This window comes from Cotesia typhae, unplaced genomic scaffold, assembly GCF_013202065.1.
Source record: "Cotesia typhae breed Kobodo isofemale line unplaced genomic scaffold, CoteBio_Ctyphae scaffold_91, whole genome shotgun sequence".
Classification (NCBI taxonomy): domain Eukaryota; kingdom Metazoa; phylum Arthropoda; class Insecta; order Hymenoptera; family Braconidae; genus Cotesia; species Cotesia typhae.
The window spans coordinates 2,938,091-2,997,071 of NW_027423781.1; the positions used below are offsets into that span (position 1 = coordinate 2,938,091).

The window sequence follows — 58,981 nt, forward strand, 5'->3', positions numbered from 1 at the left end:
CTTCAAACACTATTCCTATTACACACTACTAACCATAATCGAACACACAATATTATGCTACGCTTTGATTTAATATAATCGCAAATAAAACCGTAGTATGAATGTGGGCCAACACTAAATAAAACTTGTATTCAATAGAATAACTAACACCGACACTATTATTATGATTATCATCATCATCATCATCATCATGACTTCTTCATTGAATGCATCAGCAAAATCTTTGCGGTTTTACCTTTATAATTAACCTCGTGTGGTTTTTCAGACAGATTATTAACCGCGAGCTATCATTATTTTTATATTATTAATTGATTTCTTTGTTCAAACACATCTACTATGTCATTATTTAGTTGCAATTGCTATCACTTTTGTAGATTGATGTTACAAGTTACAGGTCAAATGTTATTGGACAGAATGTTAATTGTATTATACAATACTCAGAAAATTAAAATGACGTATTTTTATCAGAAATATATATTGTGTGAATAACTTTCGTAATAATAATAATAATAATAATAATAATAATAATAATAATAATAATAATAATAATAATAATAATAATGATGACACTAATTTATCACATTGATATTGATATTCATGATGATATAACAATGATATTCATCATGACATTGAAAGAATGATAGTGATAGTGATATGTTTTATTAAATTGATAATGACAATGATATTTACCATGACATTGGAATTTATAATGATATTCATTTTGATATTGACTTGGCTAGAGATATTAATCATGACAATGATATTCACCATAGTATTGATAGTTATATTGATAATCGAAATCATAGTTGCAATGATATTCTTGATGATAATGATATTCATCAGGATATTGGCAATGATAATGATATTCATGATGATATAACAATGATATTCATCATGACATTGAAAATATGATAGTGATATGCTTTATAAAATTGATAATGACAATGATATTTACCATGACATTGGAATTTATAATAATATTCATTGTGATATTGACTCAGCTAGAGATATTAATCATGACAATGATCTTCACCATAGTATTGATAGTTATATTAATACTGATATTAATAATCAAAATCATAGTTGCAATGATACTCTTGATGATAATGATATTCATCGTGATATTTATAATGATATTCACCATGAAATAGGTTTGTAAATAATAGTGATCATGATATTTATGATAATACGGATATTCATCATGATATTGGTAATGATAATGATACTTCTAATAAAAATATTGATTGTAACATTGACAACATTAATGATAGTGATATTCATAGTGAAATTCATCGTTAAATTGACAGTGTTAATGATATTCACTATGCTATTGACAATTATAATGATATTCAACATGCTATTGATATTTTAAGTGATGTTTATCATGACAACGATATTCATAATGACATTGATATTGATATTCATCATGACAATGACATTTTCCGTAGTATTGACTGTTGAATTGATGCTGGGATTAATATTTAAAATCATACTGACAATGATATTCATTGTGACATTAATACTTACCATGAAATTGATATTTATAATGATATTCACCATGAAATTGACAATGATAATAATATTCACTATGCTATTGACATTGTAAGTGATGGGTATCATGACAACGATATTGATAATAACATTGATATTGATATTCATCATGATAAGAATATTAGCGATGGTATTGATTGTTGAATTGATACTGACATTAATATTAAAATTCATACAGACAATGATATTCATCATGATACTAATATTCATGATAATAATAAATAAGGATATTTAAAATTGATAATTATAATGATTTTTTAAACGATAATACTATTTATAGGTAATAATAATGATATTCATCATGATATTGCTAATTTTTTAACCAAAAAATTAATCAATCGATTATGAACATCACAATTTTTTATAAAAACACTTATTTAAAACTAAAAGTATCACATTAATATCCGGAATTACAATGCATGCCGCATGGCTTGAAAGTATTTTTCAAGCTTATCTGAGGGCCTGTGACATTTTATGGGAATTTTGAGAAAGTAGCTTCATGAATACAATTATTAGATTTATATTAAATCAACCTAAAAAATTCTTTAGACTAAATATCTACAAAAAATATTTTTTTTTAACAATCATGTTTTGAAAAATTAAAACAAATTTATCCAAAAATAAAATAATTAAATTCCTGACTCCTTTTTTTAAATTTTATATTTTTTTTTAACCCTCAAGCGAAAATTTTTTTTTTTACTCCTTATTAATCATGAGTACTTGAAACTCTGACATGACAATTAAAAAATTGAGTAATTATCGATAATCAATTGTGAATAATAAATTACACCCAATTACTCAATCGACAGTCAAAACGTTTAGTCAAAAAAAAAAAATTATTTATCTACCAGCAATACGTCAAAAGTGTCACAATTGAATCCCCGAAAAAAAAAATTACATTTTACAATTATTTATTACGCTGTAGCGTAAGTGTATGGTGTCATGATGAGATAATTCTTGAAATATTACCCGCAACTGTCACACAAAACATTCATTTTAAATGACATAATTGACGGATAAAAATAAAAGTTTATCGAACAAAAGAATCAGATCAATTTCTTGGGCCAGGGTCAGTCCCCAGGCCCCTCAAGATGCACGGAGATTCACTCCCCCTCTCGACTGGTACTTAGAGCACATTCGGCCCGAATATATCGAGTGGGGGGCGCTGCAAGACGTTTTACTTGTCGGAGCATCCTCCCGTAGTTCTTTTAATACGCGATTACTTTCTCCGAAACGTTCCTCAACTATATAAACGTCCGCGACACGTTCTTTGAATCATGTTAGAGCTAATCGAGTCTTCGGATTGTTGGTACATTTGTTCACTAATTATTTAGTAAGCCACGGAGTTCCGTTTAGTTTAAAGTTTTTTTTTTTATTATTGTGGGTGAATTTTAAAAATGAACCACTGTTGGGCGCTTTTCGCGGCAATTGCTTGCGCTATTGTCGCGCCGGCTCTTTCCGAAGGTAAATTTTTCTTTTTCTTCATTCTACGTGTCGTGTGTGTGGTAGATTTTTTTTTTTTTGGAAAAAAAATTAGAGGCAAAACTTTGAGTGGAGCCATCTATTTTTCCAAATTTTATCAAGATCTTCGGGAATCTCTTAAAATTTTGATTTTTTTATGAGTTAAAGTGATTATAAAAAAAGTCAATTTTTTGCGTTACAATTTTTTGTTATAATTTTTGAAAAAATCAAAATTTTTTAATTTGGTATTTCCAAAATTTTTAAATTTTTCTATTAAGTCAATTTTTGGGTTCTAAATTTTGAATTGATAATTTTTGAAAAAATCAAAAATTTTTAATTTAAAAAAAATGTGACTGGGATTAAAAATACACTGAAAATTGTTCCAAAAATTTTAAAGAGAACTGAAGTTGAAAAAAAAAATAGTTTTTAAAAATTTTTTAAATTTTGTACTCAAGATTCAGATGAATAATCAAAAACTAAAAAATTGTAATTATTTACAAGTTGGGTACATTTTAATTTTCATTTTGTCAACGAAATTTCTGTTTGATTTTATAGATTTATTTTTTTTTTTTTTGAAAAATACATAATAAAAAATGAAAATAAAAAAAAATTTATAAATTTTTCAGAAAATTTTGATATTCTTTTTTTTCAAATTATTCGTATTTTTATGGACTTTTCAAAAAATTATATATTAAAAACATCAAAAAAAGATAAAATAGAAATTTTATTCAATAAAATAAGAGCCAGAATTTTTCCAACTTTTGACGGCAAAAAAGCTATCGAAATCTTTATTTTTTTTTTTTCGCTACATTTTTATTATAAATACGCCGTAAAAACAGAACCAAAAAAAAATTTTAAATATTAATTTTTCACCTAGTTATGGCCCACAATGAAATTGACCTCACTTGTAAATAATTACAAAAAAAAAGAAATAATTTTCCAAAATAAAAATTTTTTTTTACTCAAAATTCAGCTAAAACATTCTTAGAATTGACATTGATCAAGGCCAAGTAAGACCTGTTAAAAGATCAACCATAGAATAAATAAATAAATAAAAATCGTGACTTAGGAAGAGTACAATAAAGTGATTTAAGATAAAGGTGTAAGGTCATTACTATAAAAATACTCGCGGAATTAATTTAACCACTGTTACAATAGCATAAAGTTTAAATAAAGAAGTACGAGAGTTCTTAGTTGGCACTTTCACCTTACCTGGTTTATGAAGACCAGGCACGAGTTGAAATAATGTAAGAAAGTGCGATGCCGTTTTGCCGATGTTATTTCTTGCTATTTTTTCCACGTTCATTACTCTCACTGTTGCGAGATTATTTCATTACCGTAATTGTGTTGTTACAATAATGACGGGTTTAAACAAATGATGAGACGAACCAGTGAAAGTTTATAAATTTATCTGAAAATTCTTAAACAATGACAAACAATTGTTCTTTCAGCACCACTTGGCGGCTACTTGCCTCCGTCGACGAGCTATGGAACTCCGAATTTGGGAGGAAGTACCTTTGGAGGAGGAACATCTGGAGGAACCTTTGGAGGGCAACCAGCCAGCCAATACGGACCTCCGTCATCCGGAGGAAACTTTGGAGGACAGACACCGTCAAGTCAGTACGGAACTCCAAGCGTTGGAGGGAACTTTGGTCAGACACCATCGACCCAGTATGGAACTCCATCTGCTGGTGGTAACTCCTTCGGTGGTTCAACTGCGATAGCAAGTGCTGGAGCCACCAGTTTCAGTCAAGGTGGAAGCGGCGGATACCCATCAGGTGGTTCTTCAAGGCCATCAACTCAGTACGGACCTCCATCATCTGGTGGAAGCAGTGGGTACCAGGGTGGTAGCGGTGGATACCCGTCAGGTGGTTCTCAAAGACCGTCAAGTGGAGGAAACGGTGGGTACCAGGGTGCAAATGGTGGATACCCATCGGGTGGTCCTTCAAGGCCATCAACTCAGTATGGAACTCCAAATGGAAACAGTGGGTTCCAGGGTGGAAGTGGTGGATACCCATCTGGTGGTCCCCAAAGACCTTCAACTCAATACGGACCTCCGTCTAGTGGAGGAAACGGTGGGTTCCAGGGTGGAAGCGGTGGATACCCATCAGGTGGTCCCCAAAGACCTTCAACTCAATACGGACCTCCGTCGGGTGGAAACAGTGGGTTCCAGGGTGGTAATGGTGGATACCAAGGTGGTTCTCAAAGACCTTCGACTCAATACGGACCACCATCAGGTGGAAACGGAGGATTTGGTGGCGCCCAGAGACCTTCAACTCAGTACGGAACTCCAACAGGTGGAAACGGAGGGTTCCAGGGTGGAAACGGTGGATACCAAGGTGGATCTCAAGGACCTTCGACTCAATACGGACCACCATCAGGTGGAAACGGAGGATTTGGCGGTGCCCAAAGACCTTCAAGTCAATACGGTCCTCCATCAGGTGGAAACGGTGGATTCGGTGGAGCTCAACGTCCTTCAACTCAGTACGGAACTCCAACTGGTGGAAACGGTGGGTTCCAGGGTGGAAACGGTGGATACCAAGGTGGTTCTCAGGGACCTTCTCAACAGTATGGACCTCCGTCAGGTGGAAACGGTGGATTTGGAGGAGCTCAACGGCCTTCAACTCAGTACGGAACTCCATCAGGTGGAAACGGAGGATTTGGTGGTGCCCAGAGACCTTCATCTCAATATGGACCTCCGTCATCTGGAGGTAACAACGGATTCAGTGGATCTCAAAGACCGTCTCAACAATACGGAACTCCGTCAACTGGTTTCGGTGGTTCCAATAACTTTGGTGGTTCTACTGGCTCAGGATCAGGACCATCTCAACAGTACGGAACTCCAAGCTTTGGCGGGTAAGTTTCAACTCTTTTAGATAATATCATTGTGGAAATTTTGATTAGTAATTGGAATTAGTATCAATGCATTTGTTAATTGTTATCAGGCAAACCGGGTTCGGAAGCAACGGTCAATCTGGCGGATACCAGGCCCCTTCAAGGCCGTCAACTGAGTACGGAACGCCATCAGCTGGTGGTGGACAGCAATACGCCAGCAATGGAGGTTATCAGTACTAGTTATCGAGCGTGATAACGTCGAGAATAAATCACGAGCCATGATTCTACTTAAATCAACCTCACCTACGAACCCAAAAGATATGGTCGCCTACACATTATCTTTCATAAGTAATCCACTTCTCGAGTCCTCGAAAATGTCTAATGAAACGTCCAAATGACCATATATGATCCTTTCTTTTTATATGTATATTTGTATATTCATACATATATATTTTTATATATATATATATATATATGTTTGTAAATTTTGTATGACTCGAGTGTAAGCTATTTGGATCTGGATCATCCATTTTTATTTATTTTGTAAAGAAGCTTTTTATACTAATAAAAATTGCTAGAAGTAAAAATTGTTTGTTTTTGTTTATTTTTAATTTAGATCTGATTTATTGGATCTAGAAATTAAGATCAACTGATTAGACCTAGATAGTTAGATCTTATTATTTAATTTAGATATCGTAGTAGATTGATAAGATGTACAAGTCTCATCGAATTCATTGGATCTAGAAATTAGCTCTAATAAATTGGATCTGCAGTCAGGTCGATTAAATTGGTTATATAAATCAGATCTACTGAATTCTATTTAGAAGTTGGATCTGATTAATCGAATTTAATGAGTCAGATCCAATTCATTAGATGTAAATATCGGATCTGATGAATCTGGTCTAATAAATTAGACCAAAGGAACCAGATCTAATGAATCAGATCCAATTAAATGAATCTAATGAATTAGATCTAATATATTGGATATAGTAAATCAGATTTAATAGATTGGATCTAATGAATTAGATTTAATAAATTAGATCTAATGAATCAGATCTTATTAGAAAGATCCAATTAATTAGATTTAACAATCAGATCTGATTAATAAGATCTAATGAAATGGATCTAATAATTAAGATCTGATGAAATTAATCTAATGGCTTGGATCTAATGAAATAAATCTGATGAATCAGATTCTCATGAATACGATTTAATGAATCAGATCTTATGAATTGGATCTAATAGATTTGATCTAATAAATTGGATCTAAAAGTTTTGATCTAATAGATTGGATCTAATGAATCAGATCTTATGAATTAGATCTAATGAATCAGATCTTATGAATTAGATCCAATGAATCAGATCTAATTAATTGGACTCAACAATTAGAATCTGAGAATAGAATTCAAAAGTTAAATCTGTTCAATTAGATCGAAAAAATTGGATTTAAGGTCAGATCTTATTAATTAGATATCCAGAAATTAACAGTCTGAATAAATAAGATCAAACAAATTGGACTTTAATAGAAAGTACTCAGACAAAATTTTAATCTTCATACTCAATTCAATTTCATTTTATACAATTTCTTAAAAAAAAAAAGACTATCAATAATATTCGAATTTAATATTTTTTATTCTACTAGTCGAAAGAAAGAAAGCATAGCACGTATCGTGTACAGCAAAGGAGGGGGAGGGGCAGAAAATTAATAGAATGGGAAATGGATAAGGTTACTCGGGTGAGTGTGTGGGACGACGTCCATGTAACTGTATTTAGTTTTAGAGTTTGAAGAGCCGGACGGTCGATTTATCGATTGGTCGTGCACGAATACCGGGGACACATGAATAAATAAGAGCTCTTTTCTATTTTCTCCGGTATTCTTCAAGCTAAAAATTACAACAAGACCAACACCTAATTTTAATCTATAATTTATAACCTTCGTTTTATAAATAGCAATTTCTTTTTATTGTTGCATAAAAAAATTCTGAAAAAAACATTTATTGCAATTAATAATTAATATTAAAAAAAAATAATTAAATTTTTACACACCATTATATTTATTTTTTAAACATTTACAGTCAACATTCATTCTTAATTATACATAATTTATTATTTTTTATTATTTAAATTAAATATACATATAATGCCGTAGGTTTTTTAAAATTTCATTTGTTATATTACAGCGTTTTTTTTTTTATATAATTAATGGAATACAGGTGGTTTATTTATTTTTTTTTTTTTATTAATATTATTACAATTATTATTGTTATAGTAACCAACTTACTGTTCAGACATTCTTTACACTTCTATCTAATTTTATTAAATACTTTCTGCTGATATGTGTTCGTACTTTCGCATCAAATACTAAATTAATGCTAATAAAAGCATTATTTTTTTTTTTTATTTTATATTTTTTTTTTTTTTTTTATATTAACATTAATATTACTGAAGCTTACCTCGTAACATTTAATTGATTAATTGTTTTTCTGTTAAATAAAAAATAAAATAACTTTTTGTTTAATGTTAAAAAATTAACTGGCAATACGTCATGATATGTATAGGTTACTTGTTACAATGCTGATTAACATGTGTAACCAGTGATATGTATCGATTATTTTTTTTTTATAAGAATAGAGCAAAATTAGATACTAATAAGGATATATATAAATAAATTACAAAAAGTCTCAATGAGTGTTAATGCATCAATTCGACGTAAATTGAAGTTTTGTCAAATGAAAAAGTCAGATATGATTAATTGGATTTCATTTGTCAGGTCTAATTAATTGGATCCAATGAACTAAATCTAGAAGATAGATCTAATTAATTGGAGTCATTGAATCAGATCTAATTAATTGGATCTAATTAATTAAATCTAATTAATTGGAACTAATTAATTAAATCTAATTAATTGGAACTAATTAATTAAATCTAATTAATTGGACCTAATAATAGAAGATCTAATTAAATGGATCTAGTAATAAGATTTAATTAAATTGATTTAGTAATCAAATCTAATTAAATGGATCTAGTAATCAGATCTAATTAGGTGAATCGAGTGATTAGATCTAATTACTTGGGTCTAATTAAATAGACCTAGTAATCACATCTAACCAATTAAATGTCAAAATTCGATTTAATTCGTTAAATTTTAAAGTAAGATGTTATTTATTAGATCTGGAAATCAGCTCTGATTAATTAGATTTAATTTATTATATTTAATGTCATTGATCTAATTAATTAGATATAATGACTAATTCCATTTCATTGGACCTCGTAATCCAATCTGGTTAATTAGATCTAGTAACCAGTTCTAATTTATTAGATCCAGCCACCTGATCTAACTAATTTGAGTTAATTAATCAGATCTATTAAATTAGATCTAAAAATGCAATCTGATTAATTAGATTAGTTAATCATAAATTTTTATTCAGATGTAATCGTTGCGATCTTTTATTCAGATCTGATTTATTGAAACACGAATATTAGATTTTATTCATTAGATCTGATTAATCAGATCTGGTATGTAGATCTTGGCATCCGATCTGATTTCTAGATCTAAACATCAGATCTAATTATTAGATCTGGACTATAAATCTGATTATTAGATCTGGACTATAATTATTAGGTCTGTAATCCAGATCTGATTATTAGATCTGTAGTCCAGATCTGATTAAATCTAGTCGTCAGATCTGATTTATAGGATCTAATTAATTCGCTTTAGACTTCGGGTCTAGTAGATTAGATCTAATTAATTAGATCCAAGAAATAAAATCTGATTAATTGGATCTAAATTTTAGATCTAATTAATTAGATATCAAAGAATAGTTTTATTAGTAAGATTTATTCAATCAGATATAATAAGTTCAATCTAATTTATTAGATCTTTCAGATTCGAACACTTAAAAGTAAATTTGAAGATTTTATTAACCAAATCAAAACTTATTAATGTCCAATATTTCTCCATTAATTACAACCCTTAACTTTAATCTAGCACCAAAAAATACATTTACACTTAACGATCTATTATTACTCGTAATTTTTTCTTTTTTTTTTTTTTTTTTCATTTTTTCAGATAAATAGTATATACCTTTTTTCCATTATTATTATTATCAATATTAATGAATAATTTCTTCATGATTTTAAATTTACTGTCGCGCGTTAAAATAATCACAAGTCCTCAGCGATTGAAAAAAAAAAAAAAAATGAATATTCAGTAATTACTACGTATATAAAATTAAATAAATAGATTTTTCCTCAATATTTGTCAATAACAAATAAGTAATTCCAATAATTGAATTTCTTTTCTTATTGAACTTACCAGAATATATAAAAAATAACAATACTAAAATTATCACCAACCACTTTCCCATTACTTAACAATAACGTCGTACACTTTTACAATCTAATCTATCTCCCTTTGATGCTCTCTCTTCCCTCCTGCCTTCTACCGTGTGCATCATTAAGTAACATTCTTCACTCGCACAAATTAATCCAATTTATAATACATTTATACTTTTTATTTTTTTTAATTAACATTATTAATATTATTTTGTGATGTAATGGCTCAAATAAAAGTAACAAGGATGAAGGTAACAACGATGACTTTTGACTTTACACTAAATTTTTAATTTATTAATTATTAATTATAATCATTATTATTATTATTATTATACTTTTTACTATTTGGGAGTCTTTAGTCATTATAATTATTTTTCATATTTTTTTTTTTTTCAAAACTATATACATAAATATGTAAATGCTCGAAGGTACGCTTACACAAGACTGAATCCGGTCAGTCATTACATTTATTTATTTAATTAATTTTTTTTTTTTTTAACTATTGGCTTACTTGCACCTGCGTATTCGTTAGACATTTTTCCATATATTTATACTTTAATCTTGTAATATACTATATGATAAACACAACTCATATATATTTATTTATATATATAAATGCAGATCGATCTGTTTTGTTATTTGTTGTGCTGACAAACGAGAGATTGATCTAGATATTTTTTATCCGTGCGAAGCCGTTGGATAAAGGGAAGAACGATTGATTGCGATACGAAAGCTTCCGATTAATAATAAATCTAGTTACTTTTTTTTTTTATTCTTTATATCTGTCTAGAATCACTCGTTTGTCGTCAGTGGATCGATACATTATTTCGGAAAAAAAATTAATTGGATTTTTAGTGGAATTAAGATCTAATGATCTTTAGGTTACGATATTGATAGAATGGATTTTAGTAATGATCTAATGATTTTTTTGAAAAATTAGATCTAGATCTAATTAATGAGATCCATTGAATTAAATGAGAATTTTAGGATCTAATTAAGTATCTCTGGCTCTTGAATTTTATTAAAGAAATTTTAGTTTGGATCTAATTAATTGGATCTAGATCTAATTAATTGGACTAGGATCTGATTGATTGGGCCTAGATCTAATCAATGGGTTTCAGATCTAATTAATTGGATTGAAGATCTCATTAATTAGATTTTCGATTCTGAATTTAATAAATTAAAACTAGATCTGATTAATTAATCACAGATTGAATTAATTAGATCTAGATCTAGTTAATTCGATCTGAATCTTGAATTTTATTAAAGTTATTCGGGTTCAGTTCTAATTAATTGGATCTAGATCTAATTAATTAGATTCTGGATTCTCAATCCAATGAATTGGGTCTAAATCAGTTAACTGGATCTGAATCGTAAATTTTATTGAAAATATTAGAATTTAGTTCTAATTATTTTAATGTAGATCTAATTCATTGGATCTGGATTGTATGAATCGGAGTTGGATCTAATTAATTTGATCTAATCCGTAAAAATTTGATTAAATTAAATCTGAATTTAAAAGTAAGCGGAAAAAATAAAATTTTGGATCTATTTACTAAGAAATAAGATTTAGATCTGAATTATTGGATCTTTGACTCAAATCTAATTAATTGGATCTCATTCATTAGATCCCATCTTTAGAATCTAATTCATTAGATCTGTGACTATAAGATTATTGAAGATATCTGGATTGTTCATCCAATTAATTAGATCTGGAATCGAGTTTCGATTAATTAGATCTTACCTTTAGAATCCGATGAATTAAATCTAAATTAAAAATTTTAATTAAAAAATTTGAATGACAAAATTTGTCTAATCTAATTTATTAGATTTGAACTATTTTTCTAATCAATTAGATCTAGACATTTTTCATTTGTGAACTATCAGATGAAATAATAGCTTAATCTAATTAATTAAATCTAGATATTTGTCAAAAATTGACTTCTGATTTTTCGATTCTAATAGATTCAATTAATTATCTCCTCCACATTTTAAATTCCACTAAAAATTCAATTAAAATTTCCAATCATCATTATCTCAGACCGTCTGCCTACACCAAAGCCTTCTAATAAAACTTTAATATATACAACAATAATGACAATCCATCAATATTTCGTGTCTTTGTGTTATAAATATATTTCCATGTATATATATAATATAATTATTTTATATTAATAATTAATAATTAATATATATCTCAAAAAATAAAACAACTAGGCCTAAATGGCGATGCGGTGTCTGTAGTTAATCCCGTAGCCGAGATAATCCCAAAATGGCGACAACTGTCACGAGAAATGGATGCTAGTCACAACCAGAAACTGCAGGTAGCTCCATCTTGTGTGATAGTAAGCTACCCGAGTGACTAACTTTGACTAGCGATATCTCTTGGCTTCCGTAGGTAACAAAACCCCTAACTGATGATGAAACTTGATTGAAATAACTTACTGATTAGTTCAATAAACTTATTTATGTAGGTATTGATAAATAAACAATAGACAACCGCATCACCAGAGTTATTGTTGGTCACAGCTTGTGATCATGGAACCAATTATAGAGTAACCTATAAGGCAGTATTAGACTGCAGCTGACGTATGTTAGTATGGTGAGGAACAGCGTGACCACCAGAGGCACCACCTCCACCTCCACTGGTCCCACCGACATTAGCTGCTATCAACTGGCTATTTGGTTCTAGTTCCATGTCATAGTCCGGCTCGAGTGCTGGATTAACTCGGCCGTTAGATTCATCTTTGCTGCCGTATAGTTTTCCGGTTCCGGCTGCTAAAACTGCCATTTGTTCACCTTCGGCAGGATCCGGGCCAACGCGTTCTACGTCCTCGGGGATGTTAACTACGCAACGGAACACATCGTACCCGGGTGCCAGTTTCCCAGTTAGGAATACGTACTGGGTCCCGTAGGAGACACCAATGAGAGTGATCAGGGATATCAGCATCGCCATTGTGCGAAAAGGGAACATCTGAACCTGGTTGACCTCATCGTACCCCGGAAAGTGAATCAACGCCGGTAAACCTAACATAGCTTCACCCCCGCTTAGTCTTACCACAAATGCGATAATGTAAGCTGCTAAACTGCCGTAGGTGTTGCAGTAGTCCTTGAAGTGGACCACCATCAGCAATTGGGGGAAGAGTATCACGTAGACCAGGTCAGAGCACATTGACCATAGACCGTAGATTGATGGTATTGTTAATGCCATTATGGTGCTGAGCACCCCGACAATTGCTATCCCTACTCGCATCACCCAGATTATTTCCATTTCCGACGCCTGGAGTGGACAATAAGGCGTTAAAGGACTGGTTGCTTTGCCAGGATGGACCCTTTGCTGATTGGCTTGGTTCTGAGTCATTAAAGTCCAACTGTCTGGAGATAATTGGTGGACAAGGCCCCAATTTATGCCTCAAAAGGGTCCATCCTGGCTAGGTCTTGCTATTTGACAAAAGAATCACTTACCCGTTGGCGGAATATCAGCTTGTAGACGTTCCTGGCAAACATCGAGCTGGCTGACAAGATACTGCTGTCAGCTGAAGACATCACTGCAGCTGAGACGGCTCCCAGCCCGAAGAAGGACACAAAGTCCGGTGTGAGATATTGAAGCACCATCGGAAGGATCATGCTGGTTTCTCCTGGGCCCAGTGGATACGGTCCTCGATACCCAGTTTCGTTCCAAGCTAGACAACATCAAAACCCCAAGCTATTATTTGTGATACGGGGCTTAAATTAGTCACGGGTGCGTTGGTATGTTTACGTAAGCTATCGAGTCGCATTATAAGTACCCTCCTACAGAATAGAGAGGGTAAAAAAGGATCGAAACACATGTCGGAATCCCACGGCATTGTGTTGAAAAGCGCGACCCCTAAAGTTTTAACTTTAAGTACCCGTGGGTTGAAATTCTATCTCTGTCGCATCAACCACCGGCCTTGCCAAATGTCAAGTAGCATTGAGTTTGCCGTATTGAGTTTTTGGTACGTGGGCTGGCAATGTTAATGTTGGTTTAGGAGCACCCTAGGGGGAACTTAAATTCCTTACAAACGGGAGCTAATTTAATCCCCCAAGGCTACCAAACTTTTATCAAGAGAGGACAATAGTTGTGTTGATGGTCTAAACCATTAGATTTTGAGTACTTACGTGTTCCTTTGGCGATGGCACCGATCATTACAGGTGGAATGGCCATCAGGATACACCCAGCGGCTGCTACGTAGCTGAGCAATTGGGCACGTCCTGCAGTTTTGGAGGACAGCACCCGCTGGAAGTAAACTTGCCAGGGAATACCTCCGAATATGAGGAGCAGTCCGTAGTCGAGGTAGGACCAGTATTCCTCGGAGGGGACATTGCCGATCCAATCTACGTCCAAAGAATCCAAGGGCTGAACCAGAGGATTCATCCAGGCAAAGGGGATACACATCCACTGTAACAGCCAGGAAACTGATGAATCTCTTTCTTTGATGGATTCTTTTCAGAGTTTAGGGAAGTTTGTGGGTTTTCCTTTAGGATCATTATCCGGGAATTGGTACGGATTCGCGTGGTAAGCTGGATAATCTGGACGGTTTGGCAATTGGGTGATAAGGCGAGGATTTGATGGTGCTCTTACCAGTCCGATGAATATACAGAACAGCTGGATGACGTCTGTGTATGCTACTGCGTAGAGTCCACCGAACAGGGTGTAGAAGACTGCAATGCAAGCGCTGAATATGATCGAGTGGCTGTGTTTCATGTCAATTATCACAGCAATGGTGGCGCCCAGCGCAGCGAGGATTCCAGCTGCCCAGAAGACTTCACCACACAAAGCTGGTAGGAATAGCAGTCCACCCATTCGTTCGCCAAAGGCATCTTGAAGTGGATCCAACATCGTGATGTACCCCTGCTGTCGCATTTTGTTAGCAAAGAAAATTCCACCTGAAAAAACACACGTGTCCTCATTGTTTGGCGGAAAATTCGGGATTGAGATAGTTCGGAGTGATAGTTACCGAAAACAAGACTAAGAGCGTAGCCGAAGGGAGCTTGGCACCAGACCAAGCCCCGGGTGTAGACCATTTCTGCAGTTCCATTGATGTACCCGCCTCCAACCCATGTTGCAGTCATGGTAAAGATACCGACAAACAGGCCGATTGATCGGCCAGCCAGCATCACCTCTTCCTCAGAATCATTTCCAGCCTCTTTCTTCCTTGCTGCCCAAATTCCAACGCCCAAAATCAGGACGTAGAACAGACCAATCGACACCACACCGGCTATGTTAATCATCTTGGGTTCCGTTAAATCAATGGGCGTTAATTCGAAATCACGGTATCGCAGGTCCGAGAGGTTTACGTCACGATTTGCTAAGTTTGGAAACCTGGAGAAGATGTTTATTGATGATTGATGATTTTCTCCTTGGAAAGTTAAGTGGGAGGAGTGCTCTAGTTACCTCGCAAGACCCCGTGGGGTACAGTCACGCAACAGCGGGGGACAACCTCACACCGTCGAAGGTAGCATATGGTCCAGCATACGGTCCTTGAAGATGACAGCGGGTGATACGCCACCAGACGAAGATGCCACCGGCGGACTCAAATTATTCGGGGGACAGCAGTCACCCCACCGTAGCGAGGTCTTCTGGGAGGGGCTATTCCTTGTCCTAAACGCGAGGCCGCCCATGGGCGCTGATGGCCATTGATTTTTGCCCAACTTATTGGACCCGCTGCTACCGCGATTTGACGATTTATATGATATTTTATTGTATTATGATAATCCCCACAACTACCTGGTTATCTGTTAATAAAATTTCGGACACCATAATGTTAAGTTTCACTAAAGCTACCTAATTTGTTGGATGACTGATGATTGATCATGACTGATCATGACCTAAAACCAATTTGGTCAACATCAGCCACCATTCGACTGAATGCTAACACTAAAAGCTAAAAAAATTGGAAAATGGTACTTACTTATCAACCAGGTGAAGCGCTTCAGCTTATCACGAAGCCGCGACGACCTTAGACATCACACACAAAAAAAAAAAATTTCCCTTGCCAATCTGATGACACCACAATCTTGAATTTAGCGTTTTTTTTTTTTTTTTTATCACAACAACTTAAAACTACAACCAAATAGAGTGTGTAATTATCTGAAAACCGTGATCGTCGCCGGTCGTCGGAGCGACGTAATTTTTAGGTGACTAACGTCGCGGCGACCTCCCCGCACTGAAGGCACTTGATGTTACGTAGGCGAAAACCTACCAGATCCTACTCCTACAGCGGCGGCGGCTCCTCGATAGGGGAAGCCACCTTGGACAGGGGTAGTATCGATTTTCGGACTCCCCACTTGAAACCGGGAGATAACTCTACCCCTGAAGTGGCTCCCCACGCAAGGTCTGCCAGTGACGTCACTAGCTCGGGGGTGCGTCCTCGATAGATCCCCTCTCTAGAGGTCGTCCAGGACCTGGACAAAACAGTCGAGCGTAGGCGTGGATTCGAATCTTTTTTATCTTTTTGCGAAGGGGTTAGCGTTTGCGCGGACTCCTTTGTTAGTCATGCCAAGGTAAGGATGGATTGCTATTGTTTAACGATTGTGCTGACGTCTGGGGCCCTCGTTCGATACTAATGATAACTAAAGATCCTTTTGCTGAATAGAAAGAACGATTTATTCGAACTTGCCACTCACGGTTCGTTCATTACTCATAATTCCTCTTTAGACGAGTCCTTAGAGATATGCGTTATACGAGATTTCTCGATTGCTGTGACCAAGTCGCGTGATGAAACCCTCGATGGTAATCATCAAGGGCTCTTTCAGTTAAGCTATCTGAAACATCGTCCATAATAAACTTTCAGTCACCTAATAATGTTTTGATTAACACGATAACATAATAACATTTATTTACATATAGTCCACTTGACTATTCATCAATAGTTACTTAAACTAATGCACAGTTCAAGTACAAAAAAAAATTGGAAAACTATATTTTTATATTTGTGACGTTATAATACACCTAACTATGCACTTTTCTGTTAGTTGAGCTTATGAGTCAGTCAATGAGTTTTAATAACATACACTGTTAAAAAAATAATGATTGAAACCCTGAATTCGGCGCCAATTTTAAAATTTTCATAATTTAGCACCTTATTTTCCAAATAAATTAGTCACAATTTTGTTCAAAAGCTTGAAAACTCTGCTACAAATTGTTTCTGAGCTACCAAATCGATAAATCATTTTTCAAACTGAACCATTGGTGAAAAAATGTTGATTACAGACCTAAATTGGGCGCCAATTTAAAAATTTTTGTAATTTAGCGCATTATTTTCCAGAAAAATTGGTCACAGTTTTGTTCAAAAGCTCGAAAACTGTGCTTCAAGTTGTATCTGAGCTTCTAAATTGATAAATCAATCTTAAGACTAAATTATTGTTGAAAAAAGTAAAAGTTGAAGGCCTCTATTGGGCGCCAATTTAAAAATTGTCATAAATATGCTACTTACGACCAAAAAAAAAATTATCAAAATTACATTCAAAAGCTTCAAAAGTTTTCTACAAGTTGAATTATTAGCTTCCAAATCAATGAACTAATCTTAATAGTAGACTACTACTAAATAAAGAAACCATAGTTTATGTAGCTACCTATCAATAGTTAATTAAATGAATAGTTCGCTACCAAGTGGTTATTAAAAACGGCTTTGAGGAATTTACTTCTTGCGTCTCAACACTGACCCATTTTCTAGCTTCAGGTGCAGTTTTGGTTGCGCCAGATCTAAGTACATAGCAGTTGAATGTCAAAGTTGATGATTCTCGGCTTGAAGCTTCTAGAGTCTTGTTCTATTCTTCATTCTCCAGAAGGGGAATGGAAATGGGCAACGTAAAGGTTCAAGCACGGAAAGGTGAAATTCGATCAATAAACAACAAAGTTATCATGCTCAACAGAGGAACCGATCATTTAAAATTGAATCACGAAAGTGTTTAAGATGCTGCTAGCTTGGAATATCTTTCTGGGGTATGGAATTGCTCTTTCACCGGAAGTTTCTGGCTCACGGTGTCATTCGGTCAGTGAGCAGTACCAAAAAAATCATTTTAAAGGTAAAATTTTGAATTTTTCCGAAATTTTTTGAAGAATTCCTTAAAATAGCAGATCAAAAAGTTTTGCAAGGGATTTGAAAGTCAATGGGAAGTCTGGGGATAATTATTTCCAGTGTCAAGAAGTCAAGTTCACTTGTACGTGAACTGAAAAATAATTATTGACACGTGTCAGGTGAAGCACCCTCACAATCATAATCGTGAAATCCGGCACGTGCGTATCCAGATACCGTCGGTTATGGTTGTTGTTTAGTGTTGTTCTTCTTCATTGATGCGTGATGATCGTAGCGTGCCTACTGAGTGACCTAGTAATATTCAGATGGAGGGTCGCGTCCTCGGCATGACAATGACAATGTCGTTAAACTATTACTCTATTAGACTGTAATTGCTCTTGAATTAAAAAAATTGAAAAAATTAAAGAAAAAAAAAACGGTGGCTAGAAATAAATCATCAATTTATTTGGATAATATATTTTTGATTACAAATTTTTTGAGAAATGGTATAAATGTGTACTTCAAAAATAGTCTTTAGAGGCCTTCAGGGTGCTTTATCCAGCAAGGAAGACAGCCTTGACCAGCGCCTCCGATGCTTATTTCGCATATTCTTTGCTGCTGTGAAGTTGATAAATTATTTTAGATTTTAGATAATGCAGGTTTTATTTTAATATATTACTGTTATTATTGCTTGTATTTTTAATACCGTTTTTAGTATGTGTATATTATTATTATGATGAATATCATTGTCGATTTGAATAACACGAATATGATCAATATCAATATTAATATCAATAACTTCAAAAATATTTTTATTGATATTGATACAATAGATATTATTATCAACATCAATATCTTGAATATCGTTATCAATGTGATTATCACTATCAATATTAATATAAATGTAATTAATATTATTTTCAATATCATTCTTAATATCAATATCATAAATATCATTACGGATATCAATTGAAAAATCATGATTATCATCATCAATAGATGAAAAATATCATGAATATATTCATTAATATCGTTAATATCGATATCAATACTAACATCGAAAATATCACTATCAATATTCAAAATATAACTTATAATATCAATATCATAAATATCGTTACAAATATCAATAATAAAATCATTAATACTATTATCAACATGATTAACAATATCATGAATATATTATTCTGGCTATCTTCATTAGTATGTATATCAATATCATTCATATCATTATCAATATAAATATCATAAATATCGTTATCAATGATAATGTAATAAATATTTTTTTCAACATCAATATTTTTAATATTAATATCACGAATATCATGAATATCATTACAAATATCATAAATATCATTATCTAAATGACATGAATTATTATGAATATCATTTTGGTAATCTTCGTTGATATCTTTATCCTTGTAAATATCAGTATCAATATTAATATCATGAATATTGTTACAAATATCATTAGAAAAATCATGAATATCATTATCAATATCAATGCAATAACTAATTTTTTCAACATCAATCTTTTGAATTTCACTTATAATGTCAATATCATTACAAATATCGAAAAAAATATCATGAATATCATTACCAATGTGTTAAAACATATCATAAATATATAATTCTATCTTTATTGATATTTACATCTACATCATGAATATCGTTACAAATATCGATAAAAATATCAAGAATATGATTATCAATATGGTTAAAATTTTTATGAATATTATAACGAATATCAATAGAAATATCATAAATTTAATTATCAATATCAATGCTATGAATATTATTTTTAACGTCAATATTTTCAATATCACTTATAATTTTAATATCATGAATATCATTAAAAATATCATGAATATCATTATCAATATGGTATAAAATATTATAAATCTATCATTCCGGCTATCTTTATTGATATTTAGGTCAATATTGTAAATATCAGTATCAATATTAATATCATAAATATCGTGACAAATATCAACAGAAAAATCGTTCATATCATTATCAATATCAATGCAATAAATATTTTTTTAGCATTGATATTTTGAATATCATTTATGATATCAATATCATGAATATCATTAAAAATATCATGAATATCATTATCAATATAGTATAAAATATTATGAATCTATCATTCTGGCTATATTTATTGATATTTATATCAATATCGTAAATATTATTATCAATATAACTATCATGAATATCATTATTAATATCGATAAAAATATCATGAATATTATCATGAATTACACTATATTTATTAATATTTATATCAATATTGTTGTTATCATTATCAATATAAATATCTTGAATATCATCATCAATACAATAAAAACCACTATAAATATTATTAAAAATATCATAAATATCACTATCGAAATCAATTTAACTATCGTGAATATAATTGTAAATATCACTAAAATTATAGTGAATATCACATTAATATAAAAATCAATATGACAGACATTATTATCATTTGTTGTATATAAATACCTGATGATATTTGTATCCCGAGGGGCATTTTTCGACGATTGGGCGTCCGGTAGAACATGAGACATATTTAGTGCAATCCAGTGGGTATGATCGGTTTCGATGATCGTCTCTGGGGCAAGCCGGAACTTGACAGTCCGGATGATGGCTGTGATCTTCTTCAATATGCGCATACGCAATTGCAATCACGAGAGTGAATGTCAGTAACAGCTTCATATTTAGACTGAAAATCGATTTCTATTTCAAATAGTCTTGTTTGTATTTCTTTGATAATTCGTAAAAATTAACATAAATTACTTATTAGGTGCCGAGTAATTGCTTAAGCAATATTTGCACTTCTGAATGGAAGATAAATACGAACTAGTCTTTTATATCTGTCGTAACCTCAGTTGTTATAAAAATGATCGTTATCTAGCTTATTGTGAGACTTAAAATTATTAAAATAGTGATTTGATAATATCTTAAGAGCTATATTTAAATACTGGTCTCTTTATTTCAATTATCTTTTATTTCATTTACACCGGAAGGGATTCATAAGATTTTATCTCATCAATGATTTTAAGCTTCAAGGTTTTTCCTTCTATTGTTGAGATAGGTCGTCAGTATAGAAACGTTGTTTTTAGGAAATTTTGTAAGTTGAAATTTTAATCATTTATTATTTTTTTATAAAATACATATTTTAGGAGCTACAATCATTTTTATAACTTAGAGATCATGATTTATTAGTTTTGATTGTATAACTATTATTCGAAATGCAATAAATCCTAAAATAGTGAAAATAGGCGTGAAGTACATAAACATTTTTTATAGGAAATTTTGTAAGCTACAATTTTAGTCTCTTATGATTTTCCCCGAAAATCCATATTTTAGGAGTTATGATTATTTTTATGGTTACTCGATCATGATTTTTATATTTTTATTTGATAATACTAAATAAGAGGATATATTTCCTAAGACATTGAAAATAGACCAATAAAACAATTACATTACTTGTAGAAAATTTCATAAGCTACAATTTTGGTATCTAATAATTTTTTACCAAAGTTAATATTTTAAGAGTTATGATTATTTTTGTAGTGACTAGATTATGACTTTTTTATTTTTCATTCAATGGTCATTGTTTAATTAGCTATATCTCCTAAGATATTAAAGATAGACCTATATCATATGAATGTTTTTCATAGGAAATTTTGTAAGCTACAGTTTTGGTCTCGTATGATTTTTCTTTAAACTCCATATTTTAGAAGTTATAGTCATTGCTACAAATCAGATATCATGATTTAATAGTTTTCATTATGTTAATAAGTACTTAGACATTTTTGTAGGAAATTTTGTAAGCTACAATTTTAGTCTCTTATAATTTTTCCCTAAAATCTATATTTTAGGAGTTATGGTCATGTTTATGACTCAGAGATCGTAATTTTTTAGTTCTTGAGAAATAAATACTATTTAAAGTGCCATAACTTTGTAAATAATAAAAATAGACCAGAAGTACATAAATATTTTTGATAGTAAATTTTACAAGCTACAACTTTGATCTCTTATAATTTTTTCCAAAAACCAATGTTTCAAAAGTTACAGCCGTTTATTTAGTGCCTTGCGATTTTTAATTTTTGAGATCGATAAAAAATATTTTCTGAATTTTTTTTCTAAATTCAGTTCAAGAGAAATAAATTTAAAAAATTATGAATATTTTTTTTCCCCGAGAAAAAGTGTACGTTGGAATAAAAAGAGGTAGAGCAGTAAAAATTGAATGAAATAAGAGCAGATCAATTTCTTCTTCTTAAAATAAAGTAAAATAAAATTCTCATCATTGATCTTTATTAAATAAAAAAAACACCAACGTCACAAGTCCTCCCAGAAGGAGTCATCGATGTAGGTCAAGATTCAGCTAACACTTGACCTTTTTAACGTTTAAGCCGAAGCTCAAAGACTGCTATCGCGATTTTTCTTATTATTCTTTGCTTTAGTTTTAGTTTCAAGATTTAGTTATTCTTTAGCTATTAATCCATGACTCTTAACTTTGTTAACTCTTGAGTCAGCTTATCCTGTTCCATCCTCTCCTCTCCTCTTTTCTGCCCACGCGACTCAAATTTATTATATTAGATTGATACAAGTCCTTCAGGCCAAAGTAAATAAAATTTCAAAATTCAACCCAATTAACTTTCTTTTTTAAATCATTTGAGTATCGTTGTTCTCATCAAATTTATTAGAATTTCATAAATAATCTATTTTATTGATTATAAAAATCTTTATAAATTTATTAACTAGTCTACTCAATAATTGAATAAAAATTTCATAAATTATTTCAATCAATTATCAGAAAAAAAATTATACTATTTTCAAAAATTTCATTTTTTTTTTTATTAATTTTTTTTCTGTAAGAAATTTTTAATTTTTTACTGATTGTAAGTAAGAAAATTAATTTCATTATTATCTCCGGGCAATATCAAATTATGTTGGTAATTTATCTAAGGCTGGTATGATAAGTTTGCCGTAAGATGGTAAGGGGAAAATACCATTAGTCGATAGAATAAGGTACCCGCGGGTAATAAGGCCTAAGTGATAGAAATGCTATTTAAAATAACCGCTTCCGCTAAAGACTTCTCTAGTAGAAGCGTCTAGCATAGAAATGTCGCTACAAGTTTATAGAGTCCCGATACAACGTTCCTTGTCTTCTATATTTCATCATCCTAAATATGCTAAAGTAGCGCAGAAGAATTCCTAAAAAACGATTTAAGTAAATGGAAAACATTTTTTATAATTTTATATTTAATAATTTAAAATCATTGTTATAATTTTTATCAACATCTTAAAAGTATTGTTGCTCAATTTAAGTGATGATTGATCTCTAATACCAATTTTATCAAGTATAGTATAACTATTTCCAGTATGTTTAACCCTTAGGCCTTATTACCCTACCGTAGTAAAATAAGACCTATTCGCAAGGTCTTTGAAAAAATTTAATTTTGTGTTTGTTTATGGTGAAAATTACCATTACTCCATTATATTTAATGGCTAATGTATTAATTTAAAAATTAATGATACATTGCAATAATTAAATCCAATATTTTCGATTTTTTTCAAAATCTCCCTTATCTTGGCCTTATACCCCCCGGTATCTTAGTATGACAGGTTGTCGACCGATGAAAACGGAGTTTTCATCAAATATTTATTTAAATTTTCATAAATAATCCCAATATAAAATAGAGATGGATATATGAGGCATCAACTTATTCGTAATGTGATTGGTCGAATATATCATAAGCATGAAAATATATGCAATAGGGTGATTCAAAAAAAAAGAATATTTTTTTTTTCGTTTGGTACTCTGAAAAATAGGTTCCTAGACACCTCTAAGAAAGCCTCTCCAAGCATGAGTTCTTAATTGTAACGGGAAGGTCCTTCTTCTTACAGTTTTCTATTTTTTTATTATCAGATAGAAAAATTTATATCTCGCTTCCAACTACTTGAAAAAATATCTTGTTCCTTAGATTTTGTAGGAAATTGAATGCTCTACAAAAAGGTCTCTTACGATTTTTTTCGTAAACCCAACCGTTTAAAAGATATTAACGGTTAAAGTTTGATTATTTTTGGGAAAATTTTTTATTTCTTATGAATTTTATAACTCAATGAAAAAAATCATTATGAATGATGAAACTCATAGTTTTGTAGGAAATTTACTGCTCTATAAAAATGGTCTTTTATGATTTTTCGATCAAGTTGAGCGTTTACGAGATATTCATCGTCAAACATCAATGCATATCAATTTTTCTAGTTTTTGATCAATAATTCGAAAAATTTCAATTTATTCTGTGAGTTTCAAGGAAATTTAGACAAATTTGAGTTTCTATGAATAGAAATATGTTATGAACTATTTTTTTAATTAGTTTTTTTAGTCTTGGACATGTTTGATTACATTAAAACAAAAAATTAGTGCATTTTTTTAAATATATAATTCAATTTAGTGTGTTTCACATGTGTTTCACTTTTTTATCGAAGAATTTATTTATTTAATTATCAACTGCCATATAATTTTCAATATTTTCAACATAACGGTACACTTTTACTGTAAATAATTTCCTCTATTGCAGTTTGGGTAGTTTTTTCGATGTTCTTTGATAATTTGCAATAAGTATTGGAATTGCTCTTCATTTTTGTCAAGCATTGATTATACTCACTAACTAATGCAACAGCTCGTTCTGCTGAATCATTAACAACTTTCAATTGGTTAAAGTATTCTTTATTTTCAATGTAACTGTCATTAGTAGGCCACGATTCAATATCTTTATCAAGGAAGTCATATGGTAAATCAAAGATTTTAAAGAGATTTAAAGACTTTTTAGAAACAAAGTCACTCAGACTTTTTGCGTTAATGAATTCAAATCGTTTTTATCAATTATAAATTTTTAGCTTTAGAATCTGTACCGTTACGAGTATTAACAGCTCCAACAATATTTTTTTACTTCCAATGAAACGGTATCGTCAAATAATGATAAAATGGCAAGTTCATCACTTAAATACCATAAATGCAAAATCATTTTTTCATAAGTTGCTGAAGAAATCAATGAATTGATATTTTTGTACTCGAATAAATTTTTCAAAAACTGCAAGTCATGATTAGCAGCAGTTGTTGCAGAAGTTGATGAAAACCAAGCTTTTAAATACAGTGTAACTATAAATATACAAATTTGCCGAAGACCGTCCAATTCTTTATTAGAAAGTTTAAATTCATTTCTGAATAGAAACATTTTTAAACTGTAAATTGCCTTCGCCATCCACCTAGCATGATGAATTGCACCAGGACGTTTGAAAAAATTTCTTCTTGAGGCATTTCTCCAAGGAAAATCAACGACAATTCCAACAATTCTTTATAGTCATCTCGGGGTTGTAGTAACTATCAAAAACAATTAAAAATTTGTCAGAAACAAGAAAATTTTTTTCTTAAAATCGCAGTTAAATCATACCTGTAAGGATTGTGCAATTAAACTAGATATTTCATTTTTTTATCCAAAATGATATCAGCAACAACAGTATCTTCAATTCCAGATTTATAATTAGTTTTATTTATTTCATCCCATGATTTTTTAAATCTTCCGAACATTGGTACGTTTGGCCCAGATGACACAGGCCAATATACTTCAAATGCACTTCTCAATATGATCTCAAAAATGTGGTGACGACATGGTAACTAGATTAACTCTCTTCCCAAAGTCTTTTCAATTGCCTTACATGTACCGTTATGAATTCCTGTATAAAGAAATTAGATAACTATCGTTAAATTTAATATTTTCAACAAATAGATTATATTTAAAATCCAAATGAGTAAATAATTCTCAATAATTTCAAAAGTGAAATTCAGTAAGCAATAAAAATTAAACTAGAACGTTAATAATTAAATATTTTTTAGATTAAATTATCATTGATAAGTTACCTGTATTAACTGCCGTCGTGTCAAAACACATCGCCTTAACATAATTAGTAATACCCCATTCACTCAATGTCGATAAAATGGCTGATGTTTGATTGTCTGCCGTCCCAGAATTCATTTTTGGAACCCCAAGTAATTGTTCGGTACCAAATGCAGTTAAAATAACTGGTAGCCGTTCCACAGATTTTGATCCAACAAGGTCATTCAGCATTTTTCCGTCCCAATGCACAACGTATTTATCGTGTGTCTTAAAGTTGTCATTAAGTCCTTTAGCAATGTCTTCTCTTTGAAGCATACGAGCTCGTTGAATTGAACTATAACTGAGCGTTGTATCTTCAATTTTAATACCTACTGCTAGTAAAACCGGAGCAATAATAAACATCGCATTTCTACTGCTGACATTAGCTCGGTCGAGTCCAAAAATGACTTCAGGAGTTAAGACATCAAGTTTTGCTCGTTTTGTCGGAATTGGAGGTTCATACTCTGAATCAGATCCAAAATTTGTAACTCCACTTAATGTATACGTAGAGAACGACTCTGATTTTTCACTTGGAACAATCGCATGACTGGTAGAGTTGATCTAAGTCTGGAATAAGATCTGTTTTATAAATTAAACGAAGAAAATGTATAGAATTTATTCATTTTGATGACAAATAATTAAGAAAGGACTCCAAAAATTGTCTAGTCAAATGTCATCTAGTCATCTATGAAAAGTTACACTACTACCTGACTTTATAATAATTAAATATCTCAGATACTTACTACTCTCATCTATTCCCATCATAGTTGTGGTTATGTTTGATACAGGTACATTATTAGAAAGAATCTCTTTATGGGTACCGAATTTTTAATCCAAATACAACTTTCTAATATTATCATCAAGCACTTTTAAGGATTTTTCGCTCACAATGTCGAATAATTGTTCAAGATCAGTCTGAAATTTCATTTCCTTCTGGTTTTGCGCTGAATTCTTTTTATCGAAATTTTTTTGTAATTTTAACCATTGACTGTGATAGCGAAGAAATTTTTGACTGCATTAGGAGCTCCACTAGTTGGAATCTAATTTTTCTCCACAGTTCAATAACTTGGTCAACTGAATTTTTAGCACTTTGTTTGATTGAATACTTTAAAATTTTAAGTTGGTAGAAAAACACACGCATAACCTCTTTCACTTTTGGTAACTTACGTTCCGAAATTCTTGGTAGAGGTATTCCGATAAAACGTATTTCTTTATTCATTGTAGGTTAATTGATGATAAATCAATTTATGTGATGATTATAAGACTTATTTAAAATGAATTATTTTATTACGTATTCAAGATGATCAGTTTTAGGAACACTGAAAATACGGTATTAAATGGGTAGATACTGAAGATAGTTGAGAGTAAAAAACATAGATGGCGTTAGTTTCAGAAGACAAACAGAAGAAGAAATGGAATTCAAAACAAAAATCCCCTCGAACGAAAATTTTATGTATATTTTGTGAAAAACAATTTAAAAATACGCACTGAACAAATTTCATAATAATAAATGACAACGCGATTAAGATTTTAAATTATTAAAGATAAAATTTAAAAAAATATTATTAGAATAAAAACTTTCAAATGAATTTTTGAACAGAAAACATCTATAGGAGTTGCTTTTATAATAAAAACTCAAATTTGTCTAAATTTCCTTGAAACTCACAGAATAAATTGAAATTTTTCGAATTATTGATCAAAAACTAGAAAAATTGATATGCATTGATGTTTGACGATGAATATCTCGTAAACGCTCAACTTGATCGAAAAATCATAAGAGACCATTTTTATAGAGCAGTAAATTTCCTACAAAACTATGAGTTTCATCATTCATAATGATTTTTTTCATTGAGTTATAAAATTCATAAGAAATAAAAAATTTTCCCAAAAATAATCAAACTTTAACCGTTAATATCTTTTAAACGGTTGGGTTTACGAAAAAATCGTAAGAGACCTTTTTGTAGAGCATTCAATTTCCTACAAAATCTAAGGAACAAGATATTTTTTCAAGTAGTTGGAAGCGAGATATAAATTTTTCTATCTGATAATAAGAAAAAATAGAAAACTGTAAGAAGGAGGACCTTCCCGTTACAATTAAGAACTCATGCTTGGAGAGGCTTTCTTAGAGGTGTCTAGGAACCTATTTTTCAGAGTACCAAACGAAAAAAAAAATATTCTTTTTTTTTGAATCACCCTAATATGCAAACTCTATATTTAGGCGCGCGCTTGCGCGCGCAAATTCAAATTCTAGTCCTAATATTAAAATAGAGATGAAATGTATGTGAAACCAATTTATTCGTGATATGATTGGTTGGAAATAACTATTCTCATTCTGATTGGTTGAAAGGAAATATAATATACATAAATTACACATAAATATATCATGACAATAAATATGAGCCGCGCGCAAATTCAAATTCAAATTCTAGTCCACTCTTATAATTTAGATGAAAAATATGAAAATATATCATGTAAGCAAACTATTCGTAACGTGATTGGTCAAATATATCATAAGCATGAAAATATATGTAAGCCCTAAACTCAGGCGCGCGCTTGCGCGTGAAAATTTGAGTTCTAGTCTAAAATTATTTTAAACAATGCAATTACATTATAAAAACATTGAAAAATCTAGATTTGCACTGTAAATCCAAGTGTTTTAACAAAACACACTTAAAGTGTTTTGTTCCTATCTTGAAGTATTGTAGTCATTTTTAAAACACTTGGATTTACAGTGTGAAAATAAGGTTTTTTTTAACAATATTGTTAAGAAATTACAAACGTGTAAGCAGTTTTGGCCTACTTGAAGAAATGAAATTTTCTTACGGCAAAAAACTTATAATTGGAATTAAATTTTACTATTTTTTTATTTTTAAAATATGTAAAATTGTCATAAAATATCAACAATTGTGATTATTAATAAATTTTAATAATGAAATAATAAAAATTAAATAAAGTGTCAATATTGAAGGCCCTGTCCATAATAGGGGCTTTTATCTTATTTGAATAATTTAATAATATGAAATATCATTAAGTATTTATTATTTATTTGAATACAAATTACGAAAAAAAAATTCTAAGCTGAAAAATAAAAGAAATCTTAATCCAATAAAACGTTTGTTTCAAATTACACATTTTTATGGCTCTAAAAGTAGAAATAAAAAAAAATATATATAAAAATTCTTAAAAATATCAATTGAAAATGAGTAAAAATAAAAAAATGTCATAATATTTATAAAAAATTTAATTTTTTTATTTTTATAAGAATTTTTTGATTAATTTTTTCAACAATAATTTAGCTGATAAAAATTTCTAAAAATTGGTTCATGAAAAAATAATTACATTTAAACGGGGTAATGTTATTTTTATTAGAGATAATTCAAAATTTTAGAAAAGTATTTTTAAGATTTACAAAGTAAAACTTGAAAAAAATTTTTTGAAATATTTATAACACTTACTATTGAAGCTAATTCAAATTTAGACAATTAAAATGTTAGAAAACAATAAAAACTTGATTTTTAGTATACTTACATGGAAGTTTTATATAGTTGAAGATAACGACCTGCTCAAATGAACAATTATCACTTTAATGAACAACTTATCTTTAACTACGACTATTTATACCCGATTGTTATAAAAATCCAGTTGGAATTACTTATCGATAAAAAAAGAACAAAATAAAAAAAAAATTATAAAAAAACATTCCGGTTTTTTTATAAGTATTTATAAGTATAAGGTAAATAAGTCAAGTATTTAAAAACATTACTTATGAATAAATACAATTTTTTTTTCGTGGGTATATTGGACTTGTTTATCCAAAAATAAGGAACTGAAATTAATAATACAAAACAAATTTCATAACTCATGAATAATTAATTGGAGTTAAAAATTTTATAAAAAAAAAAAAAAAAATCTCAAATTTTTTAAAACGGCAAATATTTTTTATTTGACTTCAAAATATCTAAAGTCCGTAAGAATTTTCTGTAGTCCATTAGATAATTGTTATTGCGTTGGACAATGAAGCACTTGAACAAAGTATTTAATTCCCTGGGATTTAGTAAATGCAATAAATTACGGACTGATAATACTTTTATCAATTGTTCTTTATCGACAGTTCCACTGCTGCACTTATCGAAATCCTATTAATGAAAAAAAAAAAGATAATTTTTTATTGCAAAAAAAATTGAAACTAAAATTGTGATTATTCTTTCCGAAAAATAGACAAAATGATTAAGGGGGGACATACCTTGAAAAGATCTTCCAAGTTTGGATTATACTCTGTGATTAACCGATCTAAGACCCTTGCAATTACAAGACGTTCTTCGTAATTAAGAAATGACTTTGGACAAGATTCTGAGGGTATGTGTTGCAAGGGAAAGAGCAATGGAGATTTTTCTAGAAAGCCAATTGTGATGGCTTCTTCGATTGTGTTACTAAATCTTACATAATCGACGCGATCTGGCCTATTAATAAATGTATGTTTTTTATAATTGAATAGTTCTAATAATTACGATATAAATCAATGCGATATTCATCATGACATTCGTGACGATATTATAATAATGATATTTAGTATGAAATTGATGATAAGGATATTCATCACAACATTAACAATGATATTTATCGTCGTGATATTCATCATGAAGGTAATGATAATATTTATAATGAAATTGATGATGATCATGATAATTATAACATCGATGATAGGAATATTCATCATAAAATTCACAATGATATTTTTCATAGTGATATCCATCACGACATTGATGGTTAGATTGTAATAATGATATTTATTATTAAATTGATGATAGGAATATTCATCATAGCATTAACAATGATATTTGCCACAGTGATATTCATCATGATATTGATGATATTTATTAAAAAAATTATAATGACCTTGATAATATCGATATTGATGATAGGGATATTCATCATAAATTTAAAAATGGTATTTATCATAGGGATATTCATCATGATATTAATGATGACATTTATTCTGAAGATGACAATAATAACGTTGATGATAGTGATATTCATCATGACATTAAAAATGATATTGATTATTATTATTATTATCATTATTATTAATACCATTTAAAAATGGTATTGATAATGATGATATTCATCAAGAATAAAAAAATTAACGATGATATTAATGATAATGATATTTATCATGATATTGATAAGGGTGATATTCGTCATAGATTTAAGAATGATGATAATATTGATGATAAGAATATTTATCATGACATTAACAATAATATTATTTACAGTGATATTCATCATGTCATCAATAATAATATTAGTTACACTGATATTCATCATGTCGTCAACAATAATATTAATTAGTGATATTCATCATGTTATCAACATTAATATTACTTACAGTGTGATATTCATCATGAGACTGATAATCATGTTGATGATAGTGGTATTTATAACTCTAATATTAATAGTAACATTAGTAATAATAATAAAAACCTCAAAGGTGATTTGAAATAATCAATCAACGTTTCGACTTCATGAAGATTCAAATTGCACTTTAATTGATCAAGACTCCTTATAAAATTGCTACGTGTTATCACCTGCTCATTTCGAGGATCGTGTTGTCGGAAAACCTCCAAAACCTATATTAATTAAAGAAATAATACTAATTTAGGAACGATTCCATTAACATTCAAAGCTGAAATATTACAAAGTTTCACAAGGAATAATTAGCGTGTTAGTATTGATTTTAAACCACTTGGAGACATTACCGTAATCCGTTCTCTAACTAGTTTCGCTTTTATTTTAGCTATAATTTGAACAATATCTTTGTCATCAACCGACGGGTCTGTTTTTGGTGATTCTGAATTAAGATGCTTCATTTCTTCAAGCATTTTTCCATACAACGGGGCTTCAACTGTTTTTGAATCCAAGTCTTTTAAAAACGATGCGTAGTTGAATCCCAGTTCGTCGTTGTATCTTAAGCAGAATTAATTATTATCAAAGTAATCAGAATTGTTTCTGTTGTATTACCTTTGTTCAAGGGCAAAAATTTCTTCAGGCGACACAAGGATCGTAGCTGTGGTTAAAACTTGCCTCAACTGATTTCTTGAAACATACCCATGATTTAGCCTTCGAAATATCAAAAATTAACAATCAAACTATCAAAACAGGTAATTTGCGTTACTAATGCTAGTAATTAATTATGATTAAAAAAAAATGACACGCCCTTTTGGCTTAAAAATTTTTTTGTCTTAGAGATGCGCCCTTCCGGCATTAGTAACGCGAACTAATCTTTAAACACATACTTATCATAATCATTAAAAAATTGCTTTAAATAAATTTGCCTCTCTTGAATTTTCCTGCGTATTGCCATCAAAATTTCTTCACACAACTCTCTCACTTCAGAACTAACAACCTGCCAATTTTTGGCTCCGCGCTTCGGCAGCTCCTCAATCTCCGGTGGCGGAAAATTAACTTGCAACAACGGTAATTTCTCTAGCTCATTAACCGTAAACACATGATTGACATCGTCTTCAAATACTCGCCAAAGAACACGACTGGGATCGTTTGGATCCGAGTACTGGATGATCAAATTTTTTATCTCGTTTTCGGACAAGTAAAAGCCACCAGAAGATTTCAGGAGTGAGTCCAGCCCACGATGAAACTGCGAATTGGTTACTCTACCAGAATTGAAAACATCGAAGTGCTGAAAAATTGGCGAGGCATTTATTTTTTTTTATTTTTTTCATAAATTTTGAATTATTACTTGGAAAAATTCGTGAACTCGCAGCCGACGTTCAAGAACCTTTTTTTGAATTCTCATCATAGTCTCCTGTACGGACATACTTTGTTTTTGTTTTTCAAAAGCCGGGTGGAAAATCGATTGCTTGCCAAATATTTCATGTTGGTTTTTAACACCGATTTCTGGACGTGGGAATTTTGGTAGCTCTGCTGTTATTATTCTTCCGGGAAATTGGTCCATTAGTTCCTGAAAATTCCAACATCGTATTCGGTCATATGTGATCATCATACCGAAAAATGATATAGTGTGCATGAACTTCATTAATTAATCATGATATCAAATCTGACTGAAATGGTCATACTTAACATCATAGAAGACCATATGTTTCAGATCTAACGTATTATATGACTCAAAAATTCATGTAAGACATCACATATAATCATTGTTTTACATCATCAAGAAATTTATGTGATGACATTTGACATCATATGTGACTTAAATGATCATATATGACATTATAAAAACATATGTGATCACGTATCTTGAAAATCCATTTAAGACATCATCCTTAAACATATGTGATCATTGTTTGACATCATCAATAAGCTTATATGATGACATTTGACATCATATAAAACGTAAACGATCATAAATGACATCATAAAATCGTATGTATAAAATCAAATATTACCAAGTAATAAAGCAGATTTTTTTATTTGCTAAATTAGTAAAATTTACTTACCCCAGAAACATTCAGCATTCCATTGCGTTCCAACCAGGCCGTCGCTTCATCTACAGCCTGAACAAACCCTACATAATTGACAGTGTAACCATCCTTGGCGAACTTTTTAACCACTAATTTAAACTCTTCTCCTGCTAACACTATTCCTAGATGGTTCAAAATTCTTCCAAAATGCGCTACAGTAACTGTTCCTTCATTTTTGGCAATCTTATAAGTATCATTAGTCTCTAAATATTTGCTTTGTATTTCTACAGGTTAAAAGTTCTCCGCAAAAAAAAAATATATCATGCGGAGATATCTCAAAATATATCCAAAAAAGTTTTATATATATATATATATATATATATATATATATATATATATATTTACACGGAAAAAAATTTACTACTTTCTTAATAATTGACGTTTTTAAATATGTAAGCTCATCCCGATGTTACACTCATTAAGAGCTTTCATTTGAGTACCCACAAGCATTTTTATATATATTTTTCATATATACATATATATAATATATATAAATATATAAAATATATAAAAAAATTGATGTTGGTACTCAAACGAAAGGTCTTAATGAGTGTAACATTGAGATGAGCTTATATCTTTAAAAATGTCAATATTTTGAAGGGTACACGGAAAAAAATTTCTGGAAAAATTTACGATACAACTATTGTAAAGCTGGACTATATTTTATTACTATAAATTTTCAAATATTTTAGAAGAAAATTTACTATTTATTCATGAAATTTTACAACTTACTATTGTAAAAAGTAAGAGATGAAGATTTCCAGTGCTGCCTCTGTACCTTTCTAATAGAACTATATCAAATTTTACAATAGTTGAATTGGAATGATGTACAAGAAGTTTCGAACGTTAACTATAACAAGAATTAAAAATAATAAAAAAAAATAAAAAACGACACGGGCTGACTTGGAAATGGTTGACATAAATTGAATACGATACTTAGTGACACAAAAAAAAATTTCCCCCCTATTTTGTCACCCCCCTGACCCACCCCTATACTGAAACATCACTATGCACCCTGTTAGCAGTTGTAAACAAATCTGAAAAAATTCAAAAGACCTTCCCTTATCTCTAGCAACGCGTTCTACTAATTTTCATTTATCGGACTCACCCCCATAACCCACCCCTACACTGAAACATCACTGTAAATTAGTAGAACGCGTTGGTAGAGACAAGGGAAGGTCTCTTGAATTTTTTCAGAATTTTTTACAACTGCTAACAGGGTGCACAGTGATGTTTCAGTATAGGGGTGGGTCATGGGGATGAGTCCGATAAATGAAAATTAGTAGAACGCGTTGGTAGAGATAAGGGAAGGTCTTTTGAATTTTTTCAGATTTTTTTACAACTGCTAACAGCGTGCATAGTGATGTTTCAGTATAGGGGTGGGTCAGGGGGGTGACAAAATAGGGGGGAAATTTTTTTTTATGTCACTAAGTATCGTATTCAATTTATGTCAACCATTTCCAAGTCAGCCCGTGTCGTTTTTTATTTTTTTTTATTATTTTTAATTCTTGTTATAGTTAACGTTCGAAACTTCTTGTACATTTGGAATGTATCTCAATTAGTGTGAGTGATGGCCGTGCACAGCGCTAGACTCCGAGTTTATGTAAATGTTAAAGGATATGAGCACTAGTTTACCTCTTTACGGGTAGCGTAGAGAGAGAGAGTCTCTAGCTGCCAATTAAAAGTTCTGGGTTCGATTCCCGAATAGGACAAAAATTTTCCGATTTCTCTTTTCGGTTACTGTATAGGTAGCAATTAGTCCAACCTCCTATCTCTCTCCCTTCCTAAAATTTCTTTTAAAAAAACCGGGTGTCAATTTTTACAATAGTTGAATTGTAAAGTTTACAAACACATATTGTATAATTTGCTCTATATTATTGGACTTTTTAAGTTTCTTGCTAGCCTTGTTTGTTGGATAAAATTTACAATAGTAGATCGTAAAAATTACTAAATAAGAAATGTAGTCCACCGTTACTATTTAATTTAATAAAAATTACGATAGTGAAATAATAAAAATTCCTTCAATTTTTTTTCTGTGTATATACTGGAATATATTCCTATCGCATTTATTTAATATATTTTTTTTTCGGAGGAGCTTTTTATACTCACTAGCTCATAATCTTGAAAATACGGCCGCAACACAAAATTTCTTTTGTTGACATTAACTGCAATTTGTGTGATTATCAAATTCAATCTCCGCGACTCATTTTCGCTCAACCGATTGCAGTGCAAAGGATCTTCCCACTCCAATCCAGAAACCAATGGCTTCTGACTAAATTCTGGCGCTAAATTTAAAACCATTGAAATAAAAATTGACCCTTACATTCATGCTTATAAATTATTAATAATATTTTTTTTTAGAAATAAAATTATATACCTTTGTCATGGATAACTTCGCAAAATTGGGAGTAATAAATTCTGCCAGTGGACGTTCGGAAGTAGTCGCTTAATTCAGTGATTTCAATGTTTGACAATCCTAGGGTGTTTTTTAAACGACCGGATAATATAGCGATGAATTTAGTCTCTGAAAAGAAAAATTTATTTTCATAACATTTTTAGATTAAGGAAATACAAGCACCCTCCTAGTACTTAATTTTTTTAAAATTAATTTTTATTAAAATTTACTATGATACACACGTACAAAACAAATAACTTTTCTTATTTCTCTCACGTGAAAACCACAACACCACTTAATCAATTTAAAATGAGATCAAGCAATCACATTAATAGATTTTTTAGACTGCGTGCGCACATGACAAGAAAAAAGGGCGCCAAAAATTAAAAAAAAATATAAAATACTCTGTAAGAAATTATTTGATTATTTTTTTTCTTTTAAAAATTAATTATAGAATAGATTTTTTTCTTAAAAAATAAATGAGCGTTATAAGGCATGCACTTTTGGATTTTTCTAACTTTTTTTTTAACAGAAATTATTACGCCAGTAAAAATTGCTTATTAGCATTTATTTAGTCTAACCTAACATTTTAAAAGTTCAAATTCTTTCTTTTTTTTTGTCCGATAATTTTTTTTTTTTCATAAATATAAAAAATTTTTCATATTTTACCTGATACAAGATTTGTATTGTTAGGATCCAAGGGACGAAAATATTCCCACAAATTTATATTGATACGAAAAACTACGGCGCGAATTTTGTTAAGAATTCGCCAGATATTTGTTAGTTTCAACTGTTGATTAAATTAATTAGTAAAATGCAATAATTTTTTTTAAAAAAATATTTTTTCAAGTACCTCAGATGATTTGCAAGCCATTAATTTAATTTTATTAACAATTTTAGACCCTTTTTTTTGTATAAACTTTATTTTTTGGTTAAACACTGAAATTTTTGGTTAGATAAAAAAATCTTCAAATTTATCGTCTTTTGTCAAAAGAGAGAGACAGAACAAAAGTGACTCTTGTTACGTAAAAATAAAATAAAAAAAATATAATAGAAGCTTAAAAATGTGAGTCAGGTCATGCCTTGAGGTGAAGACTTAATTTAACGTTGCGCAACAATAGCCAAAGGCTGTCTTCTGAATTATTATATCCAGACACAATCTCTAACAAAATATAAATATTATCCTTGCACAAGGACTATGCCGACGTAATGTTTGTTCACCTTAAGTCAACAGATTTACTTTTTAGATAAATACTACTAATATAAAAATTAATGATTCATTCGCAGATATTTTACAAACTAGCTAAATAATATTTATAATTTTTAATTGTTTAAATGCGAAATTGTAACAAATAGAAAATGAAAGTCTTTGTAATAAATTATCACAAATAATGAATAATAAATAAATAAAAAAAAAAAAACATTGCGGATGTAATTTTCATCAGATATGTCAGCTACCAATTTATGTCATGCATTGCAACGCATGCATCAACAGCAACAAGCTCAAGGCGTTCTCCACGGGTAAATACTAACTCACGAGACAACTATGACACTTGGCTCTGATCTATAACATATTATGTTGCAGTGGATTTATTTTTTCACTGCCGCCATTCTTTCTATTATTTCGCGGGGTATAAATACCTCCGTCACGGTCTAATGCACAGAGTACTTACTCACCCTTTTGAGATAACAGTGCTTTCAGGTTGTACGGTAGCATGCTTAAGGTAAGGCTTATTTTTTTGTCTTCATGGAGTGTTGATGAGAGTGAAATAGTGAGATTGTTGATGAGGGTGTGATTCTAAAGAGTTTGAGTACCCGCATGAAAATGTTGGGAATTTCCAAATTTTTAAATTCAGAAATTCGGGAATTTTTTATTGCTTTTAACTATTAATTGTATGTGGGTTTTGTGTCAAGTAATGTAAATACTTACGCGGAATTTTTGGAAATTTCAAAATTTTGGAATTTTTGGAAATTCAAAAATTTGAAGTTTTCAAATTTTTTTGATTTTAAATTAGTTTTGACAATTAAGTTTTAATAAGTGTTATTTTCTTCTGACGAGTTAGAATACTCTCATAAAAATTTTGAATATTTTAAAATCACTTTAACAAATAATACAATGATTTTATTATTGAAAACAATTCAAACTCCAAAAATTCTAAATTTTGACAACTAAAAATTTTGAAATTCCCAAATTTTCATTTACTTGTATGAATTAATTTAGTAAGAATTTTTCTGTAACTAGTTTGAATACTGTCATAAAAATTTTGAAATTTTCAAAATTAAAAAATTCATAATTTTTGAAATTCCCAAATTTTCAATTACGTTTCTCAATTCATTTAGTAAAAATTTTCTTGTGACTAGTTCAAATTCTCTCATAAAAATTATGATTTTCAAAATTTGAAAATTTCAAAATTACTTCTGAGAAATAATTTAATAACTTTTTTATTTAAAATAACTTTAAAGATACTCTCATGATAACTCCAAATTCCAAAACTTCGGATTTTCAAAGTTCCCAAATTTGAAAATTCCAAATTTTTGAAATTGCCAAATTTTCAATTAGTTGTATCAATTTATTTAGTAAAAATTTCTTGTGACTAATTTGAATGCACTCAAAAAAATTTTGAAAATTTCAAAATTCTAAAATTTAAAAAATTCCAAAATTACTTCTAACAAATAATTTGATGACTTTATTATTCAAACTAACAAGATACTCTTAAAATAACTCAAAAATTCCCAAATTTTGAATTTTCCAATTTTCAAAATTCCCAAATTTTGAATTTTCCAAAATTTTCATGTGGGTACTCAAAAGGTTTGTAACAACTTTCTTAACAAGCTAAATCCTTTATACCCTCCAAATGACCGCTCAGTTAAAAGAATCACTCTATATTTCTCTAACAGATAATTATTCTGGGCTCATTGTTGGCGTGTGCAAACGCTTACTACAACCATGAAGCAGGATTCGCCAACAATTACTACTACGGTCACTACGGGCCAGTTCCAGGAGCGCATCCAGTGGCTCCAGTAGCTCCTCTGTACAATCACCTTACCGGAGTGGCTCCTTACGTGCCTAAAACAGTGGCTCAACCGATCGTGAATCCCCTCCCAGCATCCAGCAGACACGGATTCCATCTGAACCACCTCAATCTGAACCATGGATACTACCACGCTGGAGTTCACGCGCCATCACCATCACCTACACCAGCACCCACCCCGGGTTATGTCCCCCCTCCAGTGGTAGTTCCTCCTTCTGTTACTTACAACAACAACGTCGTTCCCCCCTCAGTGCAAAATTTCAATCACGCTGCTCCTGCTCCAGCTCCAACACTTCTTCCAGCTAATTATCAACACCATGCTCTTAATTACCAACACCGCCCCTACGCACCTATTTACACGCATGGTCACATGCACAACCATGTGAATTACGGGTGGTAAAAATATCAGTCGCAAATTTCAATTTATTTCATTTTTTTTTAACTAATTATTAGTTATTAATTATTAAATACGTAAGATTGTACTAAATTTATATAACAAGCACCTTAAAATAAAGTACGTGGTATCTTTATTAACTTTAGTGTTATTGTGTTTTATTTTTATATGCACTGAGTGAAATTTTAATTTAAAAAAAAAAAAAATTGTATTAATTTTTTTTTATTTCAAAAAATAGCATTTTTTAATAAATTTTCTTTTTAAAAAATTTAGTTCTTTAGAAATCATAAAAATTTTCATATATTAGATAATTAAAGTGATTAATTTTGTTTCTGACCATGGTAATGTTACGAATTTATTATTTTATATTTTTAAGAAGGATAGCCACTGTGAGAATTGAAAAAATAGGTTATTGTCGGGAATTTTTTTAACTGAGAACATACCCAATAAATGCGCAATCATGATATAGGCCGTATAATTATAATTTTAATTATAACATTGATGGACAACAATTGCCGAACTCTACTTCAATCAAGGATCTTGGGATTGCCTTCGATACCAAACTTACTTTCTCAACACACATCGACGAGTATTGTCTCGTAAGCATACAAATTTCTGGGTTATATCCTCAAATCTGAGAAAGACTTTAAAAACAACCACAATATTAATTGTACGTAAACGAACCTGAATTACCTAGCCATTCGCATTTGGTGAACTATTCTTTCAAAGAATTAAAAAAACAAAAATTTAACTCAATTCCCTAAGGAATTTTTAGCTTCCCTAAAGTATCTAAAAATCTTGATCAAATACACAGAAAAAAAAATGTTCTTAAATCAAGTATATATTTTTGAAGAGCTCAATATTCTTGATTTGAGTAACAAAAATTCATGATTTAAGAAAATTTTTCTTAATTAAATTAAGGAAATTTTTCTTAATTCAAGAATTTTTCGTCTTCATTCAAGACAATTACTCTCTTCAAAATTATATTCTTGGTTCAAGAATTTTTTTTTTGAATCAAATTAATTTTTTTTTCTGTGTATAAAAAATTATTGTGTCAAGTATTTATGATAATTTGAATTAAGAAAAAATGACTTCCATCAAGAATAAAATTTCAATAAAACCCCCCAACTTCGGTTTTCCATCAGGCACCCGAAAATTTTCTTGAGCCAAGAATTTTGTTTTTCAGTCAAAAAATTTTTTTTTCTGTGTGATATTTATAGACTTTTTTAAAATTTTACAATATTTTCCGAAATTCTATCAAATATTCTAATATTTTATTAAATTTTCCAATATCCTTCAAAATTTATGAATTTTCCTAAAATTTTTCAAAATTTCCTAAAATTTACGGACTTTTTAAAAACTTTTTTAAATTTTAAGAAATTTTTAAGTTTTTTGAAAAATTCTTTAAAATTTCTGATATTTTGCTATGAAATTTATGAGCTATAAAAATTCATGAAATTCTATTAAAAATTGTATTGAAATAAATCAATGATGACGTAGATGTTGATTTTATTCTACTAATTCTTCGATTCATAAGAATCATAATTATCATAATTATTAGCTCAGTATAATATCCAAATATCGGTCAGATACGACAAAATACTTCACCAAGAACCTGAACTATGATATTTGGACATTATTGGAATAAAATAGATTATCGAAATGTAGAACGGATAAAAACGCCTCGGGGATCCGCGGTTATGTTTTAAAAAGGCGTGGTCCATCGTTCTATATTCCGATGAAAGTGATAAATCATGAATTAATCATTAACTTTAAACACAAACTAAACAAAATAATTCGTCAATAAACTGCTTTTCGCTCTCACTGATTTTTGAGGCTGATATACCTACGGAAGATAAACATCTTCGACGTCTCCAAACATTTAAAAAAATTTTCAAATATCAAATACCAAATATCTTAGACAAATACTTATTATACCGGATTATTATTGACCGTATTATGTTATTACACTGATACAATTTCACTCGTAATAATAAAAAGAAAGTCACATCCCCTCCCACTAGAGGATTGAATACATTAAAAAATAGCCGAAACTAAAACATTAACTCTACTCTTTCGATCAAGGTTCGGGATTTTGTATAAAAAGACACCGCGACAAAAAAATTGTATCAGTAACTTTCCGGATCTTTTAACTATACAGTTGCTAATAAAAGATTAAATACCATTTTTACGATGGCTTTCAAGGTATTTTTTATTTTTTTATTCAATTGATTTAATTTCAATTTTATAATTAGTAATTTCAATATTTTGGAAAATTGGCAATTATTTTTATACGAATTTTGTTTTATTAGTTTGAACAATTGGATGGAAAATTTTGAATTTTTTAAACATTGGAAACTTCAAAAATTTTTTAATTTTGTAAATTTAAAAATTAAAAAATTTTTTAATTATTCTGAACTATTGTCATAAAAAAATAATTTTTAATAGTTCATAAGCTTGTTTTGAAATTTTAGAAATTTAATCATTTAAAAAATTTACAAATATATATTTAATAACTATTTTAATACGGATTTTATTTTATTAGTTCGACCGCTTGCATAAAAAATTAAAAATTTTCAAAATTTTGTAAATTTAAAAACTTGTGTAATTATTTTTATAAATTATTATAAAAAAAAGTTGATTTTTAGCTGTTCAAAAACTTGTTTGGAAATTTCGGAATTTTAAAAGTTTTGAAATGTCAAAATTTGGAAAATTTCTAAACTCTTCTTAAAATTTATTTCGAAACTAATTTTATTTTTGGTAATTTGCGTAGATACTGAAAATTTTTTCAATTTACGAGATTTTTGAAATTTCAAAAATTAATAAATTTTTAAATAAATTTGTTAAAAATTGCACTCTTAGTAGTTCGAGTACTTGTCTAAAAAATTCAAAATTTTTTCTTAAGGAGGTTCGAGCGAATCTAATGTATAAAATAATATCCAACTTTGAGCTTTGCAATTAAGTATACGTATAAATACGTCATTTATCTAATCCCAAAATTTTTAAAAGATTCATCGTTTAGTTACTTAGATATTAAATTTCAAAAATCACATTTTTTATCTCCTTATACACGAGCTCTGATGGCGGACAAACTTTAGCCGAGACTTTAATTTATGTTTAGCCGAAGTTTAATTTTATGTTTTTGACTCGTTTATCGTCAGCTATTTATTCGAATAAATATTTGGCAACGTCGCGTCAACAGCTGAGAAAAAAGAAAAGGATAGAAATATAGTTACAAAGAGAGAAATATTTAACTCACACACTCATCCACGTCTCTGTAATGGGTATAATCAAACACACTGTTGCCAAATCTGTTTATTTAATCCGGCAAGTAATAAATACAAAATTCATTTTATTAAATAAGTAAAAATTGTCAATTATTAAATTGTTAAAATTATTTTAAATTAAAATAAATTATTTTGACGAATATTGGGACGACTAAAAATAAAAAAAAAATGTAAACATTATTTTGACTCATAAGTTACGCTTGAATCTCCTTAACCTTCTGAGCCTTCTGGGTGTTTCCCCCACTCTTGGTGAAACGCCCCCTTCTACATTTACTTTACACGCTCCCCACTCCGGTGCCACGCGGCCCAAGCTTGGCGTTAAATGGTTAACCAATCAACTTACCAAAAATCGAATTTTCAGCTAATGTTAATCTGCGCATTGTTGGCTGGCGCAAAAGCCCACAGCGTTTCAACTTCAGACAACATTTACCGTAGCCATGGGAACCTTGCCCAAGTATCAACAGAGAGCAAGACAGTGGAGACCCCCTACTCGAGTAGCAGCAAAACAGACGTCAGGGTGAGCAATCCGTCGGTATACGTGTCAGCATCAGCAGCTCCAGAAGTAAATGTGTCGCCAGCGACCTTCACCAAGACAATAGTCCACCCTTACCCAGTGACTCACCATTACCAACAGAGCTACAGTGCACCCTCTTACTACTCAGCTCCAGTTGCCAAATACGAGTACCCAGTCGTAAAATACGCTGCTCCAGTAGCCAAATACGTCGTCCCAGTAGCTAAATACGCCGCTCCAGCTTACCCTGTTCCAGTTGCCCAACACGTTTACTCAGCGGCACCCTCAGTGTACGCAGCTCCATCTGTCTATCACCACGAACCGGTCTACGCTGATCAAGCTCAAGCAGCACCCGTCTACGCGGCGCCACACTACTATTCTCAGCATGTAGCGAAACCTGTCGTCAAAGTTGCCTACTCTCCAGCGTCTGAAGTCACTCACTTCAGCTACAACAATGTTAACGACCATGTCAACTACTCTTGGTAATTTTGTGATCTAATCAATCTAACGCGAATGTAATTACTACTTATTAATTGTATTAATAATAATTATAATCAATAAAAATGTGATTTTATGAATTTTATATTGGTTGTTCATTCTTATCACTTTCATCTTTATGAAAAAAACTTTCCCTATCAAATAAATATAAATAATAGTTTTAAAAAACTAAAAAACACGCTTTTTATAGAAAACAAAACTACAAAACTACAAAATAGAAAATAAATTTAAATTATGAATAGTGTTAAAAATTTCAATAAATATAAATTAATAATAGTGTGAATAAAAAAAAAAAAATTATTTCATTTTAAAAAATGCGTGGGGTGCATGGTGTCAATAGTTATAAATATTTTATTGACAGATATGAGTAGAATGATTATTATTTTGATAATATTTTAAAAAGCACCCTTTTCACCGAGTAGAGGTTAGCTAAGAACGGATTTTACAAAATTCCACCCACAAGGGGAGTTGCGGGGGCGTTAACAACGAAAAATTCCCGTTTTTAAACTATAGCTCCTATCGACTCCAAATTTAGTAGGAATCTTCTGTAAGAGATGTAGAAATAATCAATAAACGAATTTTACGATATCTTACCTCACAGAGGGTTGCGGGGGTGGATATTAACAATCAAAATTTTTAATTTTCAAGCTATAACTCCTACAGACTCTAAATTTTGTAGAAATTTTCTATAAGTGATGAAAAAATAATTTATGAATGAATTTTACGATATTCTACCCCAAAGAGGATTGCGGGGGCATTAATAATGAAAAATTCTAGTTTTTAAACCATAGCTTCTATCGACTCCAAATTTGGTAGGAATCTTCTGTAAGAGGTGTAGAAAAAGTCTATGGGCAAATTTTACGATAGCTCGTCTCACAGGGGTTTGCGAAGGTGGGTGTTAACATTAAAAATTTTTAATTTCCAAGCTATAGCTCATATAGACTCCAAATTTTCATTTCAAATTTTTTTCTCCGTGTCAATTATTATTAATTTTTGAAAAAAGCCACGCAAACATTATAATGATTGCACATTGAAAGTTACAATGAATATTAGCTGGAATAATTACATGGATAAAAGGTATATGCTAATTCGATGAAATTTGGAATTTGTGAAAGTCAAAACAATACTCTAATTAACTTTCAAGTTTAGATTTAAAAATACAATTCTATAAAATTCCCAGCGAGGCGGGCGGGTAACAGCTAGTAAACTATAAGAATGATTAATTAATTTGTTTTTTTGACAAACTTCTACTCAAGTTATTGTATAAGTGCAAAATCGTTGATCACAAATCTGTTACGTCTTCACCTTCATTCGCAGATGTCACTATCGCTCATCTCAAATATTACAAACTAGACTAAAACATATAATTAGATATAGATAATAGATTATAATTATAGAACTATAAGTAGGGACCATAACGATAAGTAAAGAATAACTAGTAGATACTAGAACACTTAAGAATTATCTAACAATGATTCAACACGCAGTAGAACAAATAAGTTATTTTTAAGTTACCATTGACATTCCAACAAGGAACGCTTAACGATAACACAAATATATAATAAAATGTAAAGGGAAACTAGAATACAGTACGCGGCAACATCAGAAAGTTTCACGAAAAGAATGTCCTAAGTCAACAACAAACAATTACGTGGACTAGACTCTGGAGTGGCATCAGTCGATGAGCCAGCTCACCCTGATGACGCAGGAAGCGTGAACTCCAAAGTCTAGAACATTCTATATTTTCGAGAATCTGATAAGCAACCCTACTCCTACAAGGGCGCGTCCCTTGGGGAGTCTATAAAAGCGAGTTGCATCGGGAACTCGAGGCCTTTTTCATAATATCATTAAGTTACTAAGTACTGCTCTAGAAACCGATAAACATTACACTGTACGACGGTTTCCCTCCTGATAATTAAATTGTATCGCATTACTAATTAAATAAATCGGAGACTATTAATTTCAAATTAAATCAGTTTATTTCGGAGGAAACTCGAGTCCACCTACTGACGACACTGGAGGTCGTCTCATCCTAATTCTCCAGACCCCTTTATATTATTTAGGGCCGGTTCTTCTCAAACCGCGCGGTTACGAGGACGTAACAAATCTTTCAATTTTCCACCAATGTTATGTTTAAATACCTTACTCAAGATTCTTGTCCAAATCCAATGCAACTAAAAATTAATCAACTCAGGATTGTAACCAAATGTTAAAGATCAAATCTTCTTAAAGAATTCCATTATGAATTAACAACCCGCATAACAAATTCAATTGTAAATAAATAATTCTCTTCACACTCAATGATAATCATTGTAACAAACTTTTCCCCGTCTATAGTAATCACTTTTCTTAAATAAGCAAACGAAAATGAAGGCAGTCTTAGACTTTAACGGATACTTCGACTTACAGAAGAAATTTCACATAAAAGAATACTCGCTATTTTCTCTAGACCATCATGGAAATGTCGTAAACATCATCCATGAAATTTTCAGTTCTTCTACACAAGATTTTAATAAGTTAGATCTTATAACTCAACAAAATTACGTCAGATATTACCAAAAGTACGGATTAGAATGGACAAGTCGAACATATACGACCGGAAGGATCCAACCTGAAGTACCTTACTTTCTTTTCAACTCCGGTTTGACTTTCGTGGCTAATCAGATAAAGGAAAATGTGCTACGTGAATACTTGAAAGAACTGTCCGTAGAAAACATATTGCTTTACGACTTCATATGTCTACAAGACATCGGTCATCATCCAGAAGCAAGTCATAGACAAAGAGATTTATGTTCTTATCATATGAATCCCAATTACAATTATTGCGCGAGAGACAACGTGCTGGACATGGTCAGATTCATCACAACCAACCATCTGTTCAACAACCATGTTTTGAAGAGAATTCATGTTGCGATAGATTTCAACAATTGGAAGGCTGACAGCAGTGGAATAAAAGAATTGTCGATCATTAACATTAGTCACAACGGAGCCTTGGCTGAAAATAAGCTAGAAGTTTTGATAGGGTCGACCAAAACTGATGAAAATCCAGTTGTCTATCGTAAATATTATCGTAAGCACGGAATAAAATGGCGATTTGGTAACAGAGATTTTAAGTCTTTTAGGGCTAATTTAAACATAACTCTTCATCAAGCTCTCTTTGTTTACGTCAAAAATGACACCCAGAAGGAAATATTGTGCCAAGTGAATAGAAAGGCTAGGAACAAAATCATCTGCTTGGATAAATTTGGTTACATCCCAGGAAATAGCGAATTGGCGAAAACCAAATGCAGCTGGCATTACAACCAAAACATTAATAATTGTGCTGCAGACAATGCGAGGTTGATGGCTAATTGGTTGGTCCAAAATAAATTGTACAAGAAACCGAGGCGCGATTGGATGATGCAATTGTCTGTTCAGGGTGAAAGTGAATCGTTTTTAGCTTCAGCGCAACTTGCTAATAGGGCGAAATACTATCAATCAATCGATCAACAGCTCAAATTACCTATTGATATTCCACCCAATTCGTTAACTGAAGGTAATAAGCGTAGACTTAATAACAATTTAAAAAGATTTTATGAATCGTTTGGGTCTGAAGGTGCTTTGCCAAAACGTCAACGGGTAGAGAGCTCATCAGAGGATAGTCAAACGGATGATGAAGATATCGATCCAGATTTCGGGGAATATTTGGATAAAAATGACCTACGGACTCTTAAATTTGACCCTGAGATATTCAATCGTGCTACTGATGAATTAATTGCAGGAAGAGAAGAAATGGATAATGGCAGTGAAGAATTATCGTTGGAGAGATTATTAAATGACGGCAGAAGTAGTTCAAATGCTATGCATAATTTCGATGCAGATTTATTTGATGAATCTTTTGGAGAGATGTTATGAAACGCACTGTGATTTGTGATAAGCTGATGTCATTGATGACTATTAGAAAGATTATTTTTTTTTTTTAAGATGAAAGGCTTGATAGAGTTGAAAAATTTAGGCTGTGTTAATAATTATCAAGCGTAAACTTTGTCTGTAAATTGTTATTCTTAGATTTGAAGTAATATTCCTAATCGTATCCCTATCAAAAAATCCACATGAGTTTATACGGGAATCCACATAGGAAAATATGGATTCGTATAGGAACCCATAGGCATCCACTTAGGAAGTATGAATTTATACAGGAATCCACATAGAAACCTGTAGATACCTGTAGAGACCTTGAAAGTACGTGACTTAGGCCAGTGAGTAGCGTAAAAGACTGTCAACCATACGGTACCGGGTTCAAGTCCATCAGAGACAAGCAGTTTTTTTATTAGATAAAATTAAAAAATTTATTTTTTAGAATTAATTTTAATAAATAATTAATTAATAGCAATTTAATAATAATAATAATAATAATAATATTTATTTCCATAAAATTAAATATACAAAGTACATACAAATTAAATATACAACGTACATTTATCCTATAGAGGTAACATAAGTTTCCTGTACATAGGTTGGGAAGAAAAAAAAAAAAAAAAGAAAAAAATAGGTATATTTGATATAATCATATATTCCTATGGATTTAATCCTTAATATCTATATTGTTAATATTCATTGCGAAAACGAAAATACTTTTAGAGTGCAGTCAAATTAGTTTATATATGAGACGTGTTACTAAATGTAGACTTAGCCAAATCTAAGCATAAAAAAAAAAAAAAAATCAGCTTATAGATATAAATGAGTAAGTGTGTGTTCTTATTAGAGAATGAGCAGATTAGCATGGCTAGTAATTAACCATTGTTTTAATTTGTGTTTCACTGTGTTTCACTGCTGTGTTTCACTGAATTGATTCATAATTATTTTTAATTTTTTAAATAAATTTTTTTTCGCCTGATTAATTTGGGAATCTATATAGGATCTTACCTAAGATTCCTATAGAGGAAATCATATGGGAATCTATCCGAAAACGCTATGTGGAAATCCAAGCTAGTTTTCCATACGGATTTTTTTGATAGAAATCTGAAATCAATGTACTGATTCCGATTATTCGAGGTCAACGTCATTGAAATCAATGTCCACCGATGCTTCACTAGGACTGTTAACAAAATAGGTATCCACGAATACTTCATCATTAGTCTTATCGATCCAATCATCGATGAATTCTTGAATTTTTCCAATCTCGGATTCTGAGCTGCTGGTATCACTGAAGGTACGAGTTTTTATCAACTCTCTTACGTTTTGATCATTTTCTTGGTAAACATTAACTCGGACGTCAGCACCACGGAACAAGTCACTTGATAGATCTAAATTGATGTCATAGTCTTCTAAATTATCTACTAAATTATTGTACAGTGACCCTGGATCCAGTGATGCTACGTCATGATCATCAAAGCTCAGCTCCAAGTCAATATCAATGGGATCAGAGTAGTCATCCTTTAACAACTTAGTTCCTTCAATTACAGTTGAGTCGAGCTCGTGATTGATCATCGGTACATCAGGATCGTCAATGTCAAGTTCATACACCAAATCATCAAGATCAAATTGGTCAATATCATCACTCTCTTCCAGAAAGTGCTTCTTTGTGACAAAGGAAGCTACTGGAATATTTTTGGGATCATTCAGTGAACTGCCAGCTCGATTGACCGTTAAAGGCAGTCTTTCAAAATTTTGCCGCAACCAATCATTCATCAACTGGACATTACGTTCAGCACAATAATTGCTCCGAGGATTGTCGTGGTAGTTACACTGATCACCCCGTAATTCATCAAGTGCATCGTAACCTAGATCATCAAGACAAATTATTTTGTTGGTGGAATTTGAGTTTACTTGAAATAAAATTATTCTGTGGGACTCGTCCTTGACGTAAATGAACAAAGCGCGATCTAACATTTCATCCAAATGCAATCTTAATATTTCCGATTGAATGTTCCCTTGTTCCCATTTGATCCCGTATTTATCGTAAAAGTCTTTATAATTTTTTGACGGCTTGGATGATTTAGGAGGCTTGGTCACCATCGTTTTTGAGCCTGTCTCACTACCACTGTGATCGAGGTGCATAAGTGATAGCTCCTTCACCCCTTCAAAATTGTTTTCATATGCATTGAAATCGACGATAAGATGGACCCACATCAATCGACTTGTGTCGTACAATTTATTATTCTTTACAAATTTAACCATCTGTGAGACACCATCTTTCGCACAAATTTTTGATCGTCCCTTATGTTTGCGACAAATCCTCGTATTTTTAAGTTTTATTTTTAAACCTAAGTTTTTCAAGGAAACTATCGATACCTTTCTCGTCAATTGAGTCTTCATGAAGTAGTCCTTCAAATAGTGCTTGAAGATCTTTTTTTTCTTTTGGTCAGATACAAAAATAGTGTAACACCCGTGCAAAAAGTTTCCCAGAGTGGATTTTATGTACTCTTGAGATTCCGTTCCAGTTCGCCATGTTATCCCGTGGGTTTGATAATATTTGTGGTAACTTCGCCTTGTTTTCAAATCTATGTTCATCTGATCCAGTATATCTGGTTTCGCGATTCCAAATTTTTTGAGTTTCTCCAACCCATTCCGATCTAGTAATACCAGCACATATTCTTTGATCACAAAGTTATTATGTGAGTCAATGTAACTATTGAAGTCTACGACAGCTTTCATAATTTGTGATTAGATGTAATAAAACTAAATTTCTTTATTCTACAGGTATCTCTTCTTCAATAACAATATTTTAAACCTGATGAGGAGTAATCAATTAATTTGCTCTTAAAATTTTTGGGGAAATAATATATCTTCTATGTAATTGCCGAAATAGTTTGATTAATTACCATTAGTTAATAGTAAATGATTTATGAATACAAATCATAGAGGTAATAACAACTGCAGTTGGAATAGATAGATTTTATAAAATCTATCTAATAATAGAAACGCGAATGAGTAGAATAAAAAATTCTAAATTTCTAAAAAAAAAAGGCCATTTGGTACCAGCTAAGATAGAAGGTAGATTTCATGTAATCCATGATATTAATAACAATGTTATAAATAATTATTATTCCTCAAGTAGGGGAGAAGGGGGTCAATTGAACCATTCGAATTAAAAAATCGAAAAAATGCTTCATGCTCTTAGAATTAGATTCTAATATGCTAAACTCGGATATGATCAAAATTTGAAATCATTGTGATTAATAAATTTTGAAAAATTGAGATTTTTTTATTTTTAGGCACGTAAACTTTTTTTTCGGCTGGCGACAAATTGTTTAATAATATTTCAATTTTTGAATTAATTGATAAAGTTTGCATTGTAGTCGTTGTATATACTTATACTTTATAATCCTCAACTTTGTTTATAGTGATATAATAGTTTATTTATTTATTATTTACTATTAATTGTTATAAAATTATATGGGGTTAATTGAACCAGCAGTCCCGGGGACGATTGAACCATACGGAGAAGCATGGGACATGCGCGCGCATCTTGACTCTACGTGAAAAAACTCAGGGAAATAACCTAACAATTTGATGAACTGAATTTATAATGAAAATTATTTTTAAATTGATTTTTAATTTATTTAATATAATATCTGTGCATTAAAACGTTGCAACAGTAATATTAGCAAGTAACAATTAATATATTATTTATTAAAAGTTCGGGTTTGAGTTTTAAATATTATTGGTTCAATTGACCCTAAGCAGTGGTTCAATTGCCCCCAAGCGGGGGTCAATTGAACCATTCGACACGTTTGGATAAATTAATAATTTTTTAAAAGTCACATTGTTTATTGACTAATTTATGTATTGATAATGATAGCAGACATAATAAACTACCATTCCAAGAAAAAAAAAAATTATTATTTAGTTTTAATTCAAATAATAAAAAATTGCTAAATTTTTTTTGGTTCAATTGACTCCTTATCCCCTATATAAGAAAAGTGGAAAGCTAAGAAAACGTTTTTCTAGTGTCTTAATTACAATAGACAATGCATACAATGTTAAATTACTGGTAAATAACTGAAACCGTTTCTGCTATGACTAATCAGATGAGACATGATGATTCTCTTAACGATTTGAATGGCAAATTAACCAAAGATCCAATACTCTACATTGAAATAAGCAACATAAATCTTAATAACTATAGCAGTTACTTTACTTGCAGAAGATATCAAATCGAATGATTATTAGAAATGAAGCTAGTGATAGATTTTAACGGGTATTACAATTCCGAAAATGCATTTGTCATCAGAGAATATTCTCTGCACGGTATTGGCCCTACTGGTAAAACTATGCTCAAAAGTTCCGAAGTAATCCTTCCGGGAACAAAAAAACCCAAAAAATCTGGACTCCATAACTACTCAAAATTTTGCAGCGTATTTCGTTAATCACGGAATATTATGGAATACTGGTACAAAATCTTTCATAGCTGCTTTATCTTTAATCGACTATATTATCTCAAGCTCTAGTACCATTTTTGTAGCCAATGATGACCAAGAAAATGTACTCCGTCGCTATATGAATTATTATGCCACTACAACTTCTAATTACATGTATGTTTGCTTAGAGAAAATCGGTTATACGAAAAATTAAAAAAATTCTGCTGCTTGTTCTTATCATGCCAGCCCGTCGTATGATTGTGCAGCTGCTATAGTCGTTGATATGGTTGAATTCGTTAGACGGAACCAGATTTACAGCGAATTCAAACTCAAGTTCGTCCATACTGTTGTTGACTTCAACAATTACTTGCCTAATTATCTTGGGATAAAAGAGCTATCGATAATCCCACCGGACCCCAACGGAAGTCCAGGAAAACAGATGTTAATGGTGGCAAAACCACGCAGCGAAAGTCGGACAAATCAGATTGCGTATCAAAATTATTATCGCAAACATGGAATTAATATGAATAAGGGTGATAAATTATTCGGCGATCTTAAAGCAACTTTGACGCGAGTGTTGGATAGAGCTATGTTCATTTACGTCAAAGATCATAATCAAATGAGAATATTGTGTGAAATTAATCAAAGCTGGACGAGCAAACTCACCGATTTAAGCCAGCTTGGGTACGACGCAATCAGCGAGGAATCAATGACTACTCTGTGCCAGAGACATGACAAGCCTAAGACGTACAACTGCGCGGAAGACAACGCTGAACTAATGGTCAAGTGGTTATTGAAGACCAAAATGTACAATGTTCCGGTTCGCAGATTTCACTTTGAAAATCGAAGTTTTGCGAAGCAGCTTGCTGCACTTGCTAAGTTGGCTTCTTACAATGCAACAGAACAGCAAAGTAGTAAGTTGGCGGACACTCAATTAGCACCTCCGTCCACTGCACTGACCAATAAACGGAAAGCGGAAACATCAAGTTTGGGTAAACGCTTTAGAACAGATGATTCAAATATTGGTAGCTTGAAGAATCTAGATCTGTATTATCAAGCTCATAGTTCGCGTCAATTTTCAATGAATCCAAATTACCAAGCTCATAGTTTGCAACAATTTATAAAACATGAATCAACTACGGATAGTGATAGTGATTGATGACAAATATTTGATTTAATGACCATAGTGAGTATTAAAAAATTTTTTCACGAAAGCTCTAAGGTGGAACACCACTAAAAAATAGTGTTCTATGTAACTTCTATCAGACTTTTGACCTCGAAGAGCTTAAAAGCACAGATAAGCTATCTCTTTGAGCTCAAAATAACACATAAATGGTATTTTTGAGCTCAAAGAGTTCAAAAACATCATAAGTGCAATTTTAAGCGCCTAGGTATGAAATTAGCGGGAAGTTGTAGAGATGGCCTTCAAGGTCAACCGTTTTCGTAACTTTTTCCGAAAGAATCAATATTCTGTGATCTTTTATGAACCATTAATGGTTAATGATTCATCGACTGTAAGTAGCAGATTGGTCGATCAACGAATTGCATAATAAACTTAGATACAAATGAAACATCGTCACTAAGATCTATATTAATGGTAACAACTTATAGTTAACTTTCTGTAGAATATACAATAGATTTACGCAATTAAATCATTCAGTGAGTAGTTATGATGTTTGTGATTAATTTCAACGGTTATGTCGATTCTGACAAAAATTTGAACATAAAAGAATTTTCTCTACACGAAATTGATCGCTCGGGTAAAGTGAACTGGTCTTATAACAAATTTTTAGAGTAATATCCAAAAAATTGCGAGCATATAACCACAGAAACTAAAATGATAGACTTTAGATACTTAAAACTACATAAGATTCAATGGGCTGTTGATTCTAATTATGAACCTTACGATAAATTTAAAAGACATCTAGAACATTGTATAGAATATTCATCGACTATTTTTGTAGCCAATAAAAACAAAGCACATTTGCTGCGTCCTCATTTGAAAGATGGATTAAATAAATCTAAATCGTATTACGATTTTATTTCTTTGAGTGAGTTAGGTTATACAGAGAGTAATGAAACAACAATGGTTTGTCAGTATCACATTGGGTTACTTCCCGCGAATCTTTGTGCAAATTTAAATGCTCGGCGCATGATTGATTTTATAGAAGAGAAGAATCTTTACAGTGGATATACATTAAAAGCAATTCACATTGTATTAGACTTCAATTATTACGAACCGAATTATTTGCGAATAAAAGAAGCAGCTATGGTTCATCTCAATTATTATGGAAAGCCTAGGAAATATAAACACTACGTAACAAAACCATCTCCAATTAAAGGATATAGCAGCGATAAAATAAGACTTTATGAAGAAAAGCATGGTATTCCTTGGTCAAAGGGTAACAAAATAATTGGAGAGGTAAAAAAAGATTTGGTTAAGACTCTCAATGACGGTATATTTATTTATGTCAAAAATTACCCACAAAAATTGATTTTAAAACAAATGAAGAAGCAGTTTAGTTTTAGAGGTAAGATAATTTGCCTAGAACATTTTGGTTACGATGCGAAAAGCAACGAAAAGAACTTTACTAGATGTTTGTATCATCAAGATCCAAAAATTTACAATTGCGCGTATGATAATCTCCTTAAATCCTATTAATGACCGCTTGGTTACGTGAGAAAAAACTTTATTACTTATCCAATCGTATTGCCTTTCTTCAGCATGGTCACAGTGAAAATCAATCTACTGCATACACACACACAGCAGTATCAAAAAGTGATGAATCTAATAAGAAGATTCGTCAGGGATTGGAACATACTCAAACATCTGCAAAGCCTGACAGAAGTACTAAAACCCAGTTCAATGATCATCATCGAAATAAAGTGACCGATGATTCAAGAATTCAGTCCAGCACTTACGCGAATGCGCTTATGGCGTCAAAAAAGAATCTTCATGACACTACTGCTCCGTTGGTTGTAAATCCAGTAATTTCAAGTGCTTCGAAGATTCAAAAGTCGCGAGAAAAACGCGTGATGCCTTCAACAAGTTATTCTGATGAAGATTATATTCCAGTAACGATTACGAATCTAGAATTGGAAAATCCACAATTTGAATGGACTGGTAAGATTAGGTAGGTTGATGAGTCATCCACCCGAATTGGTACAACGGCTGAAAACCGGGATAATATTTTCAACCAGAAATTCCCTACCAATTTGATTGATAGCAGAATTGAAGAGCAACCAGGAAATTATCCCTCCCAGCTAAATGAGCTTTCTGAGCAACAAGTATTCAGCATTCAGAACAACTCTTTTGATAGTAAACTTAGGACGTACCTAAAGAATATTGATGATACAAATTACCCATTTATCAAGAATCCAGCAGATCCAAGTCCTTCGATGCCTGATCTGGCTTCTTTATTACACAGCAATTCATCGGTCGCATCTACTTCGAATCAATCCTACAGAGCTTATGGTTTAGAACCTTTTGATTCGAATATTCCTTTCTTGAAACATCATCAATCCAATAAAGCCGACATAATAACGACACAAGCAGAAGATCAGGATGTTAGAACTCTAGGCGAATTACAATTACCGATTGCGCCTGAAGATGAAGTTTAAGTCGATGTTCAGTGGCTGGATGAAATACTGGATTCGTTAAGAAGCAATGCGACGGACATTCTGATAGATAATGAGGCGATAAGGGAAGAAAGGAAGGGAAGGGATTACGAAACTAAACCGTATACGTCCAAAGCTTCTTCATCAGACTCGTTAATCAACCTTGACACTCCAAGTACTTCTAGTAACGTTTCAGAGACGGTATCTTCATTCGATCCAAACGAGTATGATTTTGATCCGATGCTACAAGTAGAAAATCCAGGTGATTATTCCGACCTATCTGATTACGATTCCCAATCAACTGTGCACACTCTTGGCGATTTTTGGTCAGACGACCCATCTTATCTGAAGCAAGTGAATTCTACTAGTTGCGTTGTATTAGATAAGAAACGAGGTAAATTTTATGAGGCTCAGAGCTCTTTAACGGTCGATAATACAGCTACTACGGTTATCGACAATCAACCCACCATTGTCACGAGATCGATATTTTGAATCACTCTTGATAGCAACCTTAAATGAAAATTGCCGTCAATCTACTGCCAAAATTTGTCGCCAACTTGACGGAAAAAGTGGAAAAAGCAAGCGGTTTCAATTATGTTGCTTATAAGTTACTTTACAATTTGATGTCAAGACTTGCTGTGCACGTATTGCAGTCAAGTTGTAGTTAAGTTGAAAGGAAATTTTACTACAAATTTGATTGTTAACTTGTATCCAAATTGCGGCAGTAGATTTTCGTCAAGTTGCTTAGAATTGTCATTCAGTAGAGAATTACTGCCAACTTGAGGTCAAGTTAACCGTAACTGCTAAGAATCAACTACTTTCTGAAAAAACCTGGCTGTTAGGGACCGTTTTTCTTTGATTCACATAATTTTCCGTCGGTGAATGATCTAGATCATTTCAAACATAATTGATCTATGAATAATTTTATAATTCATCTAGAAATAACGACGGGTTGAAAAGTAATGCTGCTTTTGGTAGCCAGATTTTGGTATTCTTAAGTTTAATTGAAATTAAAATTATTTTTATATTATCAGATACAATTTTTAATCTGTTACAATTTTGCACAATACTTTTTTCAATTCCGAGGTTGATTTAAAAATTAATATTGCAATCAACTTCAAAGTAGCTCAACAATTCGATATTTGCAATCAATATTAGCTTTATTCAATATTTTCAATTCAAGAGTATTGATTACGTTTTAGATTGTTGATAAAATCATCAAAATTTTTGACAATAAATGTATCCCTTTGATTAAACGTATCTTATTGATCTTATTTATCTCTCGTTACTGGCATTTTATTTTTATTTATATAGATTAGGCTACGTCGATTTAATTTAAAAATTTTTGAGGAAGTTTTAAAAATTTGACTACTTTGTGTGGATCTCTTAAATGAGTAAAAACCATCAGTTATTAAATTGTTCAAGTTATTTTAAATTAAAATAAAGAATTTTGACGAATATTAGGGAGACTGAAAGTAAAAAAAATTTTTAACATTATTTTGATTCATAAGTTATGCTCGAACCTCCTTAACTAGATTTTCCTAGTTCAGAAAACCAGATTTTTCTTTCAGTGCACATCATTTATGCACTGTGAAATGCACTAAAAGTAGCATAAAATTTAGTATTTGATATTTGCTACTAATTTGTTGTATTTATCACAAATTTGAGTTCCATACATTAGAAATAAACTTTGTTTGTTGCTGTAAGATGGACATCAGTGTTTTCGGCCTATCTCACTTTACCCCTCTCGTGAGCTGTGTTAGTATGCCCTGGGACGGGGTATAGTGGTTAGGTAGCATTAATCCTAATCATTTCTATTAAATCCCCGTGTAAAAAAAATCAGGAATTCTGGCGGAAAGTCTGCGGAATTCTTTAAGGATTCATATTTGTTGCAAAATAGGAATTCGAGATGAATTCTTGATGAAAACATTATAGATGATTAATTTGGTTTTTATTTTGATCAGATTACACTAATGCCCGGAGATTTTCTCCGGAACACTAAGTAATTTCCGAAGGAATTCCTAAATTGCCCCAGTGGATTTCCTGTTGATATTTTGCGGAAATTCACAGAAACATTTAAGGAGTTATTTTTGAAACCAAACAATAAGAAAATTTTTCTTAAGTTTGCTGAAAGATTTCACTTAAATTTCATACGGTCTTTCACATCAATTTACCCTGTGTTGACTGTTAAGAGTTCATGCGCATGTCCTTAGATTTTCTCCAGATGAATGGATTAATTCTGAAGGAATTTCAGCAGAAATCAGTATAAAAATTTTAAGAATTATTCGTAAAATACGACAATAGGAAAATTTTGCTTTAGTTTGTTCAAAGTTTTCACTAAAATTTCATACGGTCTTTCACGTTAATTTACCCTGTGTTGACTCTTAAGAGTTCATCCGGATATCCTCAGATTTTCTCCAGACAAATGGATTAATTTCGGAGGAAACCTTATAAAACTCCGACAGAATTCCAGCGTACATTTCGAGAAAAATTCATGCTTACAAAAAATTATATTTTAAATTTGAATATAAAAAATTCCTATTTAGTTTCTTATCAACATTATCGTTGAAATTCAAAAGGTTTTTGCTATGAACTCACTAGGTTTATACTCGATAAATTTATACTAGTGCCTGTAGATTTTCTTCAGAACACAAGATAAATTCCGAAGAAATTTCTATAAAACTCCGGAGGATTTAAGGCTGACTTCTGGCGAAAATCAGCATAAAAACTTCAAGAATTATTCGTAAAATATGACAATAGAAAAATTTTGCTTAAGTTTGCTAAAAGATTTCAATCAAAATTCATACGGTTTTTACATTAATTTACTTAGTGTTTAAACGTCAATTTAAAAGTTCGACTGGATGTCCTTAGATTTCCCTGGGATAGAATTTATTTAATGAATGAATTTCAGAGGAAATTTGTAATACCTTTGGTAAAATTACATTTGGCAAAAATTCATGCTTATAAGAAATTATACTTGAGTGAAAAATATAAAATTTCTTTTTAGTTTCGTCCACACACACACACACACACACACATTATTTTTTTTTAATTTTCCCTGTTATTATTTTAAAGGGTTCATCTATCTAGAAGTTCTACTAAGCGCGAGAAAATTCTAGATGAATTGATTCAGCCACATTTCAGAAGGAATTAAACCGGAACTCCATATAATTTCCAATGGCATTTATCTGGCGTCTTTGAGAATCCCTGGAGACATAGACTTATAAGTTCA

At 31.2% G+C, this 58,981-nt stretch overlaps 8 protein-coding genes across 10 annotated transcripts; 4 read left to right on the forward strand and 4 right to left on the reverse strand.

Annotated features, from left to right (window-relative positions):
* The first annotated feature begins 2,855 nt into the window (after nucleotides 1–2,855).
* On the forward strand, nucleotides 2,856–6,422 carry LOC141537424 (uncharacterized). The gene is made up of 3 exons (XM_074258417.1): nucleotides 2,856–3,015; nucleotides 4,464–5,868; nucleotides 5,958–6,422. Exons 1-3 carry the CDS (start codon nucleotides 2,949–2,951, stop codon nucleotides 6,085–6,087), a joined length of 1,602 nt encoding a protein of 533 aa, XP_074114518.1. The 5' UTR covers nucleotides 2,856–2,948; the 3' UTR covers nucleotides 6,088–6,422.
* Nucleotides 6,423–7,876: 1,454 nt separating this feature from the next.
* Cht (choline transporter) lies at nucleotides 7,877–17,462 on the reverse strand. 2 transcript variants are annotated; one of them, XM_074258558.1, is made up of 7 exons: nucleotides 16,116–17,462; nucleotides 15,599–15,939; nucleotides 15,162–15,526; nucleotides 14,786–15,090; nucleotides 14,323–14,602; nucleotides 13,648–13,865; nucleotides 7,877–13,462 (listed from the first exon to the last, which is right to left on the reverse strand). In XM_074258558.1, exons 3-7 carry the CDS (start codon nucleotides 15,433–15,435, stop codon nucleotides 12,743–12,745), a joined length of 1,797 nt encoding a protein of 598 aa, XP_074114659.1. In that variant the 5' UTR covers nucleotides 15,436–15,526; nucleotides 15,599–15,939; nucleotides 16,116–17,462; the 3' UTR covers nucleotides 7,877–12,742. The 2 variants fall into 2 exon arrangements, with proteins under 2 accessions (XP_074114659.1, XP_074114658.1); XM_074258557.1 differs by having other exon boundaries at nucleotides 15,599–17,462.
* A 1,203-nt stretch (nucleotides 17,463–18,665) lies between these two features.
* On the reverse strand, nucleotides 18,666–29,818 carry LOC141537317 (peritrophin-1-like). Of its 2 annotated transcripts, none has more exons than XM_074258216.1 (3): nucleotides 29,705–29,818; nucleotides 20,730–20,949; nucleotides 18,666–18,839 (listed from the first exon to the last, which is right to left on the reverse strand). In XM_074258216.1, exons 2-3 carry the CDS (start codon nucleotides 20,940–20,942, stop codon nucleotides 18,756–18,758), a joined length of 297 nt encoding a protein of 98 aa, XP_074114317.1. In that variant the 5' UTR covers nucleotides 20,943–20,949; nucleotides 29,705–29,818; the 3' UTR covers nucleotides 18,666–18,755. The 2 variants fall into 2 exon arrangements, with proteins under 2 accessions (XP_074114317.1, XP_074114318.1); XM_074258217.1 differs by lacking the exon at nucleotides 29,705–29,818 and adding an exon at nucleotides 21,024–21,171.
* Nucleotides 25,694–26,709, reverse strand: LOC141537591 (uncharacterized). The gene is made up of 2 exons (XM_074258648.1): nucleotides 26,161–26,709; nucleotides 25,694–25,976 (listed from the first exon to the last, which is right to left on the reverse strand). Exons 1-2 carry the CDS (start codon nucleotides 26,537–26,539, stop codon nucleotides 25,918–25,920), a joined length of 438 nt encoding a protein of 145 aa, XP_074114749.1. The 5' UTR covers nucleotides 26,540–26,709; the 3' UTR covers nucleotides 25,694–25,917.
* Nucleotides 29,819–29,924: 106 nt separating the features above from the next.
* LOC141537673 (uncharacterized) lies at nucleotides 29,925–37,784 on the reverse strand. The gene is made up of 11 exons (XM_074258797.1): nucleotides 37,745–37,784; nucleotides 36,050–36,196; nucleotides 35,782–35,957; nucleotides 33,649–33,855; nucleotides 32,931–33,152; nucleotides 32,470–32,870; nucleotides 32,195–32,293; nucleotides 31,933–32,140; nucleotides 31,658–31,803; nucleotides 30,420–30,636; nucleotides 29,925–30,312 (listed from the first exon to the last, which is right to left on the reverse strand). The coding sequence occupies exons 1-11, from the start codon at nucleotides 37,782–37,784 to the stop codon at nucleotides 30,097–30,099; spliced, it is 2,079 nt and encodes a 692-aa protein (XP_074114898.1). The 3' UTR covers nucleotides 29,925–30,096.
* On the forward strand, nucleotides 37,737–39,633 carry LOC141537522 (uncharacterized). Its single transcript, XM_074258555.1, has 2 exons — nucleotides 37,737–37,791; nucleotides 38,966–39,633. Exons 1-2 carry the CDS (start codon nucleotides 37,783–37,785, stop codon nucleotides 39,497–39,499), a joined length of 543 nt encoding a protein of 180 aa, XP_074114656.1. The 5' UTR covers nucleotides 37,737–37,782; the 3' UTR covers nucleotides 39,500–39,633.
* Nucleotides 39,634–41,632: 1,999 nt separating this feature from the next.
* On the forward strand, nucleotides 41,633–43,777 carry LOC141537530 (uncharacterized). The gene is made up of 2 exons (XM_074258564.1): nucleotides 41,633–41,698; nucleotides 43,142–43,777. The coding sequence occupies exons 1-2, from the start codon at nucleotides 41,687–41,689 to the stop codon at nucleotides 43,775–43,777; spliced, it is 648 nt and encodes a 215-aa protein (XP_074114665.1). The 5' UTR covers nucleotides 41,633–41,686.
* A 2,362-nt stretch (nucleotides 43,778–46,139) lies between these two features.
* Nucleotides 46,140–47,745, forward strand: LOC141537420 (uncharacterized). Its single transcript, XM_074258412.1, has one exon. It carries the CDS (start codon nucleotides 46,157–46,159, stop codon nucleotides 47,681–47,683), a length of 1,527 nt encoding a protein of 508 aa, XP_074114513.1. The 5' UTR covers nucleotides 46,140–46,156; the 3' UTR covers nucleotides 47,684–47,745.
* The last annotated feature ends 11,236 nt before the right edge of the window (nucleotides 47,746–58,981 follow it).

Bases quoted from the DNA above. Each gene is read 5' to 3' on its own strand.
- LOC141537424 (XM_074258417.1), top strand. From the start codon at position 2,949: ATGAACCACTGTTGGGCGCTTTTCGCGGCAATTGCTTGCGCTATTGTC. The intron at 3,016-4,463 runs GTAAATTTTTCT...TTGTTCTTTCAG, and splicing joins CGCGCCGGCTCTTTCCGAAG to CACCACTTGGCGGCTACTTG. The intron at 5,869-5,957 runs GTAAGTTTCAAC...AATTGTTATCAG, and splicing joins GGAACTCCAAGCTTTGGCGG to GCAAACCGGGTTCGGAAGCA.
- Cht (XM_074258558.1), bottom strand. From the start codon at position 15,435: ATGATTAACATAGCCGGTGTGGTGTCGATTGGTCTGTTCTACGTCCTG. The intron at 14,603-14,785 runs GTAAGAGCACCA...TGGCTGTTACAG, and splicing joins TCTGTATATTCATCGGACTG to TGGATGTGTATCCCCTTTGC. The intron at 13,463-13,647 runs GTAAGTGATTCT...TGTCCACTCCAG, and splicing joins AGCTGATATTCCGCCAACGG to GCGTCGGAAATGGAAATAAT.
- LOC141537317 (XM_074258216.1), bottom strand. From the start codon at position 20,942: ATGAAGCTGTTACTGACATTCACTCTCGTGATTGCAATTGCGTATGCG. The intron at 18,840-20,729 runs GTATTTATATAC...TCAACTTCACAG, and splicing joins CGGGATACAAATATCATCAG to CAGCAAAGAATATGCGAAAT.
- LOC141537591 (XM_074258648.1), bottom strand. From the start codon at position 26,539: ATGTTTATTATTGCTCCGGTTTTACTAGCAGTAGGTATTAAAATTGAA. The intron at 25,977-26,160 runs GTAACTTATCAA...TTCTTTATACAG, and splicing joins CACGACGGCAGTTAATACAG to GAATTCATAACGGTACATGT.
- LOC141537673 (XM_074258797.1), bottom strand. From the start codon at position 37,784: ATGCTACCGTACAACCTGAAAGCACTGTTATCTCAAAAGG. The intron at 33,856-35,781 runs GTGAGTATAAAA...GATACTTATAAG, and splicing joins ATTTTCAAGATTATGAGCTA to ATTGCCAAAAATGAAGGAAC. The intron at 32,294-32,469 runs GTATGTGTTTAA...GATATTTCGAAG, and splicing joins TTTTTTAATGATTATGATAA to GCTAAATCATGGGTATGTTT.
- LOC141537420 (XM_074258412.1), top strand. From the start codon at position 46,157: ATGAAGGCAGTCTTAGACTTTAACGGATACTTCGACTTACAGAAGAAA.